Source organism: Taudactylus pleione, unplaced genomic scaffold (genome assembly GCF_031769625.1).
Source record: "Taudactylus pleione unplaced genomic scaffold, aTauple2 ptg000120l, whole genome shotgun sequence".
In the NCBI taxonomy this organism is placed as follows: Eukaryota; Metazoa; Chordata; class Amphibia; order Anura; family Myobatrachidae; genus Taudactylus; species Taudactylus pleione.
The window spans coordinates 5791497-5863585 of record NW_028284522.1 but is presented as its reverse complement, the minus strand read 5'-3'; positions in this window follow the sequence as shown (position 1 = coordinate 5863585).

Sequence of the window (72089 nt, the reverse complement as noted above, 5' to 3'; positions counted from 1 at the left end):
TTCAAAAGTATTAAGTTCTCTACGCGAGGTATGTAAGCAGTGTCTGGTGGGGCGGCGTCCCGTGTCCCCCAGGTGCACTTACTTACCCTCTACGTCCTTGTTGTACACCTCCAGGTGTACTTGATCTCTTCCGCTGTGTCCTCCTGGTCTCCGATGTTCCGCACCGGTGTCGTGCAGTACACACTGTGCCCTGTGAGACTTCCGGGTGTCACGTGTTGCGTGATCTTACGGCACCCAGGCTCAGCGGGGGTATCAGCGGCTCCACTCGCTCCGTCGCGAGGAGACTTCGGATTCCTTATTAGGTGTCTGGCGGTCTCTATGTTAGATAAGGGGTCTGTGGATATGAAACTCCGACACGTATCGGCCTTCCGGGCCTTTCTCAAGGAGTGAAGTTGTGCGCCATCTTGTGTGTGGTGTCCCTATATATAGGGAAATCCTGATGGGCGCCATCTTGGTTGTGGTGTATGTACTTCCTTATGTCTCTTATATCCAGTGGCCATCTTTGTTAAGGGAACCTGGTTAGTGGTGATCCCTTAGATATCTTATATATAAAAGAAAAAAAGGGGGATTGTGTTGCTCGGCTGCCATCTTGATGAAGGGAGAAACAAGATAAACAAGTTACTGTGTATTCTGCTTATTGTGTGCTGCATATTCCGCTAGATCTATTCCTGTTTGGATCTCATATCTATCGGAATAGTGATACTCGACGGCCATCTTGGTTATGGGAAAGAAAAGTTATATGACATATGTAATCTACCTATTCTTTAACAATCACTGCTTTGATCTCATTGTCTACATTTAATCCAAGTGGTGTGAGTGTTTTCATGATAAATATCCATTTGAGTTCTTCTCTATTCAAAATTTTTTTTTTTTTTTAAATCCCCACCTCTCCAATTTTTTGTGATGGTACATATCCCTAAAAACTTCAGTCCTTTGGGATCCCTATTGTGTGTCTCTCTGAAATGTAGTGACAAATTGTGAGTGTCTATACCTCTTTTCACATTCCTGATGTGTTCTCCCATTCTTACACTCAGTTTCCTAGTGGTGCGTCCTATGTATTGTAGGCCGCAGGGGCATTCTGCCATGTATATCACTCCGGTGCTGTTACAAGTGATATGTTGTTTAATTCCATGTATCGCTTTAGTTTGATTCGATTGGAATTTCTCTATTCGTTTTGTGGTTAAGTGCCCATTTTTACAATATTGGCAGTTTCCACATTGGTAGAAGCCTGCTTTTAATTTGGTTTGGTATAAGGTGGTTTGTATTGGTGTGTTTATCTTGTTATGGTTCCTCACTAGTTTTTGCTTCAAGTCTTTCGCTTTCTTGTATATTATCTTTGGACGATCTGGTAGTATGTCTGCTAGTATTTCATCTTCGAGTAATATGTGCCAATGTTTCCCCAGGATGTGTTTCAGTTTGTTTGTGTCCTGGTTGTATTGGGTTATGAAAGCTGTTTTGTAAGGGTTTGTTTTCTCTCCCTTTTTCCGTGAATATGTGAGTAGTGTGTCTCTTTCTATCCCTTCTACTTGATGGAATGCTGAATCTACTATATCTGGATTGTATTTTTTCTCTAAGAATTTCTCCTTCAACTCTTGACCTTGATTCTGATATTGTTCCAATTGTGAGCAATTCCGTCTTATTCGGGTAAATTGCCCTAACGGTATGTTGGCTAACCAGTTTCTGTGGTGCCCACTATCTGATTGAATGAAACTATTGACATCAACAGGTTTGTTGAATGTTTTTGTATGCATTTCATTATTTTCTATGTATATTGTGATGTCTAAAAAATTGACACTGACCTTACTGTATTCTGTAGTAAATATCAAATGACGATCGTTATTGTTTATATGTTGTAGAAATTCTTCTAGTGCTGCCTCGTCCCCTTTCCATATAAATAGGATATCGTCTATAAATCTTTTCCAGAGGACTAGATTTGCGCCGAACTCATGGCCTGACCAGATGTTTTCCTCCTCCCATAGGCTCACGAATAAATTTGCGTAGTTCGGCGCAAATCTAGTCCCCATCGCGGTACCTGTGATCTGACGGAAATACTGTCCCTCGAACCAAAAATAATTATGTTTCAAAATGTACCTGATAGCTTGTAAAAGAAATTCAACCTGTTCTGATTGTATTGTGTCGTCTTTGGTTAGATAGTGTCGCGTGGATTCTATCCCTTGTTCATGATTAATTATGGTGTACAATGAAGTAACATCGCTAGTGCATAACCAGTAATTCTCTTCCCATTTGATACCTTTAAGTGTCCTCAGTATATCTGTTGTGTCTTTGAGATGTGACTGTTGTTCTGTAACAAGGGGCTGTAGGAAAGTATCTATGTATCTTGATAGATTGGAAGATATGGAGTCTATGCCTGAAATGATCGGGCGTCCTGGTGGTTTCTCTTTATTTTTATGTACTTTCGGTAAGTAATAGAATACAGGAGTGACTGGATGTTTGTTATTGAGATATTCATGCTCTTTTTTGGATAATATGCCCTTGTCTAATCCTTCTTGTAATAATTCAGTCAAAGTAGTGTGATAACGTATTGTTGGGTCTTGTGTTAATTGTTCGTAGGTTGTGTTGTCTCTTAGAATCCTAAAAGATTCTGTGTTGTAATCTCTAGTGTTGAGTAACACAATACTCCCTCCTTTATCTGGTGTATATATATTGTTGATGGTATAATGTATGTAGAAGAGAAGAGTGTAGCAGTAGATTAACCAGGCTGAACTGGGTTGTTACTTGATAATAATAAGACACTCTTCTTACTTGGTTCTGTAGTCCGGGACACTTGAGTGGCAGATCTTGGCAGAAGCATTTACCAGGCTTGGACTGGGTTTTCTCTGTAGTCTGGGAACACTCTAAAGATGACAGGACCAGGCACAGACTGAACACCAGAATGGATGGTAGCTGTGGAATACTCTGGAACGGATGCAGGTAAACAGGAACAGCAATATTCCTGAGCAGTCAGGTGGATGCTTTCTACAGATGTAGCACAGATATAGCACATTGGAACATGCTGAGATTACCTGTGCAACTTAATATACTGGTAACACAGGAATAGAGCAGCATAAAGAATTAGTGCAGCAAGCAACAGCAGAACTGCACCATATGGATAGCAATATGACTGTAACGGAGCACAACTGAGATTCACTCAGTAAGGACTGACCTAAACAATGTACTGGCAATGATTGGGAGTCAGCAGTTGGAATATATACCCCGGGGTTAGCCAGGATTGGATGAGCCGCATCAGATGGTCCCGGCTGACTCAGACTGGATAAACATTGGCTGGATCGGTCAGGTTATCGGGACATCAGTACTCTGGGGCTGGCTGGATGTGAGGTGCGGCCTAGCAGGCCAGAAACGATGGAGCCTGCGTCTCACTGAGAAGACAGGGGACGCATGGACCGAGTTCAGGGAGCAAACCGGCTGGCCACAGGAGTGGTAAGTGACCCAGCGGCAGGGGTAACAATCCCAGGTTGTGATAGATGTATACAGTTGCACAGCAGTCCTATGATTGGAAAAAAATAAATTGCAAATATTTGCGCATGCGTAGAATAAAAATGCAACTTGCGGCAGAAAAGCCACAAATTGTGTTTACAAATCACTCATAAAGTAGAAAGTACACAATAATTAGAGTAGACCAGCTACTGAATGGGAGCATGATGGCTCCAAATCTACTCTCATCTGATGTAAGTGTTCATGAATATTCAGGATGCTAGGATGCCTGAGCCAAAACATTTGTACCACCTCCTGATCTGAGAGGGAGTCCATGTACAATTGTCCATGAAAGTGGAGCCTACACAGAAGCTGGGGCTGATGGTGGTGTTCCTACTCCTCTGCAATGCAGTGTTCTTATTGCAGAATTACACACCCATGAGGCAAATCATTATGACCACTGCCATATGAAGCACATTACATCAACCATCTCATAACAATGGCACATGTCAAGGTCAAGTATATATTAGATTGTGAGCCGACATTAGGTACTTGTAGTCAGCTTGGAATGCAGAATATATGGGTAGGTGTATAGATCTGAGGGACTTTGATAAGGGCCAACTTATTGTGGCCATGTTACTAGGTCTGAGCATTTCCAAAAATGCCAGGCCTATGGGGTGCTCAAGGTCTGCTGTGGTGAATACTTACTGATATTAGTCTGAGGAGGGAAAAACCATGTGAACTGCCCATCTGGTACAACAGAAGGGCCACTATGGCCAAAATAGCAGAAATGTATAATAATGGTGATGGAAGCAATGAGTCATGACACACAGTGCATCTAATCCTGCTGCATATGGAGCAGCAGGCCAGTGTGGATGGCCATGAAAAACCCTGTACTCTGTCACAGTGCTATATTTTGTGCACAAGCGACGGATCTGGGCCTAGGTTCAAAAGAAGAAGGTTGTTGATTCCAATATATTCCATTTTCTGTTGCAACATGTGGACGACTGGGTATGTGTGCATCTTTTACCTAGGGAAGAGAGGTCACCAGAATTCTGGGAAGAAAAAAAGCTAGTGGAGGGAATGTGATGCTTTGGGCAATCTTTGCTGGGAGCCCCTTAATTCGGTCATTCATATGGACATTAATTTGATTAGTTACTTACCTAAACATCTTTGCGGAACAGGTGCAGCCTTTCATGGGAATGATATTCTCTGATGGAAGTGGCCTCTTTCAGCAGGATAATGTAACCTGCCACACTGCATGGATTGTTCAAGAATAGTTTGAGGAACATGATGAAGAGTTCAAGAGGTTGCCATGGTCTCCAAATTCACCAGCTCTAAATCAAAGCATCTGTTGTATGTGTTGGAAAGTCTGATCCTCAGCGTCTCCACCTCACAACTTACAGGAGTTAAAGAGCTGCTGTTAACATCATGTTACCAGATACCACAGGACACATTCAGAGATTTTGTAGAGTTCTTGCCTCATGGATCAGGGCTGTTTTGGTGGCACATTGAGGAGTAACAGCAAATTAGGCAGATAGTCATAATGTTTTGACTCATTAGTGTACATCAGGTAGCAAGAATTCATGACACTATAATACACTGTGTATTGTTTTTTGGTCACTAGAAAGCTCTCACTATATTGTGTATTGGTCAGTAGCTTGCTTTCTGTATTGTACAGATCATATTAGAATACTTTCTGTGTTGAACTGAGACCAACTATAATGATCTGTTAATTGTATAGATGGCACTGTAATGTTCAGTATATAGTATATTGGCCACTAGAATACTCTCTGTATTATTTATCAGTCTTTAGAATGCTCAAGTGTGTATTTGCCCGTTAGTGCCCCCTGTTCTATCCTCACTGTCCTATATGCACTCTTTCCTACCCCAAACTTATTATCCTTATAAACAGAACAATAATCAATGTAAAATGTTTGATTTTAGTTCATTTACAACACAACATAAACATAAAATCACACTGTAAAATGGTTCTCAGGTTTTACCAGAAATGCATGCAACAATCACCAGTCTTATGCCTATAATGAAATAAACCCTTTAATTTGAAGATCTAATTGAAGTTTAAATTGGGCTATAATTTCTGCAAATTGCATTGTTTTGCAGAGGGTGAAGCAGTTCACATAGGTCAGATGGAAGAAAATATTCATTATCTAGTAAAAATATGGTTAATGTGTTTAATAATTTTAAGTTTTTAATCTTTTAAGTTGTTTCATTCTATAGAAAATATAAAAACAACAGTATAAACATATGTTCATGGATTTTTTTTCATTGTTTAAACATCATGATTTATTTAACTATTAACAGAACTATGGCCCTGATTCAGAGCCGGACGCTCTGACCAGAGTGCTCGCTCTGAATCAGGGCCCACCTCCATAAATATGGAGCGTCCTCCTGGACGCTCGTATAGCTGTGGGTCACCACCCACAGCATATACGAGCGTGCAGGATGATGGTCGCGATGGTCTTGACCATCGCGACCATCGCCACTGCGAGCAGAAGCCTGCAGTTGAGTTTCTCAACCGCAAGGCCAGGAGTGATTTTGGCTCTATCAGAGCCAAAATCACTCCTACTGACATCACTAGTGATGTCAGTGGGGCCGGCTTCTGACGGTAGGCGTTCCCTTGGGAATGCCTCCGTCTGGCAGGCATGCCCCCGGCACACCCACCAAAGGGGGCGTGCTGCCAATCAACATCGACAGCACGCCCCCTTTGATCAGACACTACGAGCGAAGGAAAGTCCTTCGCTCATCGCGTCTCACGCATGCGCACGACGTAGTTCCCTCCGTCGTGTGCATGCGCAGTGCAGACCATCGACCCACTTGCGAGCGGACAGCCGCTCGCGAGTGGGTCTGAATGAGGGCTTATGGGCCTAATTCAGACCCGCTCGCAAGCACTGAGCGCTCGCAAGAGGGTAGATGTTGGCCCAGTGCGCATGCACATGAAGGAAACAGCTCCATTGTGCGCATGTGCCAGAGCCGTCGCTTTGGGTCTCATACCAAACGGGGCATGCTGTCGATGGTGAGTGACAGCACGCCCCCTTTGGTGGGCGTGATGGGGGCATGGCTGCCCAGACGGAGCGTTCCGCCCCAACTGACATCACAAGTGATGTCAGTGGGAGTGCCTTCGGCTATGATAGAGCCGAAAGCACTCCAGGGCTTGCGGCATTGAGACCATAGCACAAGGGTCCCATCGCAAGCCCGATGGTCACGATGGTCTTGACCATCACGACCATCTTTTTGGCCTCTTGCTATAGCTGTGGGTGGTCACCCACAGCTATACGAGTGGCCAGGAGGCCGCTCTAAAATTCTTAATATTGTGAATTGTACCACAAACTTGACCACAGTAGAATTTTAACTTGTAAATGCTGCTGTTTACTTATAAACTAACTCTCTATACACTTACCTCATGGGTAATGCCTCAGTATCTATTAAACACTAATCAGCCATAACATTAAAACCACTGACAGGTGAAGTGAATAACATTCATTATCTCCTTACAATGGCACCTGTCAAGTGGTAAGATATATTAAGCATTAAGTGAACGCTCAGCTCCTAAAGTGTTGGAAGCAGGAAAAATGAGCAAGTGTAAGAATCTGAGTGACTTTTGACAAGGGCCAAATTATGATAGCTAGACGACTGGGTCAGAGCATCTCCAAACGGCAGGTCTTGTAAAAGTGTTCCCAGTGCTGCATATGGGGCTGCATAGCCAAAGACTGCTCAGAGTGTATATGCTGACCCCTGTCCACCACCAAAAGTGCTTACAATGGACACAAGAGTTCAGAACTGGACCATGGAGCAGTGGAAGAAGTTGGCCTAGTCTGAAGAATCACATTTTCTTTTACATCATCTGGATGGCCGGGTGTGTGTGCGTTGTTTACCTGGGGAAGAGAGGGAGGATTGGTATGTAATGCAAGCTGTCAGGAGGCCTCCTGTCAAAATACTGACAGTGGCATCCGGATGGTTGGTATGCCGACAGGGTCGGGTAAGAATACCTACCCTCCCCCCTTCTCCCCCTAACCCTCCCTTCTTGTAGCCCTACCCTAACCCTCCCCACCCCGCTCCATAACCCTCCCGTTAGTGCCTAAACCTAAGTCTCCTCCCTTCATGCCTAAACCTAACTCTCCCCCATTAGTGCCTACCCTAATCCCCCCAGTGGTGCCTAGCCCTAACCTAATATTAAGCCCACTATGGTACCTAAACCTAACTCTCCCCTCCTGTGGCTAACAGCCAAGAATCCTTGGACTTACCATGTTCGGGCTGGCGTCTGTCTGTGTTGCAGCATTGGCATTAGTATAGGTGTCGGTATTTCAATGCCTATCTTAAGTCCTGTGACTTCCAGCATTGGAATTCAGACTGGCGGCATGCCGTCCACCAATCTACTAACTACATCCCGAGCATGAACTTCCAACACTTTTAAACTATTTAGGATAACAGGGCCATCCTTAATCGGAGGTCCTGTATCTAAATTTCTGATTGATACAGGATCATCATAATTAAAAGGATCCATGAAATGATCTTTTATAGTAATATCTATTAAATAAATATATAGATTTCTCCAAAATTTTGGAAAATCTATAAGTATCAAAATTCAGTTAAACACAGGCATCCAAGGCTTTGCTATGGTTATTAGAGATGAGAGGGTCCAGTTCTTAGAGATGTGGACCCACCTGAACTTCACGATCCAGGCTGGGATCCAAGTCCGGGTATTCCCTTCTGACTCGGATCCCAAAACGAGGCAAAACATCATTATCCCTCTGTAGGATTCTCATGGGTTTGGATTTGTAATTAAGTCCCTCCCTGCGGTGATCAGTGCCATTTGCTTGCTGAGGACCGGGCTGTGTGGTGGTGCAGTACTGTGCTCCGTTGAGGGAGGGATGTGTTGTCAAATACAGGGGTGTGCAAGGGTGTGCTGTGTTGTCCATCAAGGGGTTTGCTGTACTGGGCTTTGTTGTGCAATTCAGACAGGGTGTGCTGTGCTCTGTTCATGGAGCTGTGTTGCCCACCAAGGAGTTTGTTGTGCAGGGCTGTGTTGTCCAATCCATTCAGGGTGTGCTGTGCTCTCTCCAGGATGATGTATTATTATCATTGCTATTCCAGGGGTGTGCTATCCAAGATTGTGCTGTCCATCCAGTATGCTGTCTATACAGAGTGCTGTCCATCCAGATTGCTGTCCGTTCATGGGTTTTAAATGCAGTGTAATATACAACACATATTGTGACACTGTAAGTGGAAATACAGTGTAATATTCATAAAAATATTGTGACACTGTAAGTGGTAGTGCAGTATATTATTCATTAAACATATTGTGACACTGTAGGTCATTGATGCCACAGTGTGATATTGCTACAAATTGATGCGTGAGCTGTACCCCACTTCATTTGCATTTGTTGATATGGAGATCGATCAGTTAAGAGGAGAGCAGTAACCACATACTAGTGCTAGAGCTGCTGCCAGTGCCACCAGTCATAACAATACTAGTCTGTCTATGTCATCTACTAAAGCCGATGCCCAAGTGCATACAGGGCTTAAGTCAGGGTATCTAAAATCAAAGAACCAAGCTTTTACAGTGGTAATGATAAACCCATCAAAGGGAAAGTTAGCCTTGGCCTTTATTTATTACTGGTGGTTATGCTTCTTATGAAGATGTACGCCCTTCTCCTTGTAGATCTTTAAAAAAAATTAAAATCGTTAAGGCATAGGAAACAACTGTGCACTCAGAAATATCACAAATCCCTGAGGAGATGCTAAGTGTGTCGGCAAGTGCCTTGTGTGAGCCTGACCTTTCCAAAACTGTACTCAAAGAGGAGCCTTCTTCCACCACTTGTGCATTCTGCAAATGTGGGGATGAGCAGCACAAGTCAACATACTGATAAAGAAATCGAGGATGCTTCTGTGGAAGTGCACCAGAATGAGGAGGATATTTGTGTAGCTGATGCAAATAAGCATCTTGATGATGAGGATGCTGATGATAAGGATATTGTTGATGAGGATGTTGTTTATGTAAATTAGGCCCTAGTGGAAACAGTTGTTGCCCATGATAAAGAAAATCCCTTTGTTATGCCTGAGCATAAAACAAAAAAATCTACTTCTTATGTGTGGAATAATTTCTACCCAAATCTGGACAACAATTGTCAAGCCATCTGTACCCATTGTCATGCCAGAGTAAGTAAAGTTAGGGACCTTAACCATCTAGGAACCTCCTCCCTGTTACATCATCTACAGCGCATCCATCAAAAGTGTTTGCAAAATTCAGAAACTTTGGCTAAAAAAGTATCAACAAGCAGACCAGCATCACCTATCTCTTATCTCTGCTAGATCCAAGCACCTGGCATCTTCACCACAAGAACCTTCATCAACAATATCCTCAATCATGATCAAAAGTAGTCCTGTATCCAATTTGATAAGGCTAACACAGTCCTCCCATATCTGGATCCTCAGAAGAATACTTCAGTGCTACACCTGCTGCTGGGATTGGATCTTCATCCCAGAAGGGGACCAGGAAGACTACTATTAGTAGTTCTAAAAACAATTGACTGTTAAACAATCCTTTGCAAGGGGGAGCAAGTTTGACAGCAGTCACCTAGTTGCACAGCGGGTCACTGATGCCATAACATCTATGCTGGTATTAGATGTGCATCTGATAACCGCCATTAGTGCAGTGGGTTTTAGACATTTAATTGAGGTCCTATGTTCCCACTACCAAAACCCATCTAGATTCCACTTCACTAGAAATGCAAGTACCAGTCTGTACATGGATGTTAAAAAAAACTTTGTTTCCTCCAAAATGCAATTCTACCCACTGTCCACTTAACCACAGATATGTGGACAAGTGGAACCGGACAAAAGCAAGATTATATAACTGTAACAGCCCACTGGGTGGGTGTATTTCCTTCAGCTCCACCAACAGCAGCAGCAGCTAAGAAACAGCAGCTAATTCAAAGGCAGGCTACTCTGTGTATCACTGGTTTCACTAAGAGGTATACTGCTGACGTCTGTCTGTGTTGCAGCATCGGCATTAGTATAGGTGTCGGTATTTCAATACCTATCTTAAGTCCTGTGACTTCCAGCATTGGAATTCAGACTGGTGACATGCCGTCCACCAATCTACTAACTACATCCCGAGCATGAACTTACAACACTTTTAAACTATTTATTTTAAACCATCCTTAATCGGAGGTCCTGTATCTAAATTTCTGATTGATACAGGATCATCATAATTAATAAAATAAATATTTCACTGATTTAGCTTACATATTTTAATTGTATGTAATAAAGGTTACAATTTAATAATTAGTGCGCCAAACAGGACAATACTATTTTCTTCTTTGGCATTTTAGGTTTTACGGTTGTCAAAAGGCTGCCCCCCCATTTAGCCTTCGAATATCCAAAATGGGGTAAAAAATTTCCCCAAACATAGATTTTTATATGCATACTGAATAATATTTATAAATAATCATTGATATTTTTTGTATTTTACTTTTAGTCAATCAGTAATGCTATTGTGAATTTAGATCTAAAAAATAATAACCCAATTAATTGTAAAAATTAATTTGTATAGTTAGGTCAAATCTGACCTCAATTTGGGATGCTGTGTCATGACTTGCATCGGTGCAAAAATTATTTCTTTCTCTAGTTTTTCAATTAGTGCAGCATGTAAAAGGAGGGGGTTACATCCTTGCCTTTTTTGCAGTGTGCACCTCATTATAATGGTCAGTGGTAACACGTACCAGTGCATTACATGAACTTGTGGTGTGTCTAACAAATCATTGATTTCACAGGTTTATTTCAAAGTTCCTTACGTAATGTCAAGATTTTTGACCCAACAAAATTTGGAGGAAGAAGCAAAATATGTGTATTTGGATTCTTTTATGGAGGTGATGCGGAAAGTGAATCTGATGACAATTGTTATGTTGAAGAAGATGAAGATGATTTTGAAGAAGAGAGTGATGAAAATTAATCTTCTGATGCCGATAATAACAATATTGTTGCACGTGATGGAACAACTTGGTTCACCCGGCCAAAGGGTACCGCAGGTAGACGTTCTAGTACAAATATTGTAAAAGAAAATCCAGGTTTGATGAATATAAGTTAAAATATTGTGACACGATCTGATGCCTTCAAGTTACTCATATTGTCGCCATTTTAGTCATTGAAACAAATAGAACAGCGAAAGCAGCATATCAAGACCAAGTATGGAATCCGGGTGATGATGTCAAAATTAATGCTGTCTTATGGCTACTTTTGATTGCTGGATGTTGTAGAGGCAGAAGGGAGCCAATTGGAAAGTTAAGGGAGATGGATAACTTGGCATTTCAAAGACCAGTCTTTTCCGCCACTATGCCATGAACCAGATTCCAAGAAATCACGCAATTCATTAGATTTGACAATTTTGAAACTAGAGAGGAGTGGAGGATAGAAAGTAAACTAGCACCTATTCTCAATGTGTTCAACATTTTCAAAAATTGTAAGATGTTACACTCCAACACCTGACTTGTGTATTGATGAAACCAGAACCATGAAATAAAAACCAGAGAAATATGGTATAAAAATCTGGCCGATGTGTTATGTAGAAAACGCGTATGAGTGTAATTTACAAATTTATGCTGGGATGATCAATATTGTTGCTAAAAAAGTACAAGGAAAGAGAATTGTCAAAGATCTTGTACAGCATCTTGTTGATTTCTTTACTTCTTTAGAACTTGCCTGCTCGAACAAAAAAAAAACACTCGGTACAGTAAGGCAAAATCATTGGGAAGTACCTAAAGATATGCTGCCAAATTAGACAAAGGCTGTACATTCAAGTAAATTTCTATTCCTGAGTTTATTTACAAAAGATGCCACCTTGGTATTTTACATACCAAACATATCGAATTGTAGTTTGTTGTCCACTCAGCACAAAACTGCAGAAGTTTCAAGTGAAGTAGAAGCATTCAAACCTACCATCACCCTCGATTACAATCATCGAAAAGGTGATGTCGACATACTTGACAAAATGGTAAAGGAATATGCATGCAACAGAAGCACTAGAAAATGGATTTTCATGATTTTCATGAATTGCATTGACATTGGAGCAATAATTGCTTATATATTATATTGCATCAATAATCCCGATTATCAACAGATGAGAACATACTCAAGACTATTATTCCTGAAAGAACTGGGTCTTCAATTGATATGTGTGATGTTCTGGGTTGTTTGTGGACCCGGGGTGGTAGCAGGAGCGATCACAGAAGCAGATTTGAAAATAAAACTAGGATTTTAATAAGTGCTTGAGTAAACATATAATGGCAGTAAATAAAAGTCCAGGAATATATAAATGTGCACAAGAGTTCTGTGGTGGGAGTAAAAGGGTTAATGTCCAAGTAGAAATAATTAGAACTGTCCAGGTGTGCAGGTAGTGAAACTGAAAATAAACAAGCCAGGTATACAGGTAGTGAACTGAAGCGCAGGATGTCAGCAGGCTCAGGCACTCAGGTATGGGCAAGGGTGATGGAGGTAGCAGGGTAGTCCAGTGGGAGCTAGGAGCTGACAGGCAGACTGGCAGACAGGGAGTTCACAGGAACAGGAAAGCACAGAGAACTCCCTCTCATCTAGGCTGAGATACACATTGCACTGGCAAAGAAGGAAGGCACTGACCCTTCCTAAATACCCCATGCCGTGCTGTTACTGGCCGGAGGGAACATGTGACTCACCAGGATTGGCCAGCCGCATCACATGGCCAGAAGGCAAGATGGCGGCGCCCATGCCAAACGGAATGGAGACGCCGCCAGGCCTTACCAGCGCAGAGTGACAACAGGCCCGCACAACAACGCGCGCAGCCAAAGCCCCCCGCCAGACACCAGCTCCGCCACCAGACAGCCCACACCACAATGACCTCACAGGTAACACTCGCCTAGCGCCATGCTGAAATACCCTGGCCGTGACAGTACCCCCCCATTTGGGGTGGCCTCAGGACACTCACTAGGCTTCTCCGGATGGGCAGAATGGAATCTCCTGATGCGCGTGGGAGTGTGGACATCACGAGCATCGGTCCAGCAACGTTCCTCTGGACCGTAACCTTTCCAGTCCAGCAAATACTGTAGATGACCTCTGCATAGACGAGAGTCCAAGATCTGGGCGACCTCAAACTCAACTCCTCTCTCCGTCTGGACTCGAGGAGAAGCAGGTAGAGCACAATGGAATTTGTTCAGGACCAGGGGCTTCAATAAGGAAATATGGAAGGAATTAGGGATTTTTAGGTATGGGGGTAACTGTAGATGATAGGCCACTGGATTAATGACTTCTGTTATGGAGAAGGGATCGATGAAGCGTGGTGCAAATTTCATAGAAGGAACCCTCAGACGAAGATTCCAGGTGGATAACCAGACCTGGCTTCCAACTTGCATGCGTGGAACTATTCTACGATTCTTATTGGCCTGGGTCTTATAGCGAGAGGATGCCTTCAACAAATCAGACCGTACTTGAGTCCAGATGGCAGCAAAATTCCGCACCGTGTCCTCCACGGCCGGAACATCGAATACAGGCAGGCTTCGGAATTCGGGAACACGAGGATGAAGGCCATATACAACCTGAAATGGCATTTGGTTAGTTGACGAGTGGTAGGAAGCATTATGTGCAAACTCAGCCCACGGCAGCAAGGCAGCCCAATTGTCCTGGGAAGATGACATAAAAATTCTTAAGAAAGTCTCTTGATTAACTCTCTCAGTGGAGTTGTTGCTTTGCGGATGGTAGGCCGTGGAAAAGTTTAACTTCACTTGAAGAACAGAACACAAAGCCCTCCAGAATTTTGCAGTAAACTGCACACCACGGTCAGAGACAATTTCAGCAGGAAGGCCATGTAGACGAAATATGTATTGGACAAACAACTGTGCCAGGTCAGGGGCAGAAGGTAACTTCCTCAATGGTATATAGTGGACCATCTTGGAAAATTGGTCTATTACAACCCAGATAGTGTTGAAACCTTGAGAGACTGGCAGGTCTGTGACGAAATCCATGGAGAGATGCGTCTATGGACGTGATGGAGTAGGTAATGGAAGCAATTCCCCAGCTGGAGCTTGTCGTGATGATTTATGCTGGGCACAGGAGGAGCAGGAAGAGATAAACTCCATTATATCTGCCTTCATAGAAGGCCACCAATAGTGTCTTTTCAGGAACTCCAAGGTCTTCCGAGTGCCTGAGTGCCCTGCGAAGTGAGAGGAATGTGCCCAAGTGAGAAGCTGCTTCCTTAATTCCGGGGCCACAAATGATTTTCCCGTAGGAGGCTGAAGTTGTAATGCGGCGAAAACTCTTGATTCCAAGACAGTGGTATTGCTTTGATTTTCAGATTGCTCATCACAGAGGAGAGATCTCTATAGGGCATCAGCCTTCTGATTAAGTGCTCCAGACCGGAAGGTCAGGGTGAACTGAAACCTGGCAAAGAATATTGCCCAGCGGCCAAACGAGGACTGACACATTGGAGGTTTTTGAGAAATAGGAGATTTCTATGGTCCGTAAATACAGTAAATGGAAACTTGGCGCCTTCTAGCAAATATCTCCATTCCTTCAACGCCAACTTTACAGCTAGTAGTTCTTGCTCACCTATGGCGTATTTCCTTTCGGCAGGTGAGAATTTTTTAGAAAAGAACCCACATGGATGGACTCAGTCGTCCTCATAATGTTGAGACAAGACCGCTCCCACAGCTTCAGATGATGCGTCTACTTCCAACAAAAAAGGCCTGTCCAGATCTGGTTGTCGAAGAACTGGTGCTGAGATAAAGGCTTGTTTTAGAAGGTGAAAGGCAGACTCTGCCTCAGGTGACCATTGGCCTGGATTAGCACCTTTGTGGGTCAAGGCTGTAATGGGAGCCAGCAGTGTAGAAAATCCCTTAATGAAGCGTCTATAATAATTGGCGAATCCCAACAATCTCTGGATGGCCTTCAGTGTCTGAGGTCGGGTCCAATCCAGAATTGCTTGTACCTTCTTGGGGTCCATTTCTAAACTGGAGCCAGATATTACATAGCCGAGAAAAGGTACACTGGGCACTCCAAAGACGCATTTCTCCATTTTGCAGTAAAGGTGGTTTTCTCTCAAATGGGTCAGAACTTCTTTAACATGTTCTTGATGTTTAGCCACCGAGGGTGAAAAAATCAGTATGTCATCCAGATAGACAACAACCGAAACATATAACAGATCCCGGAAAATCTCATTAACGAAACTTTGAAAGACAGCAGGGGCATTACACAATCCAAAAGGCATTACTAAATACTCGAAATGTCCATCTCTGGTATTAAAAGCGGTCTTCCATTCATCGCCAGCTCGGATACGAATGAGGTTGTAAGCCCCTCTTAGATCTAATTTCGAAAAAATGACAGAGCCCTTGACCCTATCAAACAACTCAGTAATCAGGGGAAGAGGGTATAGATTCTTTACAGTAATGTCATTAAGGCCTCGATAATCGATGCATGGTCTTAGACCACCGTCCTTCTTGCCAACAAAGAAAAACCCAGCTCCGGCAGGTGAAGTAGAGGGGCGAATGAACCCCTTTGCCAGGTTGTCCCGGATGAATTCGGTCAAGGCTTGAGTCTCAGGCAAGGACAGCGGATAGGTACGACCACGAGGTGGTATCTTATCAGGTATCAATTCAATTGGACAGTCCCATTCCCTATGAGGGGGTAAGATATTTGCTTGTTGTTCAGAGAAAACGTCAGTGAACATCTGATATTCCTTGGGAATGGCAGAAGAAACTAATGGAACTGTCTTTCTCACCGGTCGAATCTTTGGAAGACAGGATTTCTGACATTCCATACCCCATGACAGAATCTGCATAGAACTCCAATCAATCCTGGGATTATGTTGACGTAACCAGGGTAGACCAAGAACAATTTCTTGAGAGGCCTCAGATATCACCATGAATTTTAAGGACTCAGAATGAAGTGCCCCAATTCGGACCAATACTGGTTGAGTCTCTTTGGTGACTATCTCGTTAGTTAGAGGGCGTCCGTCTATAGAGGTCAGAGAGATGGCATGGTTGAGAGACAAACAAGGAATCTGAAATTTATCTATGAAACTAGACGTTATGAAATTTCCGGCTGCTCCCGAGTCGAGTAGAGCAGTAGCAAAGACAGGTTTGGGTTTAAGATCCAAGGCTAGGGTAATCGTGAAATCTTTAATTTTTGGAGACGGGTTCATAACTCCTAACTTGATGTCTCCAGGGTCAGTTAGGATTTGGCATTTCCCGGTTTATGGGGGCAGGAGATCAGCAGGTGACCGGACTCTCCGCAGTACAGACAGAGGTTCTTTTGCATTCTTCTCTGACGTTCTTCTTTGGAGAGGTGTGTATGATTCACCTGCATAGGCTCCTCTTCAGTAGGAGAAGGAATGGGACGGGTAGGAATGGAGGGGGTAAATGACCTTTGCCGATCAGTTCTGTATTTTTCAGCCTGACATTCCCTGAAGCGTAGGTCAACTTTGATACACAACGAAATCATGTCGTTCAGATTAGTAGGAAGCTCTCGTGTGACTAGATCATCCTTTAGTCGGTCTGACAACCCATGCCAGAAGGTCGAGGTGAGGGCTTCCTCATTCCATTTGAGCTCTGATGCTAAAATTTGAAATTGCACAGCATATTGACTGACAGGACGGACCCCTTGTCTCAGTGTCATGATGTTTGATGATGCTGAAACAGTACGCCCAGGTTCATCGAAAATCCTCCTGAAGGATGACACAAAGCCTGCATAATTATCCAGCAGCGGATCTGAGCGCTCCCAGAGTGGGGAAGCCCATTCCAAGGCCAGGCCGGATAACAGAGAGACTATATAAGCCACTTTAGTTCTTGCAGTTAGAAAGTTGTCAGGCTGCAGTGTAAAATGTATGTCAGACTGATTTAGGAATCCTCGGCAGAGTTTAGGATTGCCGTCAAATTTATTTGGTAAAGGAAGATGGAAGCGGGGAGATGATCTGCCTCCTGTATTCCCAGACGCTGATGCGGATGTAGCTGCTGGTACTTCAGGGATAGAAAAGGAAGTTTGCAAACTATCCTGTCGCTTGGACATCTCTTGCAGAAATTGAGCCATCTGATGCTGCATGTTTTCCAGATTTTCTAAATGACCAGAAATGCACCAGAACAAATCCACTCCTGACTCCTGATACGTGGCCGGCTCCATGGGGCCAGTGCAAACTGTGATGTTCTGGGTTGTTTGTGGACCCGGGGTGGTAGCAGGAAAGATCACAGAAGAAGATTTGAAAATATAACTAGGATTTTAATAAGTGCTTGAGTAAACATATAATGGCAGTAAATAAAAGTCCAGGAATATATAAATGTGCACAAGAGTTCTGTGGTGGGAGTAAAAGGGTTAATGTCCAAGTAGAAATAATTAGAGCTGTCCAGGTGTGCAGGTAGTGAAACTGAAAATAAACAAGCCAGGTATACAGGTAGTGAACTGAAGCGCAGGATGTCAGCAGGCTCAGGCACTCAGGTATGGGCAAGGGTGATGGAGGTAGCAGGGTAGTCCAGTGGGAGCTAGGAGCTGACAGGCAGACTGGCAGACAGCGAGTTCACAGGAACAGGAAAGCACAGAGAACTCCCTCTCAGCTAGGCTGAGATACACGTTGCACTGGCAAAGAAGGAAGGCACTGACCCTTCCTAAATACCCCATGCCGTGCTGTTACTGGCCGGAGGGAACATGTGACTCACCAGGATTGGCCAGCCGCATCACATGGCCAGAAGGCAAGATGGCGGCGCCCATGCCAAACGGAATGGAGACGCCGCCAGGCCTTACCAGCGCAGAGTGACAACAGGCCCGCACAACAACGCGCACAGCCAAAGCCCCCCACCAGACACCAGCTCCGCCACCAGACAGCCCGCGCTTCAATGACCTCACAGGTAACACTCGCCTAGCGCCATGCTGAAATACCCTGGCCGTGACAATACATCCTCTGGTGCAGCGACATTTAGAGAAAGGATTCACCGGAGTCCAGAAAAGTATTCAACTTTCTATAAAAACTGTTATCAATGTCGAAGATGTCAGTAAAGTATCTCAACCTAGACAAGATGTGAAATGAAGACGTTGTAAATTGTGCCCAAGGGAGAACAACAGAAAATATTCCAACAGACGTGAGGAATGTAACTTCTTTTTCTGTAAGGACCATATAAAAATAGAGAGATTCATAAGCGATGTTGTAACTGCAATTAGTGAATTTAGTGTATTGTCAACCACACTAACTTATTAACTATTACAAGTAAATTTTGATTTAATCGTCTGTGCAATGTATGAATTGTATTTCATTTTAATTAAATTTTGTGAATTAGATTACTGATGTTGCATCTTATTGAATATAGTAGGTATGAGACTGCCTCACCATTAATTTAAATGCAGAATAACTCATTTTAACCTGGGGTCAACTTTGACCCCTTTTCAGGCTAAAGTACACAAGAAAATATTTTAGGAATCTGAAAGCTAAATATACACAAGAATTTGTGGTGAACACTAAGGGGCCAAATTTAATTGGTATAATACTAACAGTGTTGGACTTGGATCCATTTTTCCATTTTTCCCTGAATTTTGAACCTATGTCGGACAGTCTGTCTCACTACTGGCAGGAAAAAAGGCAATTTGGGGGCCCTTGCACAAACAGTGTATACTAAGAAAGAGTTTTAAGCACAGCCGGGAACCTTGTCAGCGATTGGTCTAGGAGGCTACTTACTCAAATGTTGAAAACATGATGTTCATCAAAATTAACTACACATTTCACGAGGAAAACCTTTACCGCCAATTACAACCAAAAATTACAGAGGCACCTGAGGTGGTGGTGGATTCCAATGGGGACAAATTAATATTGTTTGAAGATGATGTACACACTGATGCGGGTGAAGAATCGGATGATGATGGCGACAACATCTTGCCTCTGTAAAGCCAGTTTGTGCATGGAGCAATCATTGCCAGCAATGTCAGCTACCCGTTGGTAGCTTGTTTTGTGGGGGCCCAAAAAAAACAATCGCTTCAGCCACAATTGGCAATGCCTGTCACTGAAGTGATTGGTTTGTTAAACTGTGCATATCCTGTTTACTATATACAACATAAGGGTGGGTGGAAGGGCCCAAGGACAATTCCATCTTGAACCTCTTTTCTTTGCATTACTGTATGTGCTGTTTGGGCATTGCTGCCTGACATTTTTAATTTTATAGTTTATTAAACTGCCATCCTGTCTGCCACTGTAGTTCCACTCTGTGCCATGTTGGAAGCTGAACTGCCACATGTTAGTGCCGCCCACTGCTGTCATTTAACTTAGTCAGCCAGCTAGCTCGATGCAACCTTTTGGCCTAAACTGGATGAAATCAATATTTTGAGTTTTGAGGTGGTCAAAATTGATTGAAAATGACTGGAAATAAAATGTTATTGAAGTTAATAATACTGTAGGAACAAAAACAGGCCCAAATTATGTGATTTTAGCTGTTTTTATGATTTTTTAGAAAAACATACAGATCCAAAACCAAAACACACAGGGGTGGTTTTGTAAAATCAAATCCAGATCCAAAACCTTGAAGGAGATTCAGATCCAAAACAAAAACACAAGGGTCGGCGCACATCCCTAAATATGTCATGGCAGCTGCACCACTCTTTACATTTACCCAGCTGCTGTTCTTCTCTGCAGCTGCCAAATATACATGGTCAGGACTCAGTTCTACTAGGAACCCCAAAGTTATTTGAACAGGAACTCGGTTCAACTCGAATCCCCAAAATTCGGGTGTGTTCGGTTTTCAGCAAAACCAAACCGCTCATCTCTAGTATATTAGGTATATCCAATTTGTGTATAGGTAATGTGAAAAACAATGATTCAAAATTATGTGGTTGGTGGTGCTCCCACAGGTCAGAAAATAGAGTACTGGCTTTGGGGAGAAAGTAGATGTATAGACAGGTACATCCAAAATGATGTAGCCTGTCTTCATCAAGGATACCATTCCTATATATTCAGTCTAGGGGCAACTGTGCTTAAATACACTAAGTGTTAAATCACAAAGTGTGCTAACATAACAGTTATTCAAACAGTTGAACAAACATTGACCAACATCTAAGGTAATTTCAGATTAAAAATACTGTGATTTCTTTACATTCTGTCCAAAAAAAAAACTTTTTTAAAACTAACCATGTTCTACACATTTCTTTCATCAAAACACTCCATTGTACTTTCTCTAAGGGTAAAACTTCCTTAACTCTCCCTGCATCTCACCTCTCTGTGCTTATTGCAGCCCTACTGATTCACTCCCCTCTTCTAAAAACTCATGAGCTTTATTTCAACATACATTGACTATTACAACTATTTATACACTGCCTACAACTATATTTACTTCTCTCTCCTTCTGCTTTTATTAGCTGGTGATATATCACCAAATCCAGGCCCCACACACATACAGCTGATTTACTATGGAATAAATATCCTACAAACGTCATACACATCATGTGTCTCACACCACCCTCCAAATCACTAAATGTGCCTTCTGGAATCCACACTCTGTCACAACTCATCGTTATTTTCAACAATTGTCCACCTCTCGACAACAACTACTGTCACCAATTTCTACATTCACTTCTCCTAAAACTGCTGTTTCACACCTTAACCAAACTCTCAAATAGTCCCCAGTTACTCATCAAACTTTATGTAAACGGAAATGACAACCATGGCTTTCCACAGTAACAAAACATCTTAAAAAACTCTCAAGTAAAGTAGAATGTCAGTGGCATAAATCCCTTACTCCAAATGACTTCCTCATATACTGTATAGTAGGAATCCAACCATCTCTTGTCCTAACAGTCTGTCTCATGCTCATTGTCTTCCCAATCTGTGTCACCCCTGTATGTCTTTAGAATGTAAGCTCTCATGAGCATGGCCCTCTTCCCTCATGTGCTTTTCCTTCCTTTACATATTTTGTTATCTACTCTATACTCCTTACAACAGCACCTAAACCTTGACTTTTGACATTCTGCTACTGTTGCAGCAATGTTTATATACCATATACTTGTCCTGCAATGTCTTGTACTGTATGTCAATGTATTCTTGTTCTGTTCAACTGTTTATGTACATTGTTAGGTGCTGCGGAACTCTTGTGGCGTCATATAAAAAAGGATAATAATAATAATAATAATAATTAATAATAATAAATACAGAAATTATATTTTCACCTCACTTTTTGATAACCCATATGACAATGGTTGCAATTATTGTCTGGGAATTCACTTCATATATGTTCTGTGTTATCAGATGTGAAGACAATACAGATTATTGTGTACAAAAACTATGAGAAATTTTATATTGATAAATTATTTTTTATTTTTATTGTATTAATTAAGTTTTAAAGACAAAACAATACTCTATCTAATAAGGAGTCTTCTTATCTCCCCAATAACATTTATTTGCCTGTTTGTACCCTTTTAACTGAAATGCATTAATAATTATATAAAGTCTTAAAGCAGTATTGGATATACTGTAAGTGTTTTTTATATGGCAGACGATGCTTACCCAATGAGTTGATGAACTTTAATTACCATTGCATTTGTAAAACTCTTGTCTTGTAACCAAATACTCTAGTAAACTGGAAATTAAAGACTAAACTGCCTAACGTAAGCTTAATACATAATAGACATACATTAGAAAATATGAATTTACAATATGTATGTATAACAACCACTAGATCTAATTACTAATTACTGTAGATCTAATTAAATATTCTTCAAATACATATAAACATTTGAAAAAACATTAAACTGTAATATTATTATTAGATTGTTATATTAAGCTATAACCATTAAAAAATTCACAGTACTTGAGAGATGATTATAGAGGGAAAAAACTCAGAACCATTTTATAACCTATGAGTATACTGCCATCTAGTGATAAAAATTCAGTTTACAGCAATGTTTTGAAGAATAACATTTTTTATATATCATATATATATATATATTTTTTTTAGTATATCATATATAGAATATTAATTACAAGGACACATGTTTTATTTTACTGTATGTCTAACTATTATTACCATTTATGTCTACGTGCTTAAAAATGCATGTGAAAAACTAAAGACAATTGTGATAATCTAAACACTAGTATGATATACATGAACATTTAGGGGTGCAAATCAACTCATTCTGGTATTGGATATCTGGTTTCCCCTCCATAAGTTGCAAGCAGAAATCAGAATTGAAGGCATATCCTGCAGCCAGAATCTTTTCCAGCAGCTCTTATGGCTAATTGAATTGAATCAGCCCTTAGTGCATATGACATACTACTCAATTTTTCACACACCACATGCAGATCTCAGAATTGGTCCATAAGGCAGACGAACAGAGCAAAATTAAACCAAGAGGTTGATATTTTGGAGTCCCGTTAAGATCTTTAGTGTTTAGCCCTTTTATACTGTTAATTGTGTGATGAGGTATTTATTAGTGTGTAGTTACTTGATTTATATGAGTGCTCAAAGTGAGGAGCTATACGGCGGCTACTTCTCACCGCCACTTAATTTTTGCCACAGTGGAGAAGTGTCCTGGTGCTGGGAACAAGTATAGGATCCCCGGTAGGACCTGGGAGGTGAGGAGTTCATTCAAGAGTTTGGTAAGTATATAACTGCTGCATATGTGATGGGGTTTTTTTTTAACATTAAAATAATAGAACATGCAATGTGCAAGTCCTGTGGTTATTTAATATTTTCTAGTAGGGATGTGCTGAACCGAATGTTTTAGTTTTGGTTTTGGATCTGGATTCATCTTTGTGTTTTGGTTTTGCAAAACTACCCTCAAGTGTTTTGATTTTGGAACGGTTTTTTTTTTTAATTGATAAAAAGTTTTTTAAAACTGCTAAAATCATGTAATTTTTGCAATAAAAAACCCGAAATTCAGATTTAAACCACAGTAACTCTTATCTGTCCAGATTCACAAAATTCAGGCGGATTCGAATTTCTGGACAAGCGAACTGCACATCTCTATTTTCTTTTTAGGTGGGCTACAGGTGCCAATGTGACATTAACCACTTAACAGACAATTTTTTTTTTCCAAAAACTGCTCAGATATTGTCGTTTTTTTTATGACTGAATTAGGTTAAGAACATCTTTTTAAAACTTATCCAAAATGATTTTATTAAAAAAATTATATTTTTTTAAACATCATATTCGATAAAAATAGCAATTCTTATGGTATACTGTAATGATGGCCATTGACAGCTGTACTATCAATGGCTGATGGTTTCAACCATCAATATACACCATTGATTGTTTGAGACCACAGCCACTGATGTTTCATTAACATCGGTTTGCAAACTATCGATGGTCGGTGGCCATCCCTAGTATACTGTATAGTATACCATCCCTAAGCGGAGGCCCTATATTGAGTCTTGATTGTACAGGAGCGCCATAATAAAAATAAAATGTCCTATAACATCAGTGTTAAAAATAAATAAAACCAGAATATTTCGGATGCGCTGTGACGTCATGACGTGACCTGGTGCCGTGATGTCACTGTTCAATGACTGCTGGCATGGGAGAGGCTTTTCAGCCATTCTCTCACCAGCTACTTCTCTTCCACAGCGTTGGAAGCCCCCTGCGGACACAGGGCCGGTTCTAGACATTGTGGAGCTCAGGGTGATGGTTCCCAGTTGCGCCCACCCCCAAAGAAAAAAATAAAGAGATAACTCTTTTTAGATGGCATTCCTCTGCGTGCACTTCCAGAAATGGGGCGTGTCCTTGCCGAACACCCCCAATTCATCACACTGTGGGGCTTGCCCAGCGCTTACGAAGGTGCTGGGCTTTCCCCAAGCTCTCCCCTCGTGGCGAATAATTGCCATGTGCAGTACACAGTATGTCTTACACAGTAATGCCCTTTATAACACATTACGCCACATGCAGTAATGCCCTTTATAACACATTATGCCACACGCAGTAATGTCCTTTATAACACATTATGCCCCACACAGTAATGCCCTGTATAACACATTATGCCACATACATAATGCCCTGTATAACACATTATGCCACATGCAGTAATGCTCTTTATAACACATTATGCCACACACAGTAATGGCCTTTATAACACATTATGCCACACACAGTAATGCCCTTTATAACACATTAAGCCACACGCAGTAATGCCCTTTATAACACATTATGCCACACGCAGTAATGCCCTGTATAACACATTATGCCACAGACAGTAATGGCCCCACACACAGTAATGGTCCCCTATAGCCAGGCCCCCAGTAGTAATACCCTCTATAGCCATGCCCCCAGTGCTGGTGCTTCTGAAAAAAAAACACAATTAAAATACAAACACAATACTTATCTTAAGCCCCGCTCCTGCACCTGCAGCCGTCCGGTCTGACCGAGGCTCCACCGCGGATCTATGGGAGAGACGTCATGATGTCCCTCCCATAGCGCTCTCTGCGGGAGCTCAGGAGTGAGCTCCAGCTCCTCGGATCTATGGGAGAGACGTCATGACATCCCTCCCATAGTGCTCTCTGCGAGAGCAGAAGCTTTCAGCTGCCGCTGCAGGGGGGGAGCCTGGTGCCCGCTGGTAACAAATATCAGTGGGCGTCCGGCAAATGGAGCCTCCCTGCGGAGACTAGCGGTGGAAGGGTACCGGCGCTGGTTTTTTTTTGTTTTCTGGGAATTTTTTTTCTCTCCAGGGGACTCAGTGGCGCCTTCCAGGGGCCGGCGCCCCGGGCGATGGCCCTGTTAGCCCACCCCTAGAACTGCCACTGTGCGGACGCCACTGCACCCTTCCACCCCCCTGCCGGACCCCGTCACACCCCGCCGCTGGACCCCCGCACATTGCCCTGGGCACTGCTGAACCCCCGCAATGCAAGCCAGACCACCAGGCACCACCACCAGATATATATATATATACATATACATACACTCAATAATATACTGTATATATATATAAAGGCACTGCTGTTTATACAATGTACACTGATGAGAGCAGGGTATTCATGGGCGGTGAGGCTTGCCTGCCTCCATCAGAGATGGGGGAGGGAGAGAAGGGGATCACATTGTTTGCCCAGCGGCTGCTCCCTCCACCTTTGCAGCCACTGGGGTGCCGCTAACAGGGCAGGGGGGAGGGAACGAAGGACAGCGCATGTAGCGCTACCTTCTCTTTGCCCGGCATCTGCTCTGTCCTGTCTGCAGCCGCCGGGCTGTTGCTAGCGGGGGGGGAGGGAGAGTGGGACAGCGCCAAAAGATGAACAAAAATAATTATTTCGATGATCTGCTATTTCTTTGTCTCCCTCGATCATGTATTCACTCTCTGTCTTAAAAAATGTTTTGTTCCCTTTATCTACTGACTGGGCCATTTTCTCCTTAGCTTCTGTCTTTGCATGCCTAATCACCTTCTTAGCCTCCTTCCGTCTGGCAAGATACACACTTTGTCGTTATTATTTTGGGTCTGCTTATATTTCCTAAAAGCCATCTTTTTTCATTTCACACTGACTTCCTTTTCCTGGTGCTTTCCCTAACCCTTTTAATAGAAAAAAAGCTGTAGCCTTTAGTATTTCATTTTTTATTTTTTCCCACCTCACCTGCACTCCTTCCAAGTTCCTCCCATCTGCCACTGACTCAGTAACACATCTCTCTCCATCTCTGCAAAGTCAGCCTTCCTAAAATCTAACACTTGTTTTTGTATGGCATAAATTGGACCCTGTCTTTATACTAAACCATACTGCTTGGTGATCACTGGATCCTAGGTTCTCACCCACATTTACATCCGATATTATGTCACAATTGTGAGTATCAAGTCCAGAGTAGCATTTTTGTGAGTGGGCTCCCTCGCCAATTGTTTGAGAGATGCTCCCTGAAGGGAATTTAGAAAGTTGTCACTTCTAGAGGAACTTGCAGCAGACACCTCCCAGTTTACATCAGGTAAATTAGTCTCCCATGATTAAGATCTCTCCTTTTAAAGCCATTCTATTAATGTCCTGCAATAGGTACCGATCCAGTTCCTGTACCTGTCCAGGTGGTCTATAGATTACCCCAGTGTGAATTATGTCCTTGTCCCCAGTTTCTATGGTCACCCAAAGGGCCTCAGTTGTTGCTTCAATATTTGTATTATAGTAGAATTTATGCTGTTTTTCACATACATAGCTACTCCTCCTCCAATCCTCCCAATTCTGTCCTTTCTAAATAGAGTATAGCCTGGTATAGCTATGTCCCAGTCAGGGCTGTAACTAGGGAAGTGCGACCAGTGCCATGGCACAGGGCACCGCAGGACAGGGGGTGCTGTTTGGGACTGTCAATTTTCCTGTTTATAATCATTCTCACTTGTAGCTTCCTCTTCTTTTATCCGTAGCATCTCATGGTCCCCTATATCTTCCCTGGCCCTTCCCCATGACGCCATGGCCCTTTTTCAGGTGCACTATCTTATGTCCCTATTTAAAAATTGGGGAGGGGGAAGCACCAATGCTCTCTCTGGCACAGGGCACCAAAAAGTCTACTTACAGCTGTGGTCACAGTCATGATTTTCATTACACCATGACTCTGTAATTGCTACAATATCTAGTTCATCCCTTGTCATTATTGCAATTAGGGGGTCATTCAGACCCACTCGCGAGCGGCAGTATGCTCGCAAGTGGGTCGATGGTCCCCACTGCGCATGCACACGACGGAGGGAGCTCCGTCGTGCGCAAGCGCGAGACCCGGCGAGCGAAGGACTTTCCATCGCTCCGGGTCTCGCACCAAAGGGGGCGTGCTGTCGATGTTGATTGACAGCACGCCCCCTTTGGTGGGCGTTCTGGGGGCGTGCCTGCCAGATGGAGGCGTTCCTATGGGAACGCCTACCGTCTGAAGCCGGCCCCACTGACATCACTAGTGATGGCAGTGGGAGTGATTTTGGCTCTGATAGAGCCAAAATCACTCCTGGCCTTGCGGTTGAGAAACCCGACCACAGGGTTTCACTCGCAAGTCCGATGGTCGCGATGGTCAAGACCATCGCGACCATCTTGTTGGACGCTTGTATATGCTGTGGGTCAGTGCTCGAAGTGGTAATTTAGATGTGGGGGTATGGAGATTGAATCTTCCCCCCCTATGGGCCCCTGCTTCCATATCACTCCATTGTACTTCTAACCCCCCCCCCCCACACACACACACTTCTCCCTGCCTACTCCCCTCTCTCACACCCTGCCCTTACTGATTCCCTCTCTCTTTCACCCCCTACAATAGCTAGCCTGCATCTGTCTGCCCCTCTCTCTATTCCCTCTCTCACATCCTCCCCTCTCTCTAATTCCCTCTTACCTGCGCTGCTGGAGTGGAGCCACCGGGATCCTCGGGTCTTCCCTCCAGTTTATCTGGCTCCGCTGCGAGCCAATGAGAAGCTGCCATTTGGCAGCTTCTCATTGGCTGGCGGCTGCGAGCCCTGTAATTGGCTGGCGGCCGCGAGTCCCGCGATTGGCTGGCGGCTGCGAGCCTCGTGATTGGCTGGCAGCCGCCCAGTACGTGGTGCTTACAGTGCAGTCGGGACCAGGTACTTTGTCCCGGCTACATGTCAGCGCCTCCACTGCCCCGATTGAGATGTGTCCCCTGCGGGACACATCTTAACACATTGCCGCCGCTGTTCCAGCGCTGGGATCCCATACTGGATCCCAGCGCTGGTGTATTCTTTTCTACATCTAAAACGAAGTGGGGCCGGGAAGTGGCGGTATGTCATACCGCCGTATACCGCCCCACTTCGACCACTGCTGTGGGTGGTGACCCACAGCTATACGAGCGTCCAGGAGGACGCTCCATTTTAATGGAGGTGGGCCCTGATTCAGAGCGAGCGCTCTGGTCAGAGCATCCGGATCTGAATCAAGGCCTTAGTTCAGAGATTTTATCTGATATGCTCCTGGCATTTGCACACATAGCTCTAAGAGTTTTGCTTGTGCATCTTTTTTTTTCAAGACATGGTTAGAAAGTATATGACAAATGACAATTTTCAAGATGAATTTTGTAATTACCTTTTAGATGTTGTTCAATGTTTGTTCAACTGTTTTTCTTAAGGGGCCTATCCATTAGGTGCCCGGAAAAAGTGAACGACTAGCATTCAGTCCTTCAGGTCGCAGGGTGCGGTGCCCACACTGAACGGCGTTCACTGAACGTCATTCAGTGCAGTAGACCGACCTCCTTTCTGTGAACATGTGGAACCTGATGCTCCTAGTCAGGGCCGGATTAGCAATGGGGCAGGTGGAGCTGCAGCTCCAAGCCCTCCCATGAAAATAGGCCCATGCCTGGAAGCAGACAGGACCAGGTTTCTTGTAAATGATTTAGGACAGTGATCAGCCAGTTAAGTGGTTTTGGATGCGGCCACATGCTGCTTCATTCATCATTTGCAGCATTTGGTAAATGCATTAGCTGTCTGGCTACGCCCTGGACTGTGCTGTACAGCTGTAAAGAACTTTGTATAATTAGCTGGAGCCTGGAGGTGCACCCGGCAGCCACCAGGGGGCAATGTACAGATATTTTTGGGGTCTTTTTTTATAGTGTAAAATTAAAGTGAAATAAGCACTGGCTCATTTTTGCCATGTTTTGCTCTGACACCCACTGCCCACTATGCTTCAGGAGCTCTTCAGCTGCAGAGGGAGTTCTGCAGGGGTTTTCATGACCCCACCTCCTCTCCTGCTCCACTGGCTTGCAGCATCTAAGGACACTTCTGTGCTCCCCTGCACATGGAACAAGGTAAAGGTATGTATATATCTGTAACTTCCTTCCCCTCTCTCTCCTACTGTGCCAACCCCTCTGCCCATTTCCAGCATATGTTAGACCCTCTGCCCCTTTCCAGCATATATTAGACCCTCTGCAACTTTCCTACCTATGCCAGCCTCCTGCCCCTTTCCTGTATATGCCAGCCTCCTGCCCTTTTCCTATCTATGCCAGCCTATCTATCTTTTTCCTGACTATGCCAGTCTCTCTGCCTTCTCCTGCTTATGCTAGCCCTTCTTACTTTGCCAGACTAAGCCAAACTCACTGCCCCTTTCCAGCCTATGCTACTGTAGTCCCATTGCACTTTCCCTACCTATGCCAGCCTCTCTGCCCTTTTCCTGCGTATGCCAGCCTCTTCCCTTTTCCTGCATATGCCAGCCTCTCTCTGCTCTTTTCCTGCATATGCCACCCTCTATGCTCTTTTCCTGCATATGCCAGCCTCTCTGCCCTTTTCTTGCTTGTGCCACTCTCTCTGCACTTCTCCTGTCTGCACCAACCTTTCTGACCATTCTTTCTGCTGTTCTGTCTGAACCAGCCATTGTGATCCTATCCTGGCTGTACTAGCCTTAATGCTAGGTACCCTTCTGCAACAGTCTCCCTGCCCTTACCTGTAGTGTTCCCACCTCTTAACCCTTCTACTGTCTACATCAGCATCTGCCGATACTTGTTTGTGCCAGCCTATCTGCTTTTCTCATGTCTGTGCCAGCCATTATGTTCTTCTCATATCTGTGCCAGACATTCTGCTTCTCTCATATTTGTACCTGCCGCTCTGCCCATCCCGTCTGTGCTTGCATCTCTGCCATTCCCTTGTCTGTGCCAGCCCCTCTGCTCTTACTGTCTATTTCAGACTCTCTGCACTTGCCCTGTTTGTGCTCACCTCTCTGCTTTGCTGCATTATTGTATCTATCTCTCCCAACCGTCTTCTGCCACATGCCCCACCACACATTATCCTCCTGTACCCCTTATACTTTTTTTTCTTGCCCTGCCTTCTTCCACCCCTTCTTCCCACCTTATCCTTTCTCTTTCTCTTATGCTGAAGTTGTCCTGCCAGTGGCCGATCGGAAGCACAGTGGATGAACGGAGTAACAATCGTGTTCACCGCAACATTACTGAACTAGAAGATGGAAGGTAAGTGCAAGCTTATGAGTGTAATCGCTTTATTGAGCAACTGAAGCAAGTGATAAGTACATTTTTAATCTAAGGGGTTGATTATAAAAACTCACTCCCGGAAGTCAGGGTTGTATGCCGCAACACACAGGGCTGCATACAAAAAATCAGGGAGGCCAATTTTGAGATCAGGCCGCAAGAGGAGCAATGTATGTCTGCTGTTGACAGTGTTTGTACACCACTGTGACAGCAACCTGCCTCCCTTGCATATATTTGAAGTGTCCCCTAAGAGTGATACTGGACAAAATAAAGAAATACTTTATCATGTTGTTTTTTTTTTGTTATATATATAAAAAAAAAACCTTTTTTCCTATTTTTTTGTGGATCTGCTACTGGAAACCCAAGTCCGGGCTTAAAATACAGTGTGTATGTGTTATCCTACAGCCAGGTCAAGCATACCTAGAGGAGACCTGGGGACTTATGTAATAGGATGCAAGCTGCAACCCCTGCAGGAACGCCTGCGATTCTTCCCGTATTTTTAAAGTAGCAGTCATTTTAAAGGCAAAACCAGTTTTGCCTTTAAAATGATTGCTGCTTTAATAATACAGGAAGACTTGCAGAGGTTCCCATAACGACTGCAGCTCGCATCCTACAGTATTTCATAAGCCTCCAGGAATTACAGAATAGGCGGTAAGAGTATACAGTATTTATTATGGATGGCTAATCACCAAATGGGCGATGGTTTTGTCATCGCAGAGTAGGCGGTAATGTTTTCTATTTTTTCCTGTACAACGTAGGGGTATAAAGCTTATCTCTTTCCTCTGGCCGTGCCACTAATGTTAGACCCCTTTTATGATTGGTCTGCTATTAGGGCCACCCCTAACTGGCATTAGGATGTGGCTCTAATAGCTTCCTGAGAGAGCACAGAGCTCCAAAAGTGGGGGGTGGAGGAGGACAGCAGGGAAGGGTGGAGACTGAGGAGACCGGAGGCGGGATGCAGCAAAATAAAAAATGAGGTCAAATCCCCGAAAATGCAGTTTTCGGGGTTTGACCGCATTTCTTATATGCACATGGCTTTACCCTATAGAAGCCAATGGGTTTCTAATCACAAAGGGATGTGAGAGGGATCCAATTGGATCCCTCCCAGAACTCCCTCGCTGTGCATGCATCCTTCTGCACATGCAAAGAAGGACGCCAGAGGGATTCCTGGGTCATAGACCTTAGAAGTCCCTCATTCGCAAAGGATAACTCTTACTGAGAGAGCGGTCCTTTGCAATCTTCTACATGCATACCGGCGTAATTAATGCCTACATGCATGTGAATGGTGTCAAGATGGGAAGGGATATTGAGGTGGTTCAAGGTAGCCACACTCCATGGCACACCCCTTTGCAAGCAACACCCCAACATCATTAGTCACAATGCCATGACTGTCACAGCACACAATAGGCCCTTCATAAATTTCAGCTCAAGGTCCATGTGGACCATAATCTGGCACTGCTCCTCGTCAGGTTGACGAGCATGTTCCACAGATAGTCGGGGTCGGCAAGGACCCAGCGTGCACGCGCATTGCTGGTCCTTGCCGGCTATCCATTAGACGACTGTCTGAACGTTCTGACCAAAACCTCCTGGTTTTAGGTCGGATCGTTCAAAAATTCGTCTAATGGATAGGCCCCTTAACTGTTATTTAAAATGTTTCCACACTTTGTAAATTTCCTCACTTAATTTATTTCCAAACTCAGACAACTGCCCCCATAACTCAAAGCAAAGATAAAGTAGGTCTGATTAATACAGGCTACAGCTGAAGCCACATGACCATCTCGTCAAAGGAGTTTAATTACCCTGTGTTAAGTACACACTAGGCCATAAATGACACTTCACTGAATAACAACATCCTATAATATATGTGTACAATATTATACACATACTTATAATTACACAGCTGATTTTGCATGAGTGCACATATAGATTAGGAGTTGAAGTTTGCAGGATGGCAAATAAAATCACATACATTGCCTATACATCTGAGGATGTCTAAAGCTGGCCACACACTAGACCAACTTTCATCCAACCAGCCAACTAGTTGATTGGTTGGAATGAAAATCTGGTAACGTATGGGAGTAAATTAGGGATGTGCACCGGCCACTTTTCGTGTTTTGTGTTTTGGTTTTGGATCTGGATCTTTCTTCGTGTTTTGGATCTGGATTGATTTTGCCAAAACCACCCTTCCGTGTTTTGGGTTCTGGGTTTTGTGTTTTGGATCTGTATTTTTTTTTAAAAAAGCATAAAAACAGCTAAAATCACAGAATGTGTTGGTTTTTCTGCTCCTATGCTATTATTAACCTCAATAACCTAAATTTCCACTCATTTCCAGTCTATTCTGAACACCTCACACCTCACAATAGTGTTTATATGTCCAAAAGGTTGCACCGAGGTAGCTGGATGACTATGATAAGCGACACGAGTGGGCGGCACAAACACGTGGCCCACCTAGGAGTGACACTGCAGTGGCAGACAGGATGGCAGTTTGAAAAACTATTCCCAAAACAGTACATAATGCAAAGAAAAAAAAGAGGTGCAAGATGGAATTGTCCTTGGGCTCTCCCACCCACCCTTATGTTGTATAAACAGGACATGCACACTTTAACAAACCAATCATTTCAGTGCCAGGGTCTGCCACACGACTGTGGCTAAAATGATTGGTTCATTTTGGCCCCCACAAAACAAGCTGGCAATTAATCTGTCCCTGCACAAACTGGCTCTACAGAGGCAAGATGTCGTCCTCATCCTCCTCATTCACCGATTCCTCACCCTCTTCAGTGTGGTTTACATCCTCATCCTCACAGAGTATTAATTCGTCCCCGCTGGAATCAACCACCACAGGTCCCTCTGTATGTTCTGGAGGCTGGTCTCCCTTGAAGAGTTGATAATTAATTTTTATGAACATCATCTTCTCCACATTTTGTGGAAGCAACCTCCTACACTTTTCGCTGACAAGGTTCCCGGCTGCACTAAACACTCTTTTGGAGTACACACTGGAGGGGGGGCAACTCAGGTAAAATAGCGCCAGTTTATACAGTGGCCTCCAAATTGCCTCTTTCCTGCCAGTACAGGTACGGACTATCTGACATGCCTACTTGGATGCTGTCACCGGTGTAATCCTTTAACAGACAGACGCACGCTTGTCGCTGCTGCTTTGAGGATGCAGGTGCGGCTACAGCCCACACAATTCACAAAGACAGGAAAAAAAGATTTTTTTATTTTTGTGGAGCGCACTTTGAGGGTTACACTACCCTTTAACAGACAGACACACGCTTGTTGCTGCTGCTTTGAGGATGCAGGTGCGACTACAGCCCACACAATTCACAAAGACAGAAAAAAAAAAATATATATTTTCTGTGGAGCGTACTTTGAGGGTTACACCACCCTTTAATAGACAGATGCACGCTTGTCGCTGCTGCTTTGAGGATGAAGGTGCAGCTACAGCCCAAACAATTCACAAAGACAGAAAAAAAAGAAGAATTTAAAATTTTTTGTGGAGCGCACTTTGAGGGTTACACCACCCTTTAACAGACAGACGCATGCTTGTCGCTGCTGCTTTGAGGATGCAGGTGCGGCTACAGCCCACACAATTCACAAAGACAGAAAAAAAAGGATTTTTTTATTTTTGTGGAGCGCACTTTGAGGGTTACACCACCCTTTAACAGACAGACGCACGCTTGTCGCTGCTGCTTTGAGGATGCAGGTGAGCCTACAGCCCACACAATTCACAAAGGCAGAAAAAAAAGAAGAATTTTTTATTTTTTGTTCAGCGCACTTTGAGGATTACACCACCCTTTTAACAGACAGACGCACGATTGTCGCTGCTGCTTTGAGGTTGCAGGTGCGGCTACAGCCCACTCATTTCACAAAGACAGAAAAAAAAGAAGAATTTTTTATTTTTTGTGGGGTGCACTTTGGGGGTTACAGCACCCTTTAACGGACAAGCCAGCCGGCCCTTTACTTATGACACAGGTGTACGCTTGGTGCTGCTCCTTTGTTCATGCACGTGCAGCCACAGTGCACACAATTCACAAACACAGAAAATAATTCCTCCACCATTCTGTCAGTAGTGACAGTATCATATGCAGTGACAGTAGACATGTCAGAAATTGTTGGCACGTCCTTCAGTCCAGACCAGATGTCCAAACAGGCCCTTGACTTATGACACAGGTGCACGCTTGGCGCTACTTTGTTGATGCACATACGGCTACTGCGCACACGATTCACAAACACAAAAATATATATATTTTTATTTTTATTGGAGTGCACTTTGGGGGTTACAGCACCCTTTAATGGACAAGCCAGTCGGCCCTTTACTTATGGGACACAGGCGCACGCTTGGCGCTACTTTGTTGATAACCGTGAGGCCACAGTGCACACAATTCACAAACACAGAAAATAATTTTTTATTTTGTTTGGAGTTCACTTTGGGGGTTACAGCACCCTTTAACGGTCAAGCCAGCCTGCCCTTTACTTATGACACAGGCGCATGCTTGGCGCTGCTTTGTTGATGCACTTGCGGCTACTGCGCAAACAATTCACAAACACTGAAAAAAAAAAATATTATTTGGAGAGCACTTTGGGGGTTACAGCACCCTTTAACGGACGAGCCTGCTGGCCCTTTACTTATGAGGGAAAAGAAATAGGGAGAGCACTGGACAATTATGTTATATTTATTATATCACTTGAAAGATAAAAAATACATACAATAAAAATACATATAAAATACTAAGTAAAGGATCAGACCAGACTGTTAGCAGATAATAACTGGGAGCTCCTGGTAGGTCAAGTAGATTGTTAGTATGATGGTATAAACATAACAGCAGTTGTTAGTGCATGCAAGGTCATAAGATGAAAATGTCTCATATATTAATACATCCACAATAAGTGGGAAGAGGTTAGAAATGACCACTGTGAATCACAGTAAGCAAATAAAACTTGCACATGCAGTCACCCAACAGGAAAAGGTTAATAGGTAATCCGTGGGCTTTATATAACCTACAGAAACAGCCTGCACATAGATATGTAGCAGTCAGAAAGTGCTCCTCTGATAGCCTCACAGTGTCACCAGTAGACGGTCCCGCTGAATACCGGCGTCCCGGTTAGTCAGCCCTATAAGGATACCTGTATAATGGTGATGAACGGTGAGCGTTGTGCTCTCCTGCTTGATAGCAGAGAGCTGCGTGCAGAGGTAGAGGTCCCCAGGTGGAATGAGTGGCGCTGAATAGTGCAGTGCAGGCTGAGGTGCGGGCATCCACCACGTGTGGATCTCAGCGGCTGGGTGAACACCGCCGCGACTTCACGCTGACAAGGTGGAGCAGGCTCGCTGTGAAGGGATGGAAGCGTGACCAATCGGAAGCTCTCTCAGTCCGGATCCTGAACTTGTCACCTGACGCGTTTCTCAGCCAATTAGAAAGGCCGTTTCATGACACAGGCGCACGCTTGGCGCTACTTTGTTGATGCACGTGCGGCTACTGTGCATACAATTCACAAACACAGAAAAAAAAATTTTTTTTGCACTTGGGTGGAGCACCCCTGATGGACAAAGCACCCCCTGGACAACACCACAGCACCCTTTTAGGACTGGGACACTGCACAGGACTTTGGAGTGGACACAGCCCCTATGGACAACTGACTGCACAACACAGTCCAGCCAGCCCCTATGGACTTTGGAGGAGTGGACACAGGGCCTGATTCAGAGCCGGACGCTCTGAACGAGCGCCCGCTCTGAATCAGGGCGTGGTTTTTTTATTAGCGAAGCGGCCTTTTGGACGCTCGCATAGCTGTAGGTTACCACCCACAGGTTATGCGAGCGTCCATGATGATGGTCGCGATGGTCAAGACCATCGCGACCATCGGGCTTGTGACGAGACCCTTGCGGTAGGGTCTCGTTGACCGCAAGCCCTGGAGTGATTTTGGCTCTATCAGAGCCAAAATCACTCCCACTGACATCACTAGTGATGTCAGTGGGGCCGGCTTCAGACGGTAGGCGTTCCCATGGGAACGCCTACCTCAATCTGGGCAGCCATGCCCCCGGCACACCCACCAAAGGGGGCGTGCTGTCAATCACCATTGACAGCACGCCCCCTTTGGTGCGTGACCCATAACGACGGCTTAGCCGTTGCTATTTGGGTCTCGCAAATGCGCACGACGGAGCTCCTTCCGTCGTGCGCATGCGCACTAGGGCACCATTGACCCGCTTGCAAGCGCTCAGCGCTCGCGAGCGGGTCTTAATCAGGCCCACAGCCCCTATGGACAACAGCAGCACAGCACATCACAGCCAGCCCCTATGGACTTTGGAGGAGTGGACAACAGCAGTACAGCGCAGCACAGCACAGCACAACACTACACTACACTACACAGCCCAGCCAGCCCTAACTCCCACTCTCCCTCTTCACTGTCCACAGCCGAGTGAGAAAATGGCGCCGACGCGGGTACCTTATATAGAATCCAAAACACGCGAGACCCGGAAGGCGGGATGATGACGTTTTGCCTCGATTTCAGATCTGAGTCAGGTGGGAAAAGTCGAGCCTGACTCGGATCGGCCTCGGATCGGGGGGGCTCGGGGGGGTTCGGATTTCAGAAATCCGAACCCGCTCACCCTTAGAGTAAATGATGATCAGCAATTTGCTCCTAAATGCCAGAAAACAGATGAAAATGGTCGTCAGACAAGTTTGTTAAATGTTTGATCAAAACAATTTGTTCAAACAACAGTTTCTAGTCCATTTTCCAGCGTTTGGGAGCAAATTGCTGATTGTCAATTGCTTTCATCCCTTACCAGATTTTCATTCCAACCAATCAACTAGTTGGATGGTTGGATGTAAGTTGGTCTAGTGTGTGGCCAGCTTTAGGGTTAATGCAGACTCTGGGACTTGTAGTGCTCAGCAAGGAAAATCAAATCACTTACATTGCCTATACAGCTGAAGATACCTCGCACTCCTGCGTATACTTCGGTAACATCAGACCGTCTCAATTACAGCAGGTCTGACCCTTCACAGAAATTGCAAGACTCGTTGCTCGCAGTAAGTACTCAAGCTGTGTAGGTAATTGCAGTGGCTAATTTATGCACGCCCATGCAATGGCGTTCCAACGGACAGGCACACCTACAATTCTATAACCACTCCCCTGTCACCACCCCCAAATGCTCATGGCATGTCACTCACTCTGTGATGGAATCCTGTCTGCGTGTGTAATTACAGTGCGATCGCTGCATACACACAGTGCGGTGCATATGCATGTGCAGTACGCACCATTCGGTCGATCTGCGTACGCAGTTGCAATTGCAATCCATGCTGAATCAGGCCCTGTGTACCTTAAAGCAGTGGCACTGTGTTTTTTCAATAACACCATTAAGGAGCATTGTGTTCTTAAAGGGGCACTGTGTAATTTATAAAATGTGATTAGGAGCATTGTTTTATTTTTAAAGGAGCACTGTTTGTTTCATTTAGGAGCAGTCTGTTGTGTGATCTTGTGTCATTTTTCTAACTTTTTTGTTTTAAAACGTGTGTCTATTCAGGGCAAGGCAGTGGCACTGTTTAAAATATAATGTTCAGTAGGTGCTGTGCCACCGTTAATACCAGAGCTGTGAATCGCAGTGTGAAGTTGCCATTTAGAAAAAAAAAAACTGTTTACATTTAAAACTTGTGTGTGTTCAGGACCAAGCAGTGGCACTGTGTTAAAAAATAATGGGGGTCATTCAGACCCACTCGCGAGCGGCAGTACGCTCACAAGTGGGTCGGTGTTCCCCACTGCGCATGCACGAGACCCGGCAAGCGACGGGCTTTCCATCGCTCCGGGTCTCGCACCAAAGGGGGCGTGCTGTCGATGTTGATTGACAGCACGCCCCCTTTGGTGGGCGTGCCGGGGGCGTGCCTGCCAGATGGAGGCGTTCCCATTGGAACGCCTACCGTCTGAAGCCGGCCCCACTGACAACACTAGTGATGTCAGTGGGAGTGATTTTGGCTCTGATACAGCCAAAATAACTCCAGGTCTTGTGGCTGGGAAACCCGACCGCAGGATTTCCCTCGCAAGTCCGATGGTCGCGATGGTCAAGACCATCGCGACCATCTTTTTGGACGCTCGTATATGCTGTGGGTGGTGACCCACAGCTATACGAGCGTCCAGGAGGACGCTCCATTTTAATGGAGGAGGGCCCTGATTCAGAGCGAGCGCTCTGGTCAGAGCGTCCGGCTCTGAATCAGGCCCAATGTTCAGTAGGTGCTGTGCCACAGTTTATATCAGCACTGTAAATCCCAGTGTGAACTGTGAAGTTGTTATTTTAAAAGAAAAAAAACTTTTTTTTCTAAAACTTGTTTGTGATGAGGGCCCGAACATGGCATTGTCTTAAAAATTATTGTTCAGTAGGTGCTGTGCCAACGTTAATATCAGCGCTGTAAGTCGCAGTGTGTCATTCGCAAGTTGTCATTTGTTAAAAAATTGCTAAAACTTTTGTGTGCTCAGGTCGAGGCATGGGCACTGTGTTAAATAATAACATTCAGTAGGTGCTGTGCCACTCCGTTAATAATATAAGCACTGTGATTCGCAGTGTGAAGTCGTCTTTTTTTTTTATGTTTTTTTTATAAAACTTGCATGTGTTCAGGGCTAGGCAATGGCACTACAGTAGGTGCTGTGTCACTGCGTTGATAATATAAGCACTGTGAGTTGCAGAGTGAAGTTGTCATTTAAAAAAAAAAAAAAACTTTTTTGCGTGTTCAGAGCCAGGCAGTGGCACTGTGTTAAAAATAAGTTTCAGGAGGTGCCGTGCCACTGTTAATATCAGAGTTGTGAGTCGCAGTGTGAAGTTGTCATTTGTTAAAAAAAAGAAAAAACTTTTTTTATTTTCTAAATCCAATGATAGACACTGGGGCCTGATTCAGACCGGCTCTCGAGCGCAGGACGCTCGCAAGCGGGTCGATGGTGCCCTACTGCGCATGCGCACGATGGAGGGAGCTCCGTCGTGCACATGCGTGAGACCCGGCTAGCGACGGGGGACACTAAAAATCCCGGGCGTCTGGGATGAAGTTACGCCACTGGCTATAACCAGCAGTGAGGCCTCACTGCTTTTTATCAGGGAAGGCATCCAATCAGGATGTCTGCACAGCCATGACCCCATAATTAACTTAACAAGGCACAGAACAGAGAGGCGGAAGCATCAGTAGAAAGCGTTCTGGCTGCCAGGTAAGTCGGGACCAGTGTTCAGTGCGGCCATGGTGATGACCTCACACGGGACCCGTCGGAGGAATATGAGCCGCTGTACCTAGTGCGGCAGCTTATAACAGTGGAGGAGGGAGAAAATATATTATCATCATCAAAAACCAAATTGGAAGCATAACCACACCTGTATTCATGATGGCAATAGCCACTAACAGTATCTGTACATACAGTAGTACCAGTTTCCAATTTTCATAGGGTCCTTGAGGACCAAATTTGTCTACCGCATCATTAGACCATCAAAGTCAATAGAAAGGTCAAAATTCTTATAATGAGAGGGAATTGCTCTGATGATGGAGATTTTGAAATAAGTTGTAAACAAATTAGGACATGTAGTCAGGATGCCGGTGGATGGAATGCCGGCCACCGATATCCTGACAACAGAATCCCGAATAGGACAAAGATCCTGATGCCGGCATCCTGAATTGAAGGTTCCGGCTCACCTTTAGTGTTAGCCTGGGAATGGGGGGGTTAGGTATAGGCACCCCCGGGGGGAGATTAGGGTTAGGCACCTCCCCGGGAGGGCTAGGGTAAGGCTTTGTGGAGGGGGGTTAATGTTAGGCACCCCTGGGGGAAGGTTATGGTTAGGCACCACCCTGGGAGGGTTAGGTTTATGGTGTGGGAAGGGGGGGTTAGGGATAGGCACCACGGGGGGGTTAGGTTAGGCACCCCCCAGGGAGGTTAGGGTTGGGCACCGCCAAGGAAGGGTTAGGGGGGAGAGTTGGGGGGTTAGGGAACTTTCCAGCCATAGTCTGGATAGCAACAGTTGGGCTTCCGGTGTCGGTTTTTGAACAGGCGGCTATTCAGTCTCCAGGATATCGCACCCAACCCGGACTAAAGGGCTAAAGAAGTCAGCACACAATTGCAAGAAAGAGCATTTAGTAGGAGACATACTGTATTTAAAAATTGTTCTACAGATATAAAAAAGATAGAGGTTAATCCAATCAGATTTGTAAGAATGTCAACAAAATAGGCAGATTCATAACACATTGCAGAGTAAACTTTTAATTTGACAGATATACAGTATATCTGAACCATGTTTTAAACTCTCATATCATCATAGCCATTCCCTCTACATTAAGAAGCCCTTACAATATATAATGGCCCTGATTCAGAGCCGGACGCTCTGACCAGAGCGCTCGCTCTGAATAAGGGCCCACCTCCATTAAAATGGAGCGTCCTCCTGGACGCTCGTATAGCTGTGGGTCACCACCCACAGCATATACGAGCGTCCAACAAGATGGTCGCGATGGTCTTGACCATCGTGACCATCGGACTTGCGAGTGAAACCCTGTGGTCGGGTTTCTCAACCGCAAGGCCAGGAGTGATTTTGGCTCTATCAGAGCCAAAATCACTGCCACTGACATCACTAGTGATGTCAGTGGGGCCGGCTTCAGATGATAGGCGTTCCCATAGGAATGTCTCCGTCTGGCAGGCACGCCCCCGGAACGCCCACCAAAGGGGGCATGCTGTCAATCAACATCGACAGCACGCCCCCTTTGGTGCGAGACCCGGAGCGATGGAAAGTCCTTCGCTCACCGGGTCTCGCGCATGCGCACGACGGAGCTCCCTCCGTCGTGCGCATGCGCAGTGGGGACCATCGACCCACTTGCGAGCATACTGCCGCTCGCGAGTGGGTCTGAATGACCCCCAATGCTCCTACAAATTTAGAAAACGTAAGGCAACGTATGCAACAACAACAGAATGCAAAGACTAATTTAGTTGTACCAAGAAAATAAAAGAATAGATTTCATATGTAACTTCAAGTGTTATATATTGTCTGATATTTCCATGTGAACAGAATTACACAGCTTTGAATAAAATTATTCTGGAACATGCGGAAGTAATCAGAAATGTAGCATCAGATTACATCAAATTAAAATCTATGACAGTAATGGTCAGTGAACAGTGGATGAGTGAGCACAGGATAAGCTCAGCAAGTGAAACAGTCATAGAATAACACAACTGTTTTTGGATCAGTGTCGTGTGTGTGTCTGACTGTGTGTGTATGTGTCAATGTTGTAATCAGAGCAAGGATTAGCACCAAGGTTTTGGAATCAAATGGGGGTGTTTTAATGGTAAATATAGAATAGTACAATATGTGCATTTCACCAGTGAGGCTTTCTCACAAATCAGCTTGTAGAGAGTCTGTGTAGACTGCAAGTCATGTCCCAGAGGAAACCATCATACTGGTACTAGTGTTTGAGGGACAGGAGGTGTAGCCAAACATAGCCACTAGGGGCTGCATTGCTTGCATAGTTGCATTTTTGACATACAAGTATTCATATTTCATACCTATGGTCTCTGAGAGTGGGAAATGATTATTGTTATATATCTGTCATAGTAAATGCAAAGCCATAAGTGGGCGAAGCTACAGTATAAGTAAATTAATTTGTTTCTGTTGAAACAGGAAACATCCTGAGATAGTGAGTGACTGTAATCAAGCCATGTAATGATATTATTTGAGTAGATTTAGGGATTCTATATATACATGCTAATATTTTATATGAACCGCCAGCTTAGCTATTCATAAATGTAAACTTCAAAAGTCTGTGTTTCTGGTTATTATCATTGGGGAATATCCAATGGCATTGAAGATGAGAGATCATACTAATTGATAGCAGTATATAGATATGGGGCCTGATTCTGACCCAGTCGCAAGCACTGTGTGCTCTTAACTGGGTCGATGATGGGCCAGTGCACATGCGACCAGTGCGCATGCAATGGGCCAGTGCGCATGCGCACGACGGAGCCGGCTCCGTCGTGCGCATGCGCGAGACCCGGATAGCGATGGGCAATCCGTCGCTAAGGGTTTTGTACCAAAGGGGGCGTTCTGTCAATGTTGAGTGACAGCACGCCCCCTTTGGTGGGCGGGCCGGGGGAGTGGCTGCCCAAACGGAGGCGTTCCTGTGTGAACGCCTCCGTTTGGGGCCAGCCCCACTGACACGAGTGATGTCAGTGGGAGAGAAAGCTCTCTGGGGCTTGCAGCAATGAGACCCTACCACAAGGGTCTCGTCGTAAGCCCGATGGTCGCGACCATCTTCCTGGCTGCTTGCTATAGCTGTGGGTGGTCACCCACAGCTATGCGAGCGGCCAGAAGGCCGTTCTAAAAAAAAAAAGGCTGGCCCTGATTCAGAGAGAGCGCTCTGTCAGAGCGTCCGGCTCTGAATCAGTGCCAGAGTCAAATATTTCTCAAAAAGAAGTATGTAGCTCTGCTCCTGTATTTGCATATTTGATGGATATGTATCCAAACCAAAGCACACTGGGAGGTGATTATTGCTATGTACTGTAGTAGTGATCATTAACCCCTAAGTGGACGAGACTATGGGATGAAAGTTATAATCTCTGATTTTTAAAAATTGGCGATTTTCCAGTAAGATTCAAGTTGCCACATGTAAAGGAATGAAACTAGAAGCAAAGGCACCAGAAATCTGCCAGAATCATTCTCCACTGGATACAAGTCACCAGGACCAATTTTTGTAATGTGAAACATACAAGTCATTACATGTAATAGCCTGTGACTCGTAAACTCGCCAGAAAATCGCCAGATAAACCCCCAGAAAAAAATGGTGCCCCTGGCCAGAAACATTACTCAAATTATATGTATTATACTGTCTGTCTGGGCAGAACATAACAAATGTTTTAATTTGTCACTATTTAATATGCAAAGAAAATTAACACAAAAATAATAAATATCTTGATTAATAATTATTTAACATTTTAAATAATATTTTAATGTTAATTGAGGCCATATTATTTAATTAGTCATAGAAATACATCCATATTGGCACTTATAGTGACGTATGTTTTTAATATATAATGTAATATTATTGGTGCTTCTATTATTAACATAAAAAATATTATTGTCAACAAAATATTGAAATAGATAAGGTTTATCAATATTTGTATTATTTTTGGATGCCCTTAATTGAATATCAGTTAATGACAAAGCAATAAATGTTTAATGTATCTGTTTATCATGTTCTACCCCAATAATAAAATTATTGCCCACAATAAAAAAAATAGTTAAATAGATATGGTTTATCAATATTTTTTAGAATTTTTGGATGCACTTAATTGAATATCAGTTGATGACAAAGTAATACAAAAGTTTAATATATCTGTCAGGGTCAGTTCTAGACAAGTAAAGCCCAGGGTGAAAAGTCCCTTTGACACTCGCTTAAAAAAAAATCAATGCTGTTGTGTGTACTAAATAAAAATACACCTTAGACACAGTATATGGTGATTTCTCTGCAATGGGAAACCTCTGAAGAAAATGATCCTTCCTGGGCAGACAGTGTCTTCAGACAGTACTCACTATTCAGGTAGGAGATCACATGATCTGAAAGATGCCTTTTTGTGTAGGAATATAACCAATGACATCATTCAACAGAGGTTCAACCAGACTCATGCCCCTATGTCATCTCCTGCCCCATGCCTTTCTAGCCGCTTGCACTCCATTTCTCTCCAGTCTCATACCCCCTGCGTCAATCCAGCCTTCTGTTTTTCCAGGTTCCTGACACCTGCCACTCCAGTCCTATCTTTTAAGCCTCCTGCCCCATATCTCTACAGTCTCCTCCCTTGGGGTTATTCCAGCCTCCTTCCGTAGCACTCCAGCTTCCTGCTCCATGGCACTCCAGCCTACTGCCCCATGTCACTTGTTTCCATTCCAGCCTTCTGCTCTATCACTCCAGCCTCAAGTCACTCCAGCCTCCAGCCCCAATCACTCCAGCCTCCTTTCACTCTAGCCTCCTGTCCCGTCCCACCAATGTCTTGTCCCTTCACTTCATCCTCCTGTCACTCCAGCTTTGTGCCCCATGTCTCTCTAGCTTCCTGTCCCAGGTCACTCCAGCCTACTTTCACTCCAGCATCTTGTCACTCCAGCCTCCTGTTACTCCAGCCTTCTGACCTGTCACTCAAGTTGTATTTCCAGCCTCCTGCCCCATCACTCCAGCTCACTGTCTTTCCAGCCTCCTGCCCATCTTGTATCTACAGCCTTCTTCCCCATGTCTCTCCAGTCTGCTGTCCCCTGTCACCCCAGCTTCCTGCACCCTGTCACTCCAGCATTCTGCCTCCTGTCACTCTAGCCTACTGTGTCACCTCAATAACCAACACCCTCCACATCCTTCTTCAGCTTACATTCTTTGACAGCCTGCTGTGCTTCTCTGTTTGTTATTATCTGTCTGGTCACAAAGCTCACCATGCATGTAGTTTGAGCAATCTCTCTAACCTTTGCCATTTTCTGGGTCATTTCTATCAAGTTTTCAGTGAGTTTTTGTCCTTTCATGCCTGCCATAAATCACTGAAACTCAATTTTCATACCAAGGCCCAGAATTGCCTTCCATTTCATCTGGCGACTTTTGCCTAAATAAACCAATCAGCACTTTTGGTGTCATTTAGAAACTGTAGGAAACCATCATCAATTGACGGTGGTTTCAATGTCAAATTGACTGCATTTACTAAAGGTCAGTTTTGATGTAGAGACTGGAACCCCCGCTGATTCCCGACGGTTTCTGACAATCTGGCATGTTCTATTTGATGGTGGTTTCTATTAAAACCACTCTGTTTTAGAAAGCTTTCAATTGAGAATATGTCAAATGACATAAATAGGCTATCCACTTCCTCTTTTACTTTGAGGTTTGTGAGGTGATTCAGAGGAGGGACAGATAGTTATTGTTATAGGAAAGCAGCAATTTGATAGTTGAGTGTGCTAAACATTGGGATTTGTTTTGTTTTTTAACTATAGAAATATTTTTTCAAGAATGTCCCTAAGATTGCAGATTTATTTTTATTTAATCATATTATGTAAATAATAACTATATAACTTTAATAAAGAAAGCACCTGGACAGACACTTAATGTGACTGGAGTTGACTTAAGTGGAGACTGTTTTTCTCATGGACAGCTTTAAGTGGCCATTTTTCCTGTCACGTCAAAATGAAATATCATCTACTGTACAAGGCAATTTTAGAAGACTATCGCCATAAACACAATATTGCTCCCATGCGGCTAGTACATATATATTGCAAAGAAAATAAATATAAAGATGTTAAGCAAATGACATGTGAGAAAATTGGGTAAAATAGAGAACATGGGATAAATTTACTAAAGGTCAATTTTAATAAATTTTGTTAAATTAAAAAAAAATCTAAATCACATATTTACTAACAGGCAATTTTGATGTTGATTTTTAAATGTTAGTAAGCGATTTAGCCCCTGAAACAAAACATTGATTTAGAACAATTTAGATCGATTTAAAATCAAACAAAATTTATTAAAATTGATCTTTAATAAATTTACCCCATGAGTAGAATTAAACAAAATCTATAAATATGATGGTCATGTATTTGCAAATGAACAAATATCTAGTTTAGCTGTGATTGTGCAGGGAATGAGGTGGGATGGTCATGTATTCAGTGCAACTGAACAAATGTCTAGTTTAGCTGTGACTGTGCAGGGATTGAGAGAGGAGAGGAAATGTTTTTTTTCAGGAGATGTACAAATGTAATATCAAGAGATATATAATGTCTAACATCTGGTTAAATAACTGATAGGATGACAAAAAATATTGGGATAAGGTATAAGTAGTTGGTTATTTTGCATGAAATCAGAATGTCTTTGGTTAAAATATCAACATTCAAAATTCACAGCTGAAAGTTGACATTGTTAAAATGTTGAGATCATTAATATCAACCCTGTAAAGTGTTGACAATGACAGAATGTCAACATCAGAAATGTCGACATTGTCATAATGTCTACATTTCCATTAAGTACAGGATTAGCGTTAAGGTTAGGGTTAGCATTAGTGCATTAAGGTTAGGACTAGCATTAGGATAAAGGTTAGGATTAGTGTTAAGGTTAGGGTTAGCATTAGGGTTACCCTTCCCAAATTTAAATCTATATGATCATTATAACCTCCACCTCTCCGTTGTGCAATATGATTTTCCCAAGGTACAAGTTTGCTCCATATTTGCTTTGCTCCCAACTCTTCATGAGGCCTGTAATGCATAACATACTGTAGCATAATTTCATAATTTACATAGAAACATAGAATTTGATGGCAGATAAGAACCACTTGGCCCATCTAGTCTGACCCTTTCCATTTATCCTTTGGCAACTTCAACCCTATTTTCTCCTTATGTCTCTCTTAAGGACATTCTTATGCCTGTCCCAAGAGTGTTTAAATTGTTCCACCATCTTAGCTTCAACCATATCTGATGGGAGGCTATTCCACTTATCCACTACCCGTTATGTGAAGTAATTTTTCCTCAAATTTCCTCTGAGCCTACCTCCTCCAGTTTCAGTGAATGTCCCCATGTTCTTGTACATCTCTTCCTTTGAAGAATGCTTCCCTCCTGTCCCTTGTTGAAACCCTTCATGTTTTTGAAAGTTTCTATCATGTCCCCCCTTTCCCTTCTCTGTTCCAAACTATAAATATTAAGATCTTTTAGTGTTTCCGGGTAAGTTCTGTGCTGTAGGCCATGCACCATTTTAGTATCCCTTCTTTGTACCGTCTCTACTGTGTCTATATCCTTCTGGAGATACAGTATGGCCTCCAGAACTGAACACAGTATTCAAAATGAGGCCGTACCAAGGACCTATACAGTGGCATTATCACTTCTTTTTTCCTGCTACTGATTCCTCTCCCTAAGCAATCAAACATTTGACTTGCCTTCCTCATTGCTTTGGTGCATTGCTTGCCTGCCTTCAAGTCATCTGAAATGGTGACTCCTAAATCCCTTTCCTCCTCTGTATTTTCCATTATAGTGTCCTTGATACTATATTTAGCCTTTAGTTTGTTGAGACCCAAGTGCATTTTTTTATATTAAACTGTAGTTCTTGCGCATTCCTCTAGTCTACCCAGATCCTAGTCATACAGTACTTTGCATACTTTTGTGTTATCTGCAAAAATGCACACTTTCTCCAATACCATTTGCAATGTCACCAACATAGATATTAAAAAGCACCGGCCCAAGTACAGATCCCTGGGGCACTCCACTGGTAACCTTTCCCTCCCATGAATACACTCCATTAACTACAAATCTCTGTTTCCTATCCTGCAACCAAGATCTTATCTATTCAACAGTTATAGAGTCTAATCCCAAGCTTTCCAGTTTGTTTATCATTCTGCGGGAAGGTGTCATAAGCTTTTTCCTCCCTGATGGACTCTCTTCTCTACCCTATCCTTTCTCTCTCCTGTCCTGAACAAGCTACTTCCCTGTACAATTCCTCCCTTACTTCTGCTCTTCACTCTGTTGCTCGGGCAATAACTACGCACCCTCACCACACCACACCACACCACAACCCTTGCATTCCAAATGCACCAGATACCTGCAAAAGTGTTCAAGAATTGCCGAGCGTCAGTGGAGAAAATCACGCTCTAAGGCTGACTTCCTCCATTTCAAATTTATTCCTCTTCCTACAGTGCTGCCCTGTCTCTCTCCAAACAAACATATTTCAAGAACCTCATCTCCTCCCAGTCCTCAAACCCCCGGCGTCTCTTTGCCACTTTCAACTCCCTCCTCTGCCCTTTCCCTCCTTGCCTCCCCTCCTCGCTCTCTGCCCTTGACTTTGCCACCTACTTTACATCTAAAATTGACTCCATACATGAGGACATCATATCCCATCAGACCCTCAGCACTCCTCCCCCTCCTTGCCCTGACCACCCCTCCCCTTCTGTCTCACCAACTCTGACATCCTTCTCCCCTGCTTCTGGAGAGGAAGTTATGGCCCTCATCCAGTCCTCCCATCCTTCCACCTCCCCTTTTGACCCTATCCCTTCCCATCTCCTCTCCACCTGTCTCCTTCTGCCTGTTCCCATCTGGCTCACCTCCTTAATCTCTCCCTATCATCTTGTCTTCCCCATTCTTAAAAAACCTACCCTTGATCCTAACATACTTTCTAACTATCGACCCATCTCTCTTCTCCCTTTTGCTTCCAAACTCTTTGAACGTACTGTCTACAACCGCCTTACCACCTTTCTTTCCTCCCACTCCCTCCTAGACTCATTTCAATCTGGCTTCCATTCTCTCCACTCCACTGAAACTGACATCACAAAAGTCAGCAATGACCTCCTTGCTGCCAAATCCAAGGGCCACTACTCTCTGCTCATTCTTCTTGACCTCCCTGCAGCATTTGACACTGTAGACCACCCTCTCCTCCTGAAAATCCTTTACTCTCTTGGTTTACATGGCACTGCCCTCTCCTGGCTTTCCTCCTACCTCTCTGATCGTTCCTTCTCTGTATCCTCTCATGATTCCTCCTCCCCTCCTCTTCCACTAACAGTAGGAGTTCCCCAAGGTTCTGTTCTTGGACCTCTCTTTTTCTCCCTATATACGTCCTCTTTAGGTGAACTCATTAACTCCTTTGACCTCCTCTATGCCGATGACACTCAAATTTACCTTTCCACCCCTGAGCTCTGCCCCTCGCTCCTTACCCGTATCTCCAACTGTCTCTCTGCTGTCTCTTCATGGATGTCCCAGCGCTTTCTTAAACTTAACATGTCTAAAACTGAGCTGATCATCTTCCCACCCTCTTTTACTACATCACTTCCCACAATTTTATTATCCATTGATGGCACAAATATCTCCTCTAGCCCCAAAGTGCGCTGTCTTGGAGTTAACCTAGACTCCTCCCTCTCCTTTAAACCACATATTCAGCACCTCTCGCAGTCCTGCCATTTCCACCTAAAAAATATCTCCAGGATTAGACCCTTCCTCACCCAGGATGCCACTAAAACCCTTATCCACTCACTGGTCATCTCCAGATTGGACTACTGTAACCTTCTCCTAGCTGGCCTCCCAATCTCTCACCTCTCTCCACTACAATTGGTTCTCAATGCTGCTGCTCGGCTCATCGTCCTCTCCAGACGTTCTACATCTGCTTCCCCTCTCCTTCAAACCCTACACTGGCTCCCCTTCCCATTCAGATGCCAATTCAAGGTTCTTACATTCGCCTACAAAGCCCTCACCATATCCGCTCCCGCATACATTTCTGACCTTCTCTCCCTTCACACTCCCGCCTGTCCACTTCACTCAACAAATGCATGCCACCTCTCTTGCCAACTGATTACTTCCTCCCACTCCCACATCCAAGATTTTGCCCGTGCTGCTCCCTATCTTTGGAATGCTCTCCCTCTCCCCATCAGTGCCATCCTGTATGCATGTTGAGCCCGTAACATGCTTACGGGCCCAACTGTCAAACTTCCTCATTCCGATCAGTAGTTCAAATTATAACATGTTGTGTCTTGTACTTCCTCTTTCATAGTATATGTCATCATTTACCCCTGTGGCCTCTATTACGTGGGGAAGACCACACGGACTATGAGAGAGAGAATGGCCCTTCATCAATCTGCCATCAAGGCTGCGCTGTCTGGAAAGACCTCTGAACAACCAGTAGGACGCCACTTTGCGGAAAAAGGCCATGCTATAACCACTCTCAAACACATGACCATAGATCATATCCCCAAAACTCTCAGAGGCGGAGACCGGGGCACAAGACTCTTGCAACTGGAGACCAAATGGAAACCTGATGGCCTCCACAAAAAGATTATCTGGAGCATGTTTTAATAACATTGAGGCTCTTTACCAATATTCCTAGTTTATCCCATTAGTTTCCCTTTTTCAATAGTCCTCTACTTTTTAATTTTTTTTTTCATAGCCATCTTTATACAGTCACATTATTAGACCATATTTTGTAGCTTAATAGTCCAGTTGTGATAATGTTTATATTCTTTATATTTTTCAGTGTACATTTTATTATGTATTTTTTTTATTTCTATGCAAGAGATTAAATGTATTCCCTCTCACTTTTTTCGCTTTCACTGTTAGGGACATTTTGTTCTTAATTTATATCACTGTATTTATTCTCACCTTCAGACTTCTACTAACTGTATTTTTCCCTTTAACTCATGACAAGGTCCCGGTATTTTATCTCACTACTACAAACTTTGTTTTTTTCTCTACTTGCAGGGATCGTGGGCAGCGCCACTGGGCGTCCCGGGTTACCACAGTTACAAGGAGTCAGGCGGCATGGCTACGTCATCTCTGTGAGCCGGAACACTTCCTGGGCGCCTGTTCCCCTCACGGTCACTTCGTGGGCTTCTCCACCTACTTAAGGTAAGATGTTTTCTTTGTGTTTTGTTCACACACCTTGACAAAGGGGCTTAGAGACTCCAAAACATTGGTTTCCTGGTATGCACGTTTGAAAAAAACTTGGAGTTACATCTCCCAAAATCCCGGAGTGCCGCAGATTTTTTTTTGTCTCTCCCTCTCTCTCCCTCTCTCTCTCTCTCTATATATATATATATATATATATATATATACATATATACTGTAAATACAGTATATATACATATGTAAACAGTGTATGTGGGTGGCACTCATGGGGACTTAAAGAATCACTCCAATACTCGTTAGTGAATTATTAACGTTTCAGAACTATTTATCAGTTCTTTCGTCAGGATACAAAAAGGAATAATAAAACATTCTTACCTTATATACATTCTCACACCAAGTGAACTGAACGCCGACACCCGATCAGGACGCAGCTAATGTACGTCATCAATGACGTGCTCCACATCACCAAGGTAACAATCAAAACTATGGCTACGGAAGCCTAGGAGCATCAAAAAGGATATACAGCCAAATCATACTATACGCAATGTAAAACCTTCGATTTGTACAGACATTGGGCAAAATTGACTAAGCAGCAGGTTCTAAACCCCGGCGGTTTGGTGGCCGTTTGATGGCGAGTTCTAAACCATGGGGGTTTGGTGGCAGTTTTGCAGCAGTTTCTAAATTACAGCTCTTTTCTATTCTATTCTAAAATGTGTTTTGACGGCAGTTTTGCAGAAGTTTTGGCCTTAGTAAATCTGTGGATAGTAAAACCGCCACCAAACTGCCGGGGTTTAGAACCTGCCGCTTAGTAAATTTTGCCAATCATATCATGCTGTATGTTCCTGATAAATCAAATATATCTGCCGGATGATGCTAACCTCAATCATGTCCGCAAAACATCTCTAATACTTTACATAACAATGATAGTAATATAACTTCATAAATGGGATGATCTAAGTCTAACAACATCCAGATTGTATATCCAGAGAATGACAAGTAAATCCCTTAGAAGAACAGGTGTTGTATTCCAACATTGCCCTATTGCTCATCACATTGAATGGATCAAAATAAATCAATTAATATACTTCCAGAGAAAATATTGCAGATTCATTTGTTCATTTAATCCCTTAGGGAACATTGGGCCTGATTCAAACCCGGTTGCGAGCACTGTGCGCTCGCCACCGGGTCGATGGTGGGCCAGTGCGCATGCGCACGATGTAGCCGGCTCCGTCGTGTGCATGCGTGAGACCCGGATAGCGACGGGCACTCCGTCGCTCCGGGTCTTGCAACAAAGGGGGCGTGCTGTAAATGTTGAGTGACAGCACACCCCCTTTGGTGGGCGGGCCGGGGGAGTGGCTGCCCAAACTGAGGCGTTCCCATGTGAATGCCTCCATTTGGGGGCGGACCCACTGACATCACGAGTGATGTCAGTGGCAGAGATTTCCACTCTGTTAGAGCCGAAATCTCTCTGGGGCTTGCGGCAACGAGACCCTACCACAAGGGTCTCGTCGCAAGCCCGATAGTTGCAATGGTCTTGACCATCGCGACCATCTTCCTGTCCGCTCGCTATAGCTGTGGGTGGTCACCCACAGCTATGCGAGCGGCCAGGAGGCCATTCTAACAAATAAAAAAGACCGGCCCTGATTCAGAGCGAGCGCTCTGTCAGAGTTACCGGCTCTGAATCTGGCCCATTGTTCCTAGTCTGTAGATCCAAGTAGTTTCTTAGGACTGAGAGCTTATGTTTGGCATCCAAAAAATCTTTGGCCACAGGTTGGTCACTCTGACCTTTTAACAGGGCACTTCTGATTGCACTCTTGTGGTGCGCCATGCAGCTCTTTAAACATGCGCTCCATTTTGCCTATGTAGTTTTTGCTACATGGACATGTAATCAATTATACTATAAATTTGGTAGAGCATGTAACATAATGTCAGATGTCATATTTTTTTCCCATTCCTGGGTGAAGAAAATTACTTCCACTTATCATATAATTACAGGTGACACAATTGGGACATTTGAAACATCCCTTTTTCTTTGGACTTATGTTATGTCCCCCTATTTGGGAATCTCTTGGTGTTACGTCTGATTTAACCAACAGATCTCTTAAACTGCGTTCCGTAGTATAGCAATGCATTATTGATTTCTGATGTAGTGATGTTAGATCCGGGTCACTTGTAACTATTGGCCAATATCTTTTGGTTGTTTTTGTAATTACATTAATGGCAGGGCTATATTGGTTGACCCAAGGAATTCTGTCTTTTTTGGCAGCTTTATTTTTAGTTCTCAATAAGGAAGCTCTTGGTTGTTTTAAAGCTTTATCCCTTTGTTTTATTAGATCTGTTCTGCTATACCCTCTTTCTATAAAATTCTATAGAGTCTTAACTAGCTCTTGTTTTTAAATTAAGGTCATTACCTGTTATTCTGCATATCCGCAGAAATTGTGAGTAGGGCAAGCTTTTTTTCAGACTAGTGGGATGAAAGATAGAGTAATGAAGCAAATTGTTGCGATCTGTCGGTTTGTTATAGACAGACGTATTTAAATTACCTCCTTCTAATGACATCACTACATCAAGATAATTGATCTGTTTCTCATCTAGGTTATATGTAAATTTTACTGGATGTTGGGTATTGTTGTGTGCATCAAAAATATTTTTTAACTCATTTATCGGACCTGTCCACAGAAACAACAAATTTTCTATGTACCTTAGAAAAATATATAGATGTTTAGATATATATGAGCTAGAAAAAAAGTATTCATACTACACTAAACATGTAACTATTAGCATAGCTCGGTGATACAGCTGAACCCATTGCACATCCTGAAACCTGCAAGAAAAACTTGCTGTCAAAGTAAAAGTAATTTTTAGTGAGAATAAACTCAAATAGATTAATAAATAAGTCCACATCTGGGCCTGTGTAGAGAACATTATCTGTTATGAGTTGTCGTATTGCCAATAGTCCCTCCTTGTGCGGAATGCATGTGTAGAGACTTTGAACATCAGCCATACACAGATCCTCATTCAGACCCGCTCGCAAGCGCTTGAGCGCTCACAAGCGGGTCGATGGTGGGCTCTGTGCATGAGCAGTGGCTGCACTGCGTGTGCGCAAGCCCTGGAGGGAGAGAGAAATTCTCTTGCTCCGTGGCTCACTACAAAAGGGGCAGCTGTGGATGTTGATTGACAGCTCGCCCGTTTTGTAGGCGTGGCAGGGGGGTGGCTTCACAAACGGAGGTGTTCCCAAGCGAACGCCTGCCATTTGTGGGCGGCCCCACTGACATCACCAGTGATGTCACAGGGAGAGCTTCCGGCTCTATTAGAGCCGGAAGCTCTCTGGGGCTTGCGGCCACGAGATCCTACCACAAGGGTCTCGTCGCAAGCCCCGATGGTCGCGATGGTCTTGACCATTGCGACCATCATCCTGGCCGCTCGCAATAGCTCTCGGTTGTCACCCACAGCTAAGCGAGTGGTCAGGAGGCCGCACAATTCAGAGCATCCGTCTCTGAATCAGGCCCATAGTATCAAGTTTTCAGGAAGTGTAGTGATTGATCCTAAGATATTCAGCAGTGTGGTAGTGTCCTTAAGCCAAATATGTTCATTTTGTATAGCTGCAGTAGATATACAAATATATATATATATATATATATATATATATATATATATATATTAGGGGTGTGCACCGGACACTTTTCGTGTTTTGTGTTTTGGTTTTGGATCTGGATCTTTCTTCGTGTTTTGGATCTGGATTGGTTTTGCCAAAACCACCCTTCCGTGTTTTGGGTTCTGGGTTTTGTGTTTTGGATCTGGATTTTTTCTTAAAAAATAAAAAAAACCCGCTAAAATCACATAAATGGGCCTTTTTTTGTTCCTACGCTATTAATAACCCCAATAACATTAATTTCCACTCATTTCCACTCTATTCTGAACACCTCACACCTCACAATATTGTTTTTAGGCCAAAAGGTTGTACCGAGGAAGCTGGATGACTATGCTAAGCGACACAAGGGGGCGGCACAAACACGTGGCCCATCTAGGAGTGGCACTGCAGTGGCAGACAGGAAGCCAATCAGCGTTATGGTGCCCATTTGCATGTAGCACGAACCCGGGAGATCCGTGCTACATGCATCTGTGTGATTGGCACAGAGCAATGACAGGTCCGTGAGACCCGTCTGTGCTGCTGTGGTAAAAAAAAAAAAAAAAAACCTGTGTAAAAAAAGAAAAAAATGGCGTCCTCCCCCCCAAAAAAGAGCAACCAGCCCCGGGCATTAGTAACCCAGTGCTGGGTGTGCTTAAATACAGGGGACAAACGACGTAGGGGTCCCCTGTACTTAAGCACAACCAGCACCGGGCTAGTCAGAACCAGCGCTGGTTGCCAAAATACGGGGGACAAACGACGTAGGGGTCCCCTGTATTCTGCGCAACCAGCTCTGGGCTCTGATCCGGTCCTGGTTCTGGAAATATAGGGGACAAAAAATGAGTAGGGTTCCCCTGTATGTTCCAGAACCAGCACTGGACTTTTTCTAGCGGGGGGCTGATGCCACAGCCAGGGGAGCCCTTTCACCGGGCCCCCCAGCCGCAGCATCAACCCTGACCGCTAGTCAGCCCAGGCCGGGGATCCCTGGAGAGCTGGGGACCCCCCCAATAAAGGGGTCACCCTCTCCAGGGCACCCCAGGCCCAGGCTGATAGCCCGGGGCTATCCCCGCCACCCCTGGTGGCGGTGGGTGGCGGGTTGATTGTGTGGTGTGGTGTAAATAAAGAATATCAAACATTGTCTTTACAAGTAGAACTGCAAGTCCCAGCTAGCCTGCCCCGCATGCTGGTACTTGGAGAACCACAAGTACCAGCATGCAGGGCATTAAGGGCCCACTAGTACCTGTAGTTCACCTGTAAAAAAAATGTTTAAAAAAACACAGGACACACACACCGTGACAGTATAAGTTTATTAAACATACATACACACACACACATGTACACATACTCACCTATGTAACCTGTAGCATCGGTCCACTTGTCCGGTAAAGTATCCCTAGGGGACCTGTGAAAAAAAACATACTCACCATCTCCTATGCGAGGTTCTGTCCTCTTCGTTCCAAAGTAGGCATCCCCGGACTTGGCAAAAAAAAAAAACGAAAACGCGATCCACGAACTTAGTACCGTTCTATAGAACGGTACTTCCCGAATGAGAGCTTAGCGGCGGGGTATCACCATGGAAACCCCGCTGCTAAGCGTTCATTGGCTGAGAGAGGTCATCTCCCGTCTCTCAGCCAATGAACGGCTCCCTCCATTGTAGTCAATGGTGGGAACCGCAGGGTAAACTTTAATAACCTTGCGGCTCCCAGCATTGACTACAATGGAGGGAGCCGTTCATTGGCTGAGAGAGACGGGAGATGGCCTCTCTCAGCCAATGAACGCTTAGCAGCGGGGTTTCCATGGTGATACCCCGCCGCTAAGCTCTCATTCGGGAAGTACCGTTCTATAGAACGGTACTAAGTTCGTGGATCGCGTTTTCGTTTTTTTTTTTTTTGCCAAGTCCGGGGATGCCTACTTTGGAACGAAGAGGACAGAACCTCGCATAGGAGATGGTGAGTATGTTTTCTTTCACAGGTCCCCTATGGATACTTTACCGGACAAGTGGACCGATGCTACAGGGTTACATAGGTGAGTATGTGTACATGTGTGTGTGTGTGTGTGTGTGTATGTATGTTTAATAAACTTATACTGTCACGGTGTGTGTGTCCTGTGTTTTTTTTAAACATTTTTTTACAGGTGAACTACAGGTACTAGTGGGCCCTTAATGCCCTGCATGCTGGTACTTGTGGTTCTCCAAGTACCAGCATGCGGGGCAGGCTTGCTGGGACTTGCAGTTCTACTTGTAAAGACAATGTTTGATATTCTTTATTTACACCACACCACACAATCAACCCGCCACCCACCGCCACCAGGGGTGGCGGGGATAGCCCCGGGCTATCAGCCTGGGCCTGGGGTGCCCTGGAGAGGGTGACCCCTTTATTGGGGGGGTCCCCAGCTCTCCAGGGATCCCCGGCCTGGGCTGACTAGCGGTCAGGGCTGATGCTGCGGCTGGGGGGCCCGGTGAAAGGGCTCCCCTGGCTGTGGCATCAGCCCCCCGCTAGAAAAAGTCCAGTGCTGGTTCTGGAACATACAGGGGAACCCTACTCATTTTTTTCCCCTGTATTTCCAGAACCAGGACCGGATCAGAGCCCAGAGCTGGTTGCGCAGAATACGGGGGACCCCTACGTCGTTTGTCCCCCGTATTTTGGCAACCAGCTCTGGTTCTGACTAGCCCGGTGCTGGTTGTGTTTAAGTACAGGGGACCCCTATGTCGTTTGTCCCCTGTATTTAAGCACACCCAGCACTGGGTCACTAATGCCCGGGGCTGGTTGCTCTTTTTTTGGGGGGGAGGACGCCATTTTTTTCTCTTTTTACACAGGTTTTTTTTTTTTTATTTACCACAGCAGCACAGACGGGTCTCACGGACCCGTTAGTGCTCTGTGTCAATGACACAGATGCAAGTAGCACGGATCTCCTGGTCCGTGCGTGCATCTGTGTCATTGAAATACACAGCAGCACAGACGGGTCTCACTGACCCATCTGTGCTCTGTGTCACTGTCAATCACACAGATGCATGTAGCACGGATCTCACGAGTCCGTGCTACATGCAAATGAGCACCATAATGCTGATTGGCTGAGAGCCGTGACAGACGGCTCTGTCAGCCAATCAGCACTTTACCCATTAAAGGCAAAGGCATTTTTTTTTAAATGGCCGCTCGAGGCAAAACCTCGAGATCCGACAGCAGATCTCGAGGTTTTGCCTCGGGAGAGGGATCCGGGGCAGACAGGGAGATCCGAGCTTGGGCTCGGATCGCCCCGGATCCCCGAAGTTCGGGTGGGTTCGGTTCTCAGGGAACCGAACCCGCTCATCCCTAATATATATATATATATATATTATATATATATATATATATATATATATATATATGCAGCAATTATGCATAGCAGGAGCAGCCAGCATGCACCTCTTCTGTCTTTTTTTGTTTATTGTGGGCATTAGAACATTCAGATTTCACGGCTCCAGTGTGCAGTACCTGACGGCTCTGAGCTTAAGCTCCGCCCCTGGACTTAAGCCATGGCTCCTGTTGACGTCAGCCATCAGTCTCCGGGAAGACAGGGAGAGGGTTGGGTAGGTGTAGAGGCAGTGATGTGGCTAGCCTGTGCTAGCCATGTCACTGCAAGGAGGCATGGCTTTGTGGCAATCGTGTCCTGTCCGCAGATTTAAATACTCAAATCTGAGCCAGGTTTACCAGAGTCAGACTTAAATTAGGTCAGCATCCTCTAACCTTTTTGGCGCCCAGAGCTTGTGCTCCACCAGAACCTCCCTCCCTACACCCCTGGGTGTTAGGTTAGTGAAGGAGGCACTAGCAGTGGTACTGCACTAAGAGGGCCGTGGGCAGGGCTGTAGAGAGTGGTGCTGGGCCCAGGTAGTGTCGGTGGCATGGCCTAATTGCATAGGCATGGCCACACCACCTACAAAAAAGTATTACAAGTATTAATTGGGGTGCCGTGAAGCATCACCACATGTAATACAGGGGGGGGCACTCTCAGACAATTTGAACCCTCTCCTCTTCCCGGACACATCAGGTGCAGGCAGAGAAGACTGCTGATGAGCTCAGAGGCAGCAGCTCCCTGGACCCACATCACCCGAGCACACAGCAGCATGTGCTGAACTAGGGAGAGAGGCTGCTGCTGTTGACAAGAAATAGGGTGTGGGAGGTGGCAGACCCGGGCTCCCGCCAGACCCCTCCATCAAGCCCGGGCCTGGGTAATTAGTATCTGCTCTACCTCCTTTTGGCATCCCTGCCTGTGGGTGTACACTATATAGGTACCCCAGGCCGAGGGTGGGAAGTCTTGGTCATCTACTAACATCTTCACTAACTCCTACATAAAGAATTGGAAGCCTCAACATAAGTGATTGATATCTATTAGCTGGGGATGAAGTTCTGTCACTGACTGTGCATCTATATGAAGAGCGAGACTGGTGTTTCTTTAAAATGTATTTTCATGCAAGAATCTATAACATATGTTTCATTTAATTTAGATCTGTTAATTTGAATGGAAGTATTGAGTCGTTTGCATGTTATTGCACTGTGTCTCAAGAGGAGGGGTATTAGAGATCTTGCCTACAGGTAACAGGAATGGTGTTCTACCATTGGTAATCTACAATATATCGTTAACGAACTGAGCCATAGGAAATCTACCTTATAGCATGTCACACTGATGCTGGTTCTGGTAATAAATATAAACGTGCTAAAAAATAAATATATGAATTACTCTTATATTTCTTTTAATTGTTGTCAAAGTTGAAAAGCAACAATGGTTCAATGGGTAAATTTTTTTTAGTGGGTCTCTCTTTGTTAGAACCCCTACAGACTCCTCTACTGCACTGTCTTAGTTTGCACAATGCTCTTAGGCAGAATCATTGGAAGTAATGTACTGTAGTTGTGCTTGCTTGGCTTTTCTTTGTAGATAGCCAGTAAGATATCATATGTTGCATTTGGCCAGTTGATGAAACTATATTGCAGGACAGTTCTGATAACTCCTATTAATGTTTTAATTGCAGTTGTCATTTGGATTAAGATCATGTCAATGCAGTCTATAAACTTTGTATTCTATTTTTAGTGTGCTGTGATGTTGCAGTCTTTGGACATGTGCTGGCTGATGGTGCGTATGTGGGCTACTTGTGCACACATTAAGTTTTTCTGAACTGTGCAGACCTCCTGAATATCATCAGCAATATCAGGAGCCTGTTGGGTATGCATTCTTTGCTCTTGTGCTGGTAGCACAAACTCCACCTCTAAAAGTGGAGCATGGAACTAACGGAGTTGCGAGGGTCCTATAAAAATGAACATTTGTTTACGTATCACAGAAATGCACAACATCTATGTTACCTGACCTTCTTTGTCTCTATCTTTCCTCAGTGCATGCTGGGAGAATAAATAAGTAAAACACAATAACATTATTGAACTTTTTTCACTAGGGCTACTCACCTGCTACTGTACTTTGCTATCTTCTAAAAAAAAGAAAAGAAAATGCAGGAGCACATTCCAAGCACTACAGTAAGAATACAGATAAACAAAACATTTATAATAAACTCCCTTCAATTAGCATGGAGCTTAGTTACAGTTCTTAGAACATGTTTTACCAAAATGTATGCCCACCTACCATGTCATAATGAACCTCATCAGGTGGGTCCCTAACATCCCTAATACTGACATAATATATGCATTTATCCAGGACTTACCTATTATAGAGCCCACTCCAATGTATAGACTGCAATGCAAGGACCTATACTAATTTAAATCACCTAGGGGCAGGTGGGAGGCGTGCATGCTCATCTAGTTGGAAAGAGTCTCACCTTCAAGTATACAATACATACATAAGAAGGAAAAAAAAAGTCGGGGGCCTGGACTGTACACCCTAATTTTAAACATAATAAGAGGTGCTACCATGCTGAGACTTGTAATGCCATGCAGAGAAAAGAAAGGAAAATGCAGATTATCAGTATTCTTAGTGCTTAGAGTATACACCTGCATTTTCTTTTCTTTGCTGGATGTTTGGTGCCAGGCTCTTGCTTTGTGTTAAAACTGTGGATGTACACATGGGATGATTTTGATATTTTGTGATGCATTTTTTTTGGCATGCGTGTGTCTTTATACAGGACCAGTCACTCTATAACATGTCCTGTTACTGTCAATATAAGCCCTCTGCAACTATATATTTATTGTGTTTTTCTTAATTACATATTAAATAAAGTTTTCACTAATCTAGTAGTATAAAAACCAAAGGAGATAGGTTTTAGGATAAGGGGTTTGAGGGGGTGAAATATACATACAATTCCCGGTACACAAATCAAACATTAATAGTAACACATTTAGATCATACATAGCGATACGGTACCTGTGAAAACAACTATGGCCCTGATTCAGAGCCGGTCGCTATTTGCGGTCGTTTGTTCCAAAAAAAGGGGTGGCTATTCAAATGAACCGTTCACTCTTTGCGGTCTGTTCACACCTCTATGTCTGAATGAGCGAACAAAACTTGCGGTCGTTTTTTGGATAACTACGCCCCCTGGCCGCTCGCATCCTACGTCATGTCTGCTATTTATTAGATTAATCGAGTACATCGACCAGCGTATGAGCTGCTCGCTATTCTTGTGGTTGGTTTTTCCTACCACAAATTTGCGAGCAGTTCTGACTATAAAATAACCTAGTGACGTGGTCAGTGACGCTGCTGTATTAATTATGCACACCCATAAAACGCCTGTTTTGACCTTTAAGCACACCTGCGTTCTGATCTCCACTCCCCGTTTTCAAGCACCTTCCCCTGTTACCACCCACATACGCCTCCTCCTGTCACTCATATTAGCAGGCATTCGCTATTTAGCGAACAAACGATTTTCTGCCGCACTGGCTGGTTCGCACATGCGTATTACGATCCGTACGCATGCGCAGTTGGGCAAACATCGCTCGGAACGAACGAGCGTCCGCTTACGAGCGTCTCTGAATCAGGCCCAATATCTTCATATTTTTAATAATTATTCCAGTCTATTACCGGGTACAGACTTGGATGCTGACTGATCCGCCATCCAATCAGTCGATTTGTAAGCTATACACACTTACGAATTGGCCGTTCGTGAGGTCAGTGTCGGAAGTCCCTGCAGCCAGTGTACATAGGTCACCCATACAGACTGTCAGATGTACCAATATATCTGCAAGATATATCAGCAATGGCTGTGCTGCAGGGCCGAACTGATATGTCTGTGAATGACATCGTTCACAGACAAATTGGGTGTACACACACGGCGATACACTCACGATATACTGTATCATTCATCAATCGAAAGAACGATACATTGTCAAGTGTGTAACAAGCTTAAGAAGTATAATTGAAAAAATATACATTATGTGCTTTTCAACGATCTTGGTATATTTTGGAATAACGACAATCTTCGGGGCTGTTTCTTTAAAATAAATTTGTTGCCTATAAAAAAAAAATCATCTGTCAATTTTAATGCCAAAAATAATTATTTTTAACAATGCCAAATGCCTATTAGTGTCTAGTTATCGCTCATACATTTTCCTTTCCCAACCGATAATTAAATCTGTTGGGAGAAGAAGTGGCCTGGTGACAATGTCATTGATATGGTGGAACATAATTTGATCTGATCTGGCAGCACAAGCTGTATCTTGAGAAAAACCCTTTCTGTAAATTCTTAAGAAAAAAAATATGTTGGCAACTTGGCAAGTATACATTTATGTGAACACTGTGTACTTTGGTGTTACTGTTATTATTAGTCGAACCTGCTATTTTGCTTCTAGGTGAGCATACAAATAGATTTTGATCAATTGGTACAGTATGCATTTTGTCAGTATTTTTCGTCCTTGTATATTAGTTTTGCTGTTTCCCTCTTTGCATTACTGTTCTGCCAATTCATGTTTTCTGCCAAATTTATTAGCTTAGTACAAAATCTTGTAATGCTCTTTATTTTAGTATAACCATGTTTTTATTGTAACTGGCTAATAAAGTACAACATTTGGCTTATTATATAAGCTGGTCTTGATATGAACTGCTCTGGGAACACATCAACATATAAAATGAAAGTTGATATAATGAAAAATCACTAGATTTGTACTGTATGTAAAAGATCCAATAAATGTGTGGAGTTTGTATATTCTCCCTGTGCTTGCGTGAGTTTCCTCCGGGTACTCCGGTTTCCTCCCACACTCCAAAAATATACTGGTAGGTTAACTGGCTTCCACCAAAAATTAACCCTAGTGTGTATGTGTGTGAGCGTGTGTTAGGGAATATAGATTGTAAGCTCCACTGGGGCAGGGACTGATGTGAATGGCGAAATATTCTCTGTAAAGTGCTGCAGAATATGTATGCACTATATAAATAACTGGTAATAAATAAATAATGCATAAATGAACATGTAATAGCTATAGGAGCTCTCTTATTGGTCAGGATTTACTAAGCCTGAAGATGCGTCCAAACCTCAGAAAATGCAGTATTACTAGTTTTGGCAGCATTTCCATATGTACCAAGCTCGGACCCGGTTGGTAACGCCATTGTTAGATGGCATTACCCAATAGAAGCCTATGGGCTTCTTTCCGCATTCGGATCCCTCCCAGCACCTCTGGCGGTGTGCACATTGTTCTGCACATGCGCAGAAAGATGCTAGAGGGACTTCTGGGTTATAAACCCAGAAGCCTCTCTATCGCAAAGGACAGCTTTTGTCAGGAGAGCTGTCCATTGCAATTTTAATCTTATTTCTTACATACTGGAGTAAATAGTGCCTGTATGTACCCATTAGGTGGTGGGATGTACCGCATCACTGATGCGATGCTTAGTACATCCCGCCCCTAAGAGGCACTAGGCTCTATTTACAGTTATGAGTCCAAATGTGCTGTGTATAAATAGACATTACAGTTCTACCTTTGCATCCATATTTAGATTGGACTTGTGACTCTATGCCAGGAGAGGCTGACTGGGGTACGCAAGTTTAAGGTGACTACAGCAAGGAAGTGTACACATGCCCTAATGATGCAACCTACTGACACTTGAATGAATATCTTGATCTGCTTTAGTGGAGGCTTATCTTTATAGGTATGGTCTGGTGTAAAGATATGTGGTGATTATGATGATACTAATAGCACTATCTAGCCCTTGCTTGGTTTTTTTTCTACACTTGTTTATTAGCATTGTGGCTATATTATGTCAAGTTGTGGCCATCTATTCTAATTTCTTAGCTGTCATTTCCATTTGGACTACTGTTTATATTTACTTACATATTATATGGGAATGCAAATTTCACATTCATTACCAACACTAGTAAGACACTGTTCTTTCTTGTGTAAATTACACTTAATGACATTTTATTGTGTATGACTAATAACTAACACATCTCTATATTATTGTTGGGTGTTGATGTACACCTGGCCCACAATTACTGCTGTGTTTTCAATTCGACATATTTTGAAGTATAGATAATTATTATAACATTTGAGGGTGAATTGAGCAGATGATCCATTTCCACTGATATTCAAATCTTTTGGCTTATTTTCTAATTCCACTGATTTCATTTTCATATATGAGAGCTGCATTTTCACGTTAATTACTTCATCTTAGATTACTGTATTTGGTAAACAAGCAGGAATTTCATGCAAGGGCAATAGGTCATGTTGACAGATCCACAATGATAGCTACAAATGATATTGAAACAACACAAAATAATTTACTTTGATTCACTAAAAATTGGATTTTTACAACAAAAAGATGGAAATGTTAAAAATAGATTTTCATATAAGTTTCCAAAACATTAGCCATTAACAAATAATAAGTTAAAGGGTAACGACGCTTGTCTGCTAAAGATATAATTTAAAGAACATTCGGAACAAAAAGGTACTTTTTGTGTTACTTGATTTTTACAGTTTCCAGTACTAAAAGTGGATGATAATTAGGGCTTACATAAAGACAGGTGGCCTTTAACTTATCACATTATCATTAGAGAGGAAACCCAAAGCACTACTTAGATTGTTGAACCTGGCCAAATCATGATCAGTCACTTTTGTACTGAGAGGATCAGTCGCTAACAATGTCCACGATGGAGTCTGATAGGTGGTAATTTACCTGCATGTATCCCAATCATTTCAATAGGGAACAGCAGGATTGCTCAGGCTGCGCATACTGCATGATTGCAGACATTGTTAGCAGCTGAAGCCTATTAGTTTATGAAAGTATCTTCATTTTTTTTTCTTTTCTTTTTTTTGTGTGTGAACTAGATCAGGTCTCTTTGTGTGAATGTTGTACTCAATTGTTTAGAGGCTTAATGCATCACACACTTAAAAGGTATTTTTCATCCTTTGTTGTAGCTGACATCATCATTCCAAGCCATGACCTATTTCTTCTATAAACAAATACATCTCTCACTCTTTATAAATGTACTGTATATATATGAAGAGGTGGAGAGAAGCAAGCACCTATTACTGTAGTAAATGACAATATATATGTCTACACAAATACTGTACATACATCAAAAATTCATGTGCAGCTGTACGTATACACACATTTAAATACTCCCCAGAAAGTCCTATTGGAGACAGATCAAAATGTATAAAATAATATAAAAGTATACTACTGAAAAACAAAACATCTAGTTGGCATATAAAATAATAATAATACATGTTGTGCAATAAATTATTGAAAATTAAATTAAATATGAAAGTAATGAAGTATCAGTTACAAACTGATCATATGGGCTGAAAGATCTGGGAAATTAATCTAATTAGAACATGGTAGATTCAGGTGTACCACAAGAAACTTGGATATGTACAGTATGTTGATCACATATGATTTTTTAGCATTAGCATATTAGAAACATGTGTTAAAAATAACAATATATGTATGTTACATAGTTCAAAAATACTATAAAATCATTAGTTGCTAAAAACATGAAAGAAAACACAGTATCCAATACCCTTTAGCCAGCCGAGTGCTCTGCGCTCCTTATCGTGCGTAACGCAGCAATGCGTGACCGAAATTGGGGGCATGGCCTAATTACCATAGGCCACGTCTCCTTACGTGACGTTATTTGAGGGGCGTGCCTGCATGGCACGCCTCCAAATAACATCAGGAATGGGGGGAGCCTCACTAGCTGGGCTTTCCCAGCCCTCTCACATCACTGAATGGATTCCGCGCGCATGCGCACAGTATCCATTCAGACTCTGGTGTCCCGGCACCACCGCACAGCTGCGGTGGTGGGTTCCCAAACCCCCCAATTTGACCACTCGTGGGCCACTTAGGATGCTGGGGAAGGGTGCACTCTCTATGGGTGGCACCCCAGTTCGAATGCTCAGGTCGAACACCCCTAGAGCCGGCCCTGCCAGTAGCACAATGCTTCAAAATACAAATTTCACAGCAGATACAGATCAAAAATGATGAATAACAATATATTATAAATATATTGCATATGTTTAAGTATATGACGAACTACAGATCATTCTCTGGAATGGATAAAATTATCGATCAAGAATGCCACTGCTTTGGGGTAATGAATTGGACTGAATGACTGACTCACCTTTTGAATACGGTGCAAATAGTCCCTTTAATATCAAAGGCTCCTCTGGGTATAATTGTGAAGTGTTAATATCAGAAGGTATAGATAACATCCAGAGGTAGATTAGGAACTTAAAGTAACCCTGAACAAAATTACTAAAGTAGCCTCTAATAGGCAGGACTACGTGAAGTGTAGGTGGTGCCAACACACAAGTAGGGCGGGGGGAGTTACTACAGTTATCTCTAGCTTAATTGGTGGAGAGCATCTTAATGACTGGCATACAATACAGAGAGAAACCCAATGACTACTATACATTATAGAGAGCATCCCAGTGACTGCTAGACACTACAGAGAGCTTCATATTGATTGCCACACAATAATATATCTTTATTAATTACCTTTTTCTAAACAATCACTGCCTTCTTCAGCATCACAATAACAACCACCACATTTAACATATTTAACCCTATGATACATTTTAACCACCTCATTTACATCAGTCAACCGCTGCATCATAAATTATTTCAACAGTGTTAAAAACACAAAACAAAAACATATTGAACAAGCAATTCACAGGCACACAGTCAGTGTGACTGAGGCAAAGTGATACTGTTCCTTTGTAGAAGTGGTGCAGGGCACAGAGAAACAGTTCAATATTGATATGGAGCATTACAGACCAGATCAATTCTTACCTACATTCTTTCCCATTTCTGTCCCTTGAATTGTTGAATTCAGACCTATCTATTATCTACTGATCTTCTGTGCTGTACAACTGTTCCGCCACTGCTTCTCCTTGTGTTTAGGATATTTCTATATCTATTCCAGACCCTTTTTCTGTGCCCTCCTCTTTAACAGCACCTACTCATACCACCACTTCAGTAAAAGAGCATTACCACTTGGTCTCAGTTACACTCAATTTCTAATGTAGCACTGGATCATCACTATTATCCATAGCATTCTGTACTGTGGATGGGTAGTAGGTACAGCACTAATTACATGCCATTGTCTGGGCAGAACATAGTTACCTGATTAAACAAGAGCTATGGAAACTGCTGCTAAAGGATATAATGGATGTTCGAATTAGTGAAAATACAGTAAATTAGTATAGGGTTTTCTTAAAGTAGACAACATCATTTAATTGGGAGATAGGGTTTTCTTAAAGTATACAACCCCATTTAATTGGACCTTTCTGTATTATGAACAGAGGTTAAAGTGGGCAGGAATGGGGTGGAACTGAGTTCCGTCACCTCTAATGTTAGGTGGAACTAGTTCCACCTCCACCAAGTCCCTGCACAAAAGTCCCACAGACAGAGAGCCACTCACTGTCTGCCTGGGGTGTTTCAATTTCTTCAGAGGTCTCTCATTTCAGAGAAACCAGCATATAGGTAAGAAAATAATTAAGTAAAGGCAATACATAGGGGTTGAAAAAAAACATTGGGCATCCAAGTGACACAGACTAGTTTGTGGAGACCCCATAAAAAAAACTCAGAGGCCCGGCAGAAAAATAACACTGATGATATAGAACTTTTTTTTTCTTTTTAAGTGATCTAACATTGTAGTCTCAGCTGATAGCAGGAGTGCTAAATAAAAAGGATCTAAAATTTATTTCAGGTCCCCTGTCATTCACTTTACCGTTTCTATACACAATAGTGTGTGAAGAACAGTTTTCACACTTGTTTTGGTCTGTCAGCGTGGCAGGGGGGAAATGAGGAGTAGACAGTGGGGGAGATGAGTTCCACCACCTCTCCAGGACCACTTTAAACCCTGATTATGAAAGTTACACCACTTCTAATATTAAACAATTTATAGATGCATGAGACTGAAGACTAAGAGTTTCAACAAACTGCAAGATGCAGTATATATTTACTCTATTCACACTACTTGCAAACACTAAAAATGCACACACAACAGTGGAAGTTTACAATTTTGAGTTAGCTCATTTAAATAGGAGATTTAGCATGTGCCCATTTTAGATTCCTGCATATGCACTAATTATGTTCATTGCTCACCCTAAAAAGATTACTGTCTTGCTTACAATATTCTCCTGACAACTGCAACCAACACAGCCAATATTTGTGAATTTACATGTCCATGTCTCTGATGTGACTACAACCTACCCCTGTTCATAGGGAATTAATGGATACCCCTCTTTAGGTAAACATCTGCATCTCTATGCATACAAACTGTGCACCACTTTAAATATTGCTACCGTACACCTATTGTGCCATCCTTTTTAACTGTAGATGTCACTGGAGGGGCACATTGGCATCGCTATTTATATAAATACATATTGGCAACTGCATGTTATCAAATGAGTTTCACTAATCTCAGTGACATTTCCTAAATCTGCTCAAAAACAATGGACAAGAAGACACAGCCGACAGACCCTGCACATGTGGCTACCCTGCCAAGTCTTCTGCCTGGTACACAATGGCATTTTCCCCAGAGCTGCAGGGACAGGCAGACTGTATTCTGTATCCCACAGAAGGGAGCGCCAGATGTTTATTATTATTTATGCAGCAGATGCAGCCACAACAGCTCCCATCCATTGGCTTGCATTTTCCTGGTGCTTACACTCAGGAGCCACTTTACAGTTATAGGAGGTACACAGATGCCTGTGTAGCTGGATTAGCCACCTTAGATGGGAGACCTATATGTTTGTGCAATTCAAATTAGACACTGTTATGTATTTCAAAAACTGTAAAACAAGATTTTAGGATCCTTTAAAATTTATATTTAATAATTATTCTAACCTAATTTATTTATGTTTGTCAATACAGGGACGCAACTAGGGGGGGGGGCAAGAGGAGCATATGCCCCGGGTGCCTGACTTGAGGGGGAGCTAGACAGGCTGCTGAGTGGGGACCAGGTGGCTGAAGGCAGGGGCGAATCCAGGGGGAGCCACGCGGGCCCATGCCTCCCCTGTCGTTTCTGGCTTTATTTTTAAAAGGAGAGCAGCAGTAACACTGCTGTTGTTTTAATCAGATTTGATAGAGACGGCGGCGGGCACTAAGACCCACCGCCAGCCTGGCCTCAAGTGTCCCAGCGCAGAGGAAAGAGCAGCAGCACCGGCTGGGAAGAGTAACAGCAACACAGGGAAGTGGGACAGCAGCCAGTTGGGTATGGCAGGCCGACCATGGCTACTGGCAGCGTTGGAGGATATTGACATGGTGTGCTCGGGCTTCATAGTATCATGTGACATGGGGAGACACTGACATGAATGAAGGGGCTGAGGTTCAGAAAAATGGAGGGGAAGGGACAGGAACTAAGAGAGGGCAATCTTTACGGCCACATTCTGATTACCTAATAAAGAATAATTGCTGCTGTGGAACTACAATTCTCAAAACACACTGTAAGCCCCAGCACCTGGGATGCTCAGGTTGCCTCATTATGGTCCATAAAAAGGTAAAGAGTATTTGCAAAAAACAAAGAGCACATTACACATAATTTTCTGAGAATTTGAGGAAATAAAATGTGTCTGCAGGACCCTTACAGGACATTACTGTGACATTACTGTTGCGTAAAATGTTACTTATAAGTGGCATTACTGTGTGACATAATTTGTTATATGGGGCATTACTATGGGGCATAATGTGTTATAATGGGCATTATTATGTGGCATAATGTGTTGTAAGGGGCATTACTGTATGACATAATGTGTTATAAGGTGCATCACTGTGCGGCATAATGTGTAAGGGGTACTACTGTGTGGCACAATGAGTTATAAGAGGTATTACATAGTGCGGCATAATGTGTAAGGAGCATTACTATGTCACAAAACCACACACAGGGTTTTTGTTTTGATTTGTTTTTGTTTTTTTTAGGGGGTGGGCGCCAAATTACTGCCTTGCCACAGATGAGAGAATTACTATACCATCCATAAAGTCCTTCACTGGTCACTCTGCCAATAGATCACATGCCTAGGCACATTCTGCTGTACTCTGCTCATATTACTAACTTTCCAATTCTGAAAATACGGTAGGATAATTCTGAGACTGATGGTGTAAATTGAAAGCAGAAAAGCAATATCTGTTTAAGAGCAATTTTGAATCTAGGTCTGACATTTGGAGGGGAGCTTAATGAGGCCTGTTCTTGCTGATAACACCTGAGAACAATTCCATATGATGTAGACAGTGAGGCACCAGCAGTCCCATCTACCAGCTTCAGCTCCTCAACCTATATTCACTCTGCAGACAAACTCTACCCATCCTACAGCAACAAAGCACAGTCCCATGGTATGCAAGGAATTTGAAGGATCTAGCCACGGAGTGTGAAGGGATGAGTAATTGAAAAGAAGGTTGGGGCCATTCTTTGCAGTAATAGGCTGCATATACCTTACAAGGGGAGGAACAAAGAAATTCATTCAAACAGTTGCAGACTGCCCACCTTCTTCTCTTGTGGCTATTCATGTCAAAAAGTACATTTAAAACAATAATCTGATGATCTCCTGGCAGCCAAATTATGAAAACTCCCCCTCCCACACCTGACACACACACACCCCCCAGAAAAAAATAAAGAGTATTATCTGTGGTCAATCCACTCTTGATTACATATTTTATAAATCATACACACTGGATGATTTTTATGAACGATAACAATATCGTTGAACAATATATCGTTCAAATTGTCCAGTGTGTATGAACTTAACGACAAACGTTGCACGCTCCCGCGGGTTGGTAACAATATCCCCAGTTATCTGTACATGCAGCTCAATCTGGGGATATTGTTAACGATGCCATGCTGCCAAATGCAGCATGGCCCCACTCCCCCCTGCTGTCATTCGTCATTGCTGGCATCGGCAAGTGTGTATGCCCTTACAGAGGCCGGCACCCCTGCTTGGCTTGCCATTAATGATATCGCTCATACAGCATATCGTCCGGTGTGTATGAGCCATCAGTGGTAAAAAAACATAAGATTCATATGATGCCACAGCTCACAGCATTACAGTGTTGTGCAAAAGTCCTTTCTGAACTGGATACTTTCAGAGGCATTTTGTCACAATTGTGAAAAGTGGTAGGGTCGAATAAAAAATAGATTTAAGGATATGCTTGAAGAATGGATGAAGGTATAAATTATGAAAGTATAACTAAGCATGGGGGGCAATGCTCATAGGTTCCTTGAGACCTGGGCGAAATCCTGATGACTGAAATACCAAAAGTTGAGCTAGAAGATCAGATGAGATTGTCATTAGCAGAGTGGGATGGAGGGTGAGTGGAATTGAAACTGGTGATGTGAGCAAGAGAACAGTAGATGATAAAAACAAGTTACTGTAATTTAAATTTGATTCTGTATGTGATAGGGAGCCTGTGAAGTGACCAGCAGAGGTAGAGCATTGAGAGAGGAAAATGAGGTGAGCAGCAGAGTTCAGAATAGAATCAGAAGGCCAGAGACCAGTAGATTACAGTAGTCTAGGCAAGAAATGCTGTAGGCATCAATGAGAGATTTAGTTGCTTCCAGGATTAGAAATGACCTGATCCTGGTAATACTGCAGAGGTGAATGTAACAGATTTGTGAAAGGGGTTGAATGCTGACAGAAAAGGAGATGGCAAATTCTAGGAAACATCCATACAAAAAATGTGCAGAACAAAGGGAATGTCAATGTAGAGGGAGAGGAAACCTTGAAAGGGGGAAAGATAATGATTTCAGTTTTTAAAATATTCAGTTTTGAGAAGCATCATGATATCCACGAGTAGATGGCCAGAGAGGACAGAATGGGAGGCTTTAGGGGAATAGAAGTACATTTGGTTATTGTTGCCAGAGAGATGGTATAGGATGAGAAAGGAAGTGACAATCTCACCAAGGGAAGAGGTGTAAAGGGAGAAGAGCAGAAAAAAGCCTGGATTTTATCAATGATATCCTATTAGTATTGGAAATTATCTATACATTAAACTCATAAAGATCCCTATGAAAACCTTTCTTAGATGGTAATTATCCCTTGTGTTGTTTAAAAAAATAAAACCAGAGGAAAAAAAGAAAAGAATGATAGAGGCAAATGTATCAAGCTGGATTTCGCACAAAAAATTCCATTAAATTAATTGTCGCATGATAAATGCTATAATGTAGTATCAGTCATATGTATTAAGCAGGTAATGGAAGTTTTTTCGTAAAAGATGATTGCAATAATTTTCTGTTTCTTGAAAATAAACCTTTGTCTTGCAATTGAAAATAGTCGAAATTGCAATATTTTTGAATGTATCATTAAAAATTTGCAAATATTTATTGTATTTTGCTCCTGTTTACCGCATGCCTCAGATGGCAGAGAAATAACTTTTTCATAGGAAGAAACTTTAGGAGAGGGGGATCTGAGGGTCCACCCATATATGAGAAGACCTTCCATGTTTTCCAGCTCCTCCT